The sequence below is a fragment of the Dasypus novemcinctus genome, chromosome 14 (assembly GCF_030445035.2).
Source record: "Dasypus novemcinctus isolate mDasNov1 chromosome 14, mDasNov1.1.hap2, whole genome shotgun sequence".
Lineage (NCBI taxonomy): Eukaryota > Metazoa > Chordata > Mammalia > Cingulata > Dasypodidae > Dasypus > Dasypus novemcinctus.
This window is the reverse complement of record NC_080686.1, coordinates 7083296-7155384: the sequence shown is the minus strand read 5'-3', so window position 1 is coordinate 7155384 and position 72089 is coordinate 7083296. Positions and strand designations below refer to the sequence as shown.

General features: G+C 38.2%; 1 protein-coding gene across 1 annotated transcript; it reads left to right on the top strand.

Moving 5' to 3' along the window:
* The first annotated feature begins 35286 nt into the window (after nucleotides 1-35286).
* LOC101447250 (olfactory receptor 4C45-like) lies at nucleotides 35287-36216 on the top strand. The gene has a single exon (XM_004461080.1). The coding sequence runs from the start codon at nucleotides 35287-35289 to the stop codon at nucleotides 36214-36216; it is 930 nt and encodes a 309-aa protein (XP_004461137.1).
* The last annotated feature ends 35873 nt before the right edge of the window (nucleotides 36217-72089 follow it).

Below are 72089 nucleotides of genomic sequence, written 5' to 3'. Positions count from 1 at the left end.
TTGGTATGTTGTGTTACCTTTATCATTTGTTTCAAGGTAGTCATTGATTTCTTTTGAGATTTCTTCTTTGACCCACTGTTTTTCTAAGAGTGTGCTGTTTAATTTCCAAATCATGGTGCGAAATCTGGGCCTCTGGCCCTTGCAAATTTCCAGTTTCACTCCACTGTGGTCAGAGATATTTGCATGATTTTGATTTTTCTGAATTCATTAAGCCTTTTTTTGTGGCCTAGCATATGGTCTATCTTGGAAAATGATCCATGTGCACCTGAGAAAAATGTATATCCTGCTGTGTTCGGGTTTAATGATCTGTATATTTGTATTAGATCCAGCTCCTCTAATATACTGTTCAAATATTTTGTTTCTTTAGTGATTCTCTTTTGAGATGTTCTGTCCAGAGTTGATAGTGGTGTATTAAAATCCCCCACTATAACTGTAGATGCATCTATTCTTTCATAGTTTTTCCAGTGTTTGCCTCACATATTTAGAGGCACCCTTGTTAGGAGCATAAATATTTATGATTGTTCAATCTTCTTGACAGATTGTCCCTTTCACTAATATGTAGTATCCTTCTTTGTCTCTCACAATTGTTTCGCATTTAAAGTCTATTTTGTCTGATATTAATATAGCTACCCCTGCCTTTTTTTGTTTTTTGTTTGCTTGTATGATTGTTTTCCAACCATTCACTTTCAGCCTCCATGAGTCTCAGGGTCTAAGATGTGTCTCCTGTAGACAGCATATAGATGGGTCGTATTTCCTTATCCAATGTCCCAGTCTGAATCTTTTGACAGGTGAGTTTAATCCATTGACATTCAGTGTTATTACTTTCAAGGAATTATTTGTGTTAGCCATATTTTGATTGGACTTGTGTTTGTCATATTTTGTTTGTTTTTTTCCTTCTCTTTTTGTCTTTTTTGGTGCTCTTACACTCTCCTCCAACTCTGCCTGTCCTGTTTTTTCCTTTCTTCCTGCAGAACTCCCTTTAGAATTTCTTGAAGGGGAGGTTTCTTGTTGGCATAGTCTTTTAGTTTCTGTTTATCTGTGAATATTTTGAACTCTCCATCATTTTTGAATGTTAGTTTAGCTGGATAGAGTATTCTTGGTTGGAATTTTTTTTCTTTTAGTACCTTGACTATATCATACCACTGCCTTCTTTCCTCCATGGTTTCAGATGAGAAATCAGCACTTAATCTTATGGAGCTTCCCTTGTATGTGATGGCTTTCTTTTCTCTTGCTGCTTTTAGAATTTTCTCTTTGTCTTGAGCATTTGGTAATTTGACAAGTATATGTCTTGGGGTGGGCCTGTTGGTGTTTATGACGATTGGGGTGCACTGTGATTCTTGGATATATACATCTGTCTCTTTCAGTCAATTTGGGAAATTTTCAGCCATTATTTCCTGCAACACTCCTTCTGACCCCTTTCCCTTCTCTTCTCCTTCTGGGATGCCTATAATACATTTGTTTGTGCATTTTGCATTGTCATTCAGGTCCCTCAGTCCTAGCTGGATATTTTTTCTATCTTTTCATCGATCAATTCTACTATCTGTTTGATTTCCGATGTACTGTCTTCCACATCACTAATTCTCTGCTCTGCCTCTTCTAGTCTACTGGTATTTGCTGGGAGTGTATTTTTGATTTCTTGAACTGTTATGTTCATTCTCATCCTATCTGTTATCTTTTTGCATATGTCTGTAATTTCCCCTTCAAGTGTTGTCTTCATGTTGTTAACCTCTTCCTTTACTACTTTAAATTTGTCGGTGATAAATGTTCTGAGATCTTTAATTACTTGTGCGAAGTTCTGCTCCCCTTCCTGATTTTTAGTTTGTTCATTGGATTTAGCCATGTTTTCCTGATTACTGGTTTGGTTTGTAGGTTTTTGTTGCTGTCTGGTCATCATTTTATCTTGACGGGTTTAATCAGTTCCTTAGCTTCTTTGTCTAGTCTTGGGGATTAATTAGCTGTTGTTTTTGCATAAGTGTTACATCTTCTCTTTGTCACTTTGTTCTTCTTATTCTAATTTCTTATTGCTGGTTGAGTTCACTTTAAAGGAATGTATTAGGGCCAGGGAAAGGCAATTGTGTAAGCAAGAAAAAAGTGTAAAGTAGTATTGGTGATAAACGTTAACAGAGCAACAACATGAGATCTGGGAGGATGGACATTAGATTCATGTAAGTTGTGTAGAGTTATAGCAGTAGGCAGAGTACCTATAATGAGGTAGTTGACTGAATATGGGAGGGATATGGTATGAATTTAAAAGCTAGTGTTTTCATGAGAGGGGGAAAGAGAAAAGAAAGCCAATTGTTTTAAGAGTAGATAAAAGACAGAAAACAAAACAAAGGTGTTAGAAATTAAGAGCTAGACACTTTGGGGTCAAAGAAAGGGAGGTGGAATATAGGAGAGACAGTAGATGAGGGAGTATATCAAGATGTAGGGGAAAGGGGATAGTGTATGTAGCCAAAATCAATTCACACAGAAATGAGGCAGTGGAGGATGAGGAAACCCAGCAAATTTGAGGTGTTCTCTGCAGCACCTATTGTATAATTAAGATAAAATAAATAAGAAGAAAATGAGGGACAAGAGAGAGAGAAAAAAAAAAGAAGAGAAGAAAAAATGAAAGAAAAAGGGGGTGGATAAAGGGAGGGGAACAAGTAGGGAAAAGAAAAAAAAGATATAGAACAACCACAACAGGAATAACAAAAAAAAAACAAACCCTAAATAACTGAAAGAAAAAAAAAAAGACTTTGGGGGATATGCTGGGAGACATGACTAGGAGATAATGCAATGGTAGAAATCAGGACATTAAAAAAAATAAAAATAAAAATAAAAACAAAACTAAACTAAACTAAAAAGAAAAACATAAACATTGAGGGCTAGGACATTCAAGGACCTCAGATGGACCTCAGGGTGTGATGGATTCAGGGATGGAAAGTCTGAGATATTGAAGACTCAAGAGGTGTGCATCTCTGGGGTGTGAGCCACCAGGGTTTAGGGGACTCAGACCTGGTAACCTCAAATCTGGTTAACAGGGAGCCTGGGAGCACTGCAGTGCAACACAGCCTTCAAGGATCCAGGCAGCTGGGTGCCAGCCCTATGGGAGAGGTCACATCCGCAAACTCTATCCAATGTGTCTGAACCGCAGAATTCACTCACTCACTTGGGTCTATTCTGTGGATGTATCACCAATTCGACTTCAGGACACCTCCCACCCTGTAAGCCCCCAGAATGGCTACCTGGGGGTGCCTTTACACTGCAGCCAATTTAATGATGCAGATCAGTAGCCAGGTCCAGGGGTGGGGCTCCAACTGGAAACACCGACAACAGAGTCCAAAACCGAAATTCCCATGCTTTGCAAAATATTCCCCTAATCGGCTTCCAGATGTCTCCCACCCTGCCAGTCCCTGAAACTGCCTCCTGCTGATGTCTCTTTATTGCTAGTAATTTAAGGCCGTTGCAGATTGGCAGCTGGGCTTGGGGGGGCAGGGCTCTAGGCAGAAGCACTATTATTTGTGTCCACAATCAAAAATTCCCCACTTCGCAATAAAACTCCCGTTTGTCTCCCCAAATTGGTCTGCGAATGCCTCCTGTCCTGTTAGCCCCCCAATAGCCCACTCAGGGCTTATGAATTCCCCAGTACCACATAGCCTCCAGAAATTGCTGCCACAGCATCGGTGCCGCAGCTCCACCCACCCCAGGAGGGAGCGTTCCGCACGCAGCTCCCACCTCCATGTAATAGAGTCTCAATTATATCTTATACACAAATTTTCTGTTACCTTCCCACCAAATCGATGTCCAGACACCTCCTGCCCTGCAAAATCCCAAAACAGACTGGTCCCAAAGAACCTCCAATGCTGCCCAGCCGCTTCTTTGCAGGAGAGACTATAAGGTGCACTCACTCAGCCACCATCTTGCCCCGCCCCTCCCAGACTGTTTTTCAAAGCAATGATACCATTTTACATTTCTCCCAGCTATATATGAGGGTCCCATTTTTTCTTCATCCTTGCTAAAACTCATTATCTGTATTTTTTATTGTAGGCAACTTAGCGAGTGAACAGTTACCATTTTGGTTTTGACTATCTACTTTTTTTCTAAAAAGCAAATCAATTTATACTGACACATGTTAATAAAGCATAAATTCACACAAAGTTTACAATCAATGGTATTTGGTAATTACATAGTTGTGCATTCATCACTTCCATAATTCTTAGAGAACTTTCATTATTCCAATAATATTAGTAATAATAAACAAAAAACAAAGAAAATTAATCACTTCTCAATATCTTGATGCTTTCCCTACAATAGATAGCTGCTATTCTTTTTACCTTCTCTGTAGTACATTTGAATTTATATTTTGTGAAAGGTCTTATATATGCAATATCACCCATATTCCTGATTTACATGAGGTTTCATTATCGTCTACAGTTCCATGCTACAGTTTTTAGCTTTCCTTTTACTAGCAAACATTACCTTAGACTCTCCCTTTCAACCACTGTCATACGCATATAATATTAATACCTCTGCTAGTTAAAAGCACTATGATGTGTTTTTGCCAATTCTATTCATTTTCAAAGGTATACAAACAATCTTTCTACCAATTTTGCAAAGATTATCCATCAGTTTTCCATTCTCTACCCTCATTCTATTTTCTAGTTTCCCATATTCTAATTATTAATTCCACGAATTTACATAATATGTTTAGTTCATAAGAACAAAATCATACAGCATTTTTCTGTTTGTGGCTGGCTTGTTTCACTCAATGTTTTCCAGGTTCATCCATGTTGTCATATGCTTCACGACTTCACCTCTTCAGATTGCTACGTAATATTCCTTCATGTATATATACCAAAATTTGTTTATCAATTCCTAGTTAGTGGACATGGGTTGTTTGCATATTTGGCAATGATGAATAATGCTTCTATGAGCAGCTGCATGCAGATGTCTGCTCATTCCTCTTCTCTCAGTTCTTCTGGATAAATACCTAGTAATGGATTTGCTGGGTCAAATGGCAAGTCTACATGCAACTTGCTTAGGCAAGGCCAAACATCCTCCACAGTGGCTGTACCATTCTACATTCCCACCAACAGTGAATAAGCATTCCAACTCTCCACATCCCCTCCAATATTTACAGTTTTCCAAAATGTTAATAGTGGCCAGTCTAATAGTTGTGAAATGATAGCTTGTTGTAATTTTTATTTACATTTCCCTAATTGCTAGTGGTGTTGAACATTTTTTCACGGGTTTCCTCACCATTTGTATTACTCCTTCTTTGGACAATTGTCTTTTTAAGTCTTTTGCTTGTTTTTTAATCAGATAGTTTGTCTTTTATTGTTGAATGGCATGATCTCTTTATATGTTATTGATATTAAAGCCTTATCAGATGTGTGATTGCCAAATATTTTCTGCCATTGAGTTGGTGGTGTTTTCACCTTTTTGACAAAGACCTATGAGGTAAAAAAAAACAAACAAAAAAAAACTGCTTAATTTTGAGGAGGCCACACTTATCTATTTTGTCTTTTCTTACTCATGCTTTGACTCTAAGGTTTAAGAAACTACCACCTACCACAAGATACTGAAGATGTTTTCCTATGTGTTCTTCTAGGAGTTTTATAGTTGTTTTTATATTTAAGTTCTTGATTCATTTCGAGTTAATTTTTCTATAAGATCTGAGATAGGCACCCTCTTTCTTTCTTTTGAATATGGTTATCCAGTTCTCCCAGCATCATTAGATGAATAGTTTGTTCTGGCCCAGCTGGGACAGAATGATTATCTTTTCAAAAATAACTGGACTGTAAATGTGAAGGTCTATTTCTGAGTTCTCAATTTGGTTCAATTGGTCAATCTGTCTTCATGTCAGTTCCATGCTGTTTTTACCACTGTAGCTAAACAATGTGTGTTAAAGTCAGGAAATGAGAGTCCTCCAACTCTGTTCTATTTTTCAATATATTTTTGGCTATTTGTGGCCCCTCATCCTTCCAAATAAATTTGCTTATTGGCTTTTGATTTCTGTAAAAAAAGTCTGTTGGAATTTTTATTGGGATTATAGTGAGTCTGTAAATCAGTTTGCATTGAATTGACATCTTAATAATGTTTAGACTTCCAATCCATAAACATGGAATATCTTTCCAATTTATTTAAATCTTCTTTGCTTTCTTTAAGTAATGTTTTTTTTTCTCAACACAAGTCCGTATGTCCTTGGTTAACTTTATTCCTAAATATTTGTTTTAATTAATAATATAAAGGGATTTTTTTTCTGATTTCCTCTTAAGATTTCACATCAGCAGTGTACAGAGGTGCTATTGATCTTTACATATTAATCTTGTATCCCATCCCTTTGCTGAACTTTCCTATTAGTTCTAAAAGCTTTGTTGTGGCTTTTTCAGGAGATTCTAGACATAGGGCCATATCACAAGTATATAGTGCAAGTTTTACTTCCTTTCTATTTGGGTGAATTTCAGTATTGTTTTCTTTTATACTTTTTTGGTACAGGGCCAGATCCTAGTTCTTGTGAAGTTATAGGGGGTAAGCTGGCACTCAACCACTAAGCCACATTGGCTTCCCTGAGTTTTTTTTTTTCTGATTTACTTGTTGATATTTTGTTTGTGTGCTTGTTTTTAGGAGAAAACTGGAACCAAACCCAGGACCTCCCCTTTGGAAAGTAGGCACTGAACTGCTTGAGCCACATCTGTTCCCCAGCTTTTAGGTATTTATGTATGCCAATTGTTCTAGTTAGAATTTATAGCACAATATTGAATAATAGTAACAGTAGTTATCCTTGTCTTTTTCCTGATCTCAGTGTGAAAACTTTCGTACTTTCACCATTGATATAGCTCTAGCTGTAGGTTTATCATGCATGCACTTCACCATTGAGAAAGATTCCATCTCTTCCATTCTTTGTAGTTTTTAAATTTTTTATTATTACCTTTTTTAAAGATACATAAATCACATGAAATATTACATTAAAAAATATGAGAGTTTCCCATATACCCCCTCCCCACACCCCCCACTAACCATATAAACAACTTTTTTCAATAGTTTGGTACATTCATTGCATTTGAGGAATACATTTTGGAGCACTGCTACACAGCATGGATTATAGTTTACATTGTAGTTTACACTCTCTCCCAGTCCATTCAATGGGTTATGGCAGGATATATAAACTCCTGTATCTGTTCCTGCAATAGCATTCAGGACAACTTCAAGATCCAAAAATTCTCCCCTTTCACACCTCTTTTTCCTTCTCCCTGCCTTCAGCAACTCCTGTGGCCACTGTGTCCACATCAGTGATATAATTTCTTCAATTGCTAGTCACAATAATTCTATAGTAGAATACCAGTAAGCCCACTGTAATCCATATTTTATTCTTCCTTCCTTAGAACCCTGGGATGTCAATGCCCACTCCACCTCTAAATCAATACATAGCTAAGAGACTTCAAAATGAGTCAGGAAGTCATCAGAAGGGTTACACTTAAGCCTGTCTCAACAGTATCTCAGAGACAACCAAAGTAGATATAACCCCAGGTAACGGTGCTCCTGATAGCTGTGGAGACACCCATTACCCACAGTCATGGCAGATGATTCTGAAGTTCAATATCTTGCCAGTGGGACCTTCATTTGGAATTTGCTGGAGTTGGACTCAGATGTGACTTCCCTACACACGTGTCTTCTTTTTTTAAAAAAAGATTTATTTATTTATTCATTCCTCTCCCCTTTCCCCCCCACCCCCCACCCTTGTCTGTTTTCTGTGTCTATTTGCTGCATCTTCTTTGTCCGTTTCCGTTGTTGTCAGCGGCTCGGGAATCTGTGTTTCTTTTTGTTGCGTCATCTTGTTGTGTCAGCTCTCTGTGTGTGCGGCACAATTCCTGGGCAGGCTGCACTTTCTTTCACACTGGGCAGCTCTCCTTATGGGGCACACTCCTTGCATGTGGGGCTCTTCTATGTGGGGGACACCCCTGCATGGCATGGCACTCTTTGAGTGCATCAGTACTGCACATGGGCCAGCTCCACACAGGTTAAGGAGGTCTGGGGTTTGAACCATGGACCTCCCATGTGGTAGATGGATGTCCTAACCACTGGGCCAAGTCTACCACACACATGGGTCTTCTGTCACTCTTACTGAACCTGAGGTTGGTTAGGGTTGGTGTATGCCCAGAAGATTTGAATCTCTGGACAGTCCTTGTGTCAGCTGGACCCTGAACCTCAGCAGAGTTGCAAAACCTACTCTCCAGTTCGTTGGACTTACCCAGATCAGCTAACATGAGGTGAGGATGGTCAACCACCACACCAAGGAACTGAGAGATTCTACAACTGCCAGTAGGAGAATCCCATCCATCAGCCATGTATGATCTAAGACCCCTATCAATTTAGAGGTAGAGTAGGCATCACTATCCCTTTGCAGTGCTTTTTATCAAGAATGGATGCTGTATTTTGACTAATGCCTATTCTACATCTACTGGGAGGATCATGTGATTTTTCTTCTTCAGTTTATTAATGTGTTTATTACATTAATTGGTTTTCTTGTGTTGTATCACACTTGTATACCTGGGATAAAACCCACCTGATCTTGGTGTATAATTCTTTAATGTGTCTTTGGATTCTGTTTGCAAGTATTTTTTGGGGGATTCTTCCATTTATATTCATTAGAGATATTGGTCTGTAATTTTATTTTTTCATAGTATCTTTATCTTTTTTTTTTTTTTTTTTTTTTGGTATTAGGGTGATGTTGGCTTCAGAATTTGGTAGCATTCTGATAATTTTTTTGGACTAGCTTGAGCAAGACTGGTATTAGTTCATCTTTGAATGATTGATAGAATTCACCTGTGAAGCCATCTGAATCTAGGCTTTTCTTCTTTGGGAGGTTTTTGGTGACTGTTTTAATCTCTTCACTTGTGATTGGTTTGTTGAGGTCTTCTATTTCTTCTAAAGTCAGTGTAGGTGGTATATGTGGTTCTAGGAATTTATTCATCTCATCTATATTTTCTAGTTTCTTGACAAACAGTCATTCATAAAATCCTCTTGTGAACTCTTTTATTTCTACGGGTCAGTGGTAATGTCCCCCTCTTCTTTCTGATTTTATTTATTTGCTTCTTTCTTTTATTCATTTTCAGTCTACCTAATGTTTGTTGATTTTGTTGATCTTTTCAGAGAACCAACCTTTGGTTTTTATGATTCTCTCTATTGTTTTTCTGTTCTTGATTTCATTTATTTCTGCTCTGATCTTTACTATGTCTTTCCTTCAGCTTGGTTTGGGATTAGTTTGCTGTTCTTTTACTAGTTATTCTAGGTGTGCAGTTAGATCATCTATTTTAGCTCTTTCTTCTTATTTAATGTATGCATTGAGGACTATCAATTTCCCTCTAAGCAATGCCTTTAAAGTTTTCCTAGGTTTTTATATGTTGTGTTCCTACTTTCATCCATCTCAATATGTTTGCTGAATTATCTTTTGATTTCTTCTTTGACCCACTGATTAAGAATGTGTTGTTCAATTTCCATGTATTTATGAATTTTTCCATTCATTATTGATTTCTAACTTTATTCTGTTATGATCAGAGAAAGTGTTTTGCATAATTTCAATCTTTTTAAATTTACTGAGATTTGTCTTGTGACCCAACATATGGACAAACGTGGAGAAGGATCCGTGAGTACTTGAAAAGAATGTATATCTTGCTGTTTTGTGGTGCAATGTCCTATAGATGTCTGTTAGGTCTAGTTCAAGTATCATATTATTCAAGCTCTCTGTTTCTCTATTTAGCCTTTTCCATATGTTCTATCCAATACTAAGAATGATATATTGAAGTTTCCAACTATTATTGTAGAACCATCTATTTCTCCCTTCATCTTTGCCAGGGTGTTCCTCATGTATTTGGGGAACTGAGGTTAGGTACATAAATATTTAGAAAAGTTAGTTATTCTTGTTGAATTGCCCCTTTTATTAATACATTATGACTTTCTTTATCCTTTATTATAGTTTTGCATTTAAAATCTATTTTGCCTGATATTAATATCACTACTCCAGTTTTTTTTTGTTTTGTTTTTTTGTTTTTTGGTTACTGTTTGCATGGAATAACTTTTTCCAACCTTTCACTTTTAACCTGCTTGTGTCATTACTTCTGACATGAGTCACTTGTAGACAACCTATGGATAGTTCATTTTTTCCCCCCTTTCTATTATTAGTTTATCTTTTGATTGGGGAGTTCAAGCTACTAACATTCAATGTTATAACTTTAAAGGCATTACTTACTTCATCCATTAGCATTCAATGTTATGACTATAAAGGCACAACTTATTTCATCAGTTTTGACCTTGGCCTTCTGTTTCATATCATACTATAGTCTATCTTTTTCACCCTTTCTAATAATCTTCATTTCGACACTCTTTCCCACATCTCTCGCCCTTGTTTTTTCCTTTCAGGCTGCAGCACTCCCTTTAATATCTCTTGTTATTCTGATCTTTTGGCAACATATTCTATTAGTTTTTGCTTTTCTATGAAGACTTTGAACTCCTCTTCATTTATGAAGGACAGCTTTGCAGGATACAGAATTCTTGACTGGCAGTTTTTATCTTTCAATACCTTAAATGCATCATTCCACTTTCTTCTCTCCTACATTCTTTCTGATGAGAGGTCAGCACCTAATCTCACCAAGTTTCCTTGTATGTGATGCTTGGCTTTTCTATTGCTCCTTTCAAAATCTTCTCTTTATCTCTGATATTTGTAATTCTGAATAGTAGGTGTCTTGGAGTATGTCTATTCATGTTTATTCTTTTTGGGGTGCATTGTCTTTCTTGGATATGGATATTTATGTCTTTCATAAGGGTAAGGAATTCAATACCAAATATTCAGTCATTATTTCTTCAAATATTCTTTCTGCCCTTTTTCCATTTTCTTCTCCCTCTGGGACACCAGTAATGCATATGTTTTGCATTTTTAATTGTCATTTAGTTCCCTGAGAACTTGTTCCATTTTTTCCATTCCCTTCTCTTTCTGTTCTCCTGTCTTTTCTAGTTCAGATGTTCTGTCTTCAAAATCACTAATTCTCCCTTCAAGCAATTCAAATATGCTCTTATGTGCCTCATGTATTTTAATTTTTTTATTTTTTAATTAATAGATCACAAGGAATGTTACTTTAAAAACATAAACAAAAAACATAAGAGGTTCCCATATAACCCACTCCCCACCACATCATTTTTGTAAATGGTATTTTTTGAAGATATATACATCACAAAAAAATGTGACACTAAAAATTATAAGAGGTTCCTGTATACCCCTCCCCCTCCCACTCCTCCCACACCAACAACCTCCCTCATCATTGTGGCACACTCATCGCACTCAGCGAACACATTTTGGTGCACTGCTGCACTACACAGATGAGAGTTTAACCTGTAGTTTGCACTCTCCCCCAGTACATTTAGTGGGTTATGGCATGATATATAAAGTCCAGCATTTGACCCTGCAATATCATTAAGGCAACTCAAAATCCCAAAAATGCCCCCACATCACATCTCTTCTACCCTCTCCCTGCCCTCAACAACTACTGTGGCCACTTTCTCCACCTCGATGCTAAAATTTCTTCTATTACTCATCACAATAGTTTTATAGTGGAATATCAATAAGTCCACTCTAGTCCATATTTTATTCCCCCATTCTGTGAACTCTAGGATGGCAATGTCCACTCCACCTCTAGATCAAGAGGGAGCTTAGATTCCACATGGATGATGGATGCAATTCCTCTGCTTACAGTTGTAGGCACCCTTAATTTCCTGGTGTGGTGGTTGACCCTCTTCACCTCCCTGTTAGCTGACCTGGGTAAGACCAACGAACCAGAGAGTAGGAGTCACCACTCTGCTGATGCTCAGGGCCCAGCTGGCACATGGGCAGTCCAGAGATTTAAGTCTCCTGAGTATGGACCATCCCTAGCACCAACCACAGATTCAGCAAAGGTGACAGAAGAGGCATGTGTAGAAAAGTCACATCTGAGTCCAGCTCCATCACACTCAGGAGCACAAATTCCAAAGTAGGGCCCTCTGACATGGCACAGAGCTCCAAATCCATCTGCTGTGATTATAACCCCTGTGGATCTCTGTAGCCTTCAGGAGAACCAGTACCTAGGGTTGTATCTATTTTGACTTTTTCTGGAGTCCTGCTGAGGTGTGCCTAAGTGCAACCCCTCTGGTGACCTCCTGACTCGTTTTTGTAGAATCTTAGCCATATCAACTCATTTGTCTTTGCCATTTCCCTCTTTTATTCAAGGTCAAAGTGCAGTTTTTAACACTTGATCCAACATGTAGGCTGAGATATTCTGCTGGTCTGAGTTAACCCTTTTGTTCAAGGTCTTTTTCTAGGTGCATCACCAACTGGTGATGGTAGTAATCCCTTGGCACTAGGGAGGTTCATCCCCAGGAGTCATGTCCCACACTGGGGGGAAGGTAATGCATTTACATGCTGAGTTTGACTTAGAGAGTGGCCACATTTGAGCAACAAAAAGGCTCTCAGGAGGTAACTCTTAGGCACACTACAGCCCTAGACCTAGTTCATTTTTCAGGCACACAGGTTCCTAAACATAGTCATCAGTATCAAAGGCTCATTATTGGACCACCCTTCCTTGTTGATCTTTGCCATTGCATTTGAGTCATGTATTTTAAATCTCATCCACTCTGTCTTTCATTCCCATAAGGTTTCTTACTTTTATTTGTAGGCTTCAAATTTTTTCTTTATGCTCACCCAGTGTCTTCATGATATTGTTTATTTCTTTAGTTATGTTTTCTTTACATTCTTTGATGTGATTTAAGAGAGTTGTTTGATTGTCATTGATTGTCTTAAATCTCTCTTCAGGAGTCTTAAATCTATATTTTATGTGTGTCACCTGCAGGTGATGTCAAATATAACTGTCTAACTCATCAACTAGGAAGGGGAGGGAATTTCATTTGGTTTGTTCATTTAATTAGTCTAAGTCCTAAAGAAGTGTTTGCATACTGTGACAATTTGTAATGGGATGGGTCCCAGGAACTCTTATTCTTAAAGCTAATCCATTCCTGTGCATGTAAACCTCTTATAGTTGGGATCTTTTGATTAGCTTCAGTTAAGGGAATATCCTTTAAAAACCTTACATATTTAAGTTCCCGATATGATTTTGGAAACTGTCTTCAAAGAGCCTACAACTTGCAATTCCTATGAAAGTCCAATCAACTTGTCAGAAAGATAATTTGGTTAAGTACAAACATAATTTTTCTTCACTTTAAATACTTAGTATCATCAATACTAGATCAATGATAGACACGGACAAAGAAAAGGGAACAGCAATGTTGTTATCCCTGGCTTGAAAATGTTTTAATTTTTTTCACTAATATTTCTCTTTCTTTTAAAATAATATAATAGAACTGTACAAATGAAACAATGAAAACATGTTTTGCACATGTAGATTTGTCATAATGCTTAAGAAATCTTAATGCACTTTTGAAACAGTAGTAAACAATCTTCTAGGGCTTGTTATTTTGGGGAATGTTTAGGCAGTTACTTTTATATATGTCTAGGTTGTTTACAGTAATCACAAACAGTTCTATCAATTAAAAGCCTGTGTATTCAAGCTCATAAATCTGAATAAGACTGAATTCCTTGCAATACCCACTTAGTCTTCCATAGATTTGGGAAATGTTATAATAGAAGGGGAGTTGGGCTAAGTTAGGACACAGAAGGTGAAGATAGGAGGATTTCAAAGACAACAGCAGTTTGACTTCCATAATTTCTGGGACTTCAGAATTAATAACTTATATATAATTATAATTTATCTTTGAGCATTTTGAATAGACCTCCCTTAAGAATTTTTATGTGTTCATTTGGTGTTTCCATCCAGACACAGAAAAATACACATAAAACAAACACAAATAGAAATTCAATGCAAAAGACAAAAAATACAGAAGTATAAAGCAGTGGTTTATAATTTTGTACACTTTTCTGAAAATCCTTATACTGATAAAAAGACGTAAAATATTTTATACATGGGATTGTATCACATTTTTTCCTCTTATAATATGTCTATTGTAATACAGCATTTTTCTCTATAGAATAGTTTTCAAACTATTTCTCTTCTGATTTGAAATCATATTGAGGCCAGAGAGTTTTTCACAGAAATATCATTCTCTTCTTTTTCAGAGGTTCATACCTAAACATTGGTCAATTGTTTAAAATTCATTGAAGAGGGATTTAATTCTTCTTAGTGTACTACAAGTGCTACCCATTCTCCTGGTAGAGATTGAAAGAAGGTAGATTCAAAAATAACAAATGCAAGGATCCAATCACTGAAATGGGATTCTAACCCACAACCAATCAAATAAAAGAAAAATGTGAATAGTTTAGAAACCTATTATCATAAACATTGGAATGTATTATTACTGATAACCAAAGTGGATTGACTAAGGTGGAGTTTTAATTCACAATCATAAGCAATAGCAAATTACAAAATTGGAATTGAACCTGAAGCCAGAAGCAAACCAAACAGACTTTGGCAAAAGAGTAGGCATATATGCAAAGTTATTCACTCAAAAGCTGTTTTCTTTTCCCAGAACGGTTTCTCTCCTCAAATAATGAAGCATTGCTTGTGCTGATGACAGCAAGGATAGGCATAAGTCCTAATTACCGAACCTCTAGACTAACAGGTTGAGGTGGCCACATAGAACTGGTGTCTGATGCTTATCCCCTTGTGGGTTTGTGGAAACCTTGGGCAGGGATTTCTAGGACCTGGTTTCTTTTGGGTCACCAAATTGTGTTTTTTGTCTTTTTTTTTATTTTTAAAGAAGGTTTAGATTACCTAAAAAATATAAAGGACTCCCATATGCCCCACTCTCCCCCCCGCACCCCCACACACATACACTTTCCAGCATTAACAAGATCCTTCAATATTGTGGTACATTTGTTATAATTGATGAAACTATAATATATAGAAACATTGCTACTAACCATGGACAAGAGTTTACACTATAGTTACATATTGTTCTGCACAGTTTTGTAAGTTATGACAAAAATAAATATATATGGCTTATGTCCATCACTGCAAAGTCACACAAGACAAATCCAATGTCTTGAAAGTGTCCCAAATTGCATCCATTCTTCCCTCTCTTTCTCCTCAGAAAGTCTGTTGGCCACTACATTTACATCAATGAGAAGAGTTCTTCCATTGCTAGAGTAATAAGTCTACAGTATAATAATAAATCTACTTTAGTTCATTGTTCATTCTTCAGTCTTAAGGATTTGGGGATGGTGATGCCCACTCTGCTTCTAGTTGAGAGGGGCCTTAGATCCCATGAGAAAGATGGATGGAGCCATCTTGCTTGCAGTTGAAGACACTCTGTTCCTTGGGATGGGTATTGTTCACCATCATCTCCTTTTTAATTGTCTTAGGTGAGTCCAATTAACTGGAGATAGGTTTTGTGACTCTGCTGAAATTCAGGGTTCAATTAGCGCATGGACAGACTGAAGATTTAAGTCTCTGAGACATATATTTATCCACAGAGTGCTAACTATGGGTTCAAATAAAAAGGGCAGAAGAGCCTTATGCAGAGAAACTGTAAATGAGTTTAACTGTTATACTGGGGAGCATAAATTCCAAAGTAAGTTCCACTGGCAGTGTCCTGAATTACTGAGCTGTCTACTTACATTTTTGGGATAACTCTAGAGCACTCAGGAGCCCCACTATTTGAAGCACTGTTTACTGTGGCAGTCAATAAGATCCTACTGAGATGTGCTTAAGCATACTCTCTGGAATGACCTCCTGAGTCAATTTGAAATCACTTAGCCATAAAAACTCATTTGTATTAAATATTTTCCCCTTTTTGTCAAGATCTTTTTCCAGATGGACTGCTAGTTGGGGCTTGGTAATAATTCCTTAGTGCCAGGGAGGCTCATTTCCAGGAGTCATGTCCCACACTAATGGGAAGGTAGTGTTTTTACATGCTGAGTTTGGCTTAGAGAGGCCACATTTGAGCAATAAGACTTTCACAAGGTAATTCTTAAGTAATATATAATACTAGGCTAAGTTTCAATTTCCTAAGAAAACATTCATAAATACAATCATCACTGTCAAGGCTTTAGCATAATGGTCTGTCTTCCTTCACTAGATGCGGTCACCCCTCGGGCTGAAGTATGGTTTGCTGGCCTGGCGGGGGAGCGGCCGCAGTAGGCCTAATTCTGCTGCCCCCATAATAGGGTGGTTGGTCGGGCCCACTGCCACCCCTGAAGGAAGCTCGGCATGGGCGCAGAGTGCCCTCAGGTCTCCCCTTCTTGGCAGCCATGCTTCCACGGCCGCCCCTCCTCCTGGATGGCACCACACGATGCCTTGTGGGGTGGCACCCTTCTTCTTCTTTCTCCCTGCACAGGTGCAGGGCGGAAAAATCCAGTCTGCCTTTGTCCCTCCCCCCCCCCCCCGACAGCAGCAACAGCCAGGTGTGGGCGGAAAAATCCAGTCTGCCCTTTTCCCTCCCCCCGACAGCAGCAACAGCCAGGCGTGGGCGGGAAACTCCAGTCTGCCCTCTACCCCAGCAACAGCAGCCACCAATCACTAAACCCTGCCACTTTCCCCAGCAACAGCAACAGCCAATCCCTAATCACCACCCCTCCCCTGTCCAGTACCACCCACTGACCTTTCTCCGGCAACCAATCAGAACAGGGCGTGGCTTCGACCAATCAGCCTTCCCCAGCCCCTATAAAACTGTTGCCTCTCCCTCAATAAAGTGGACCTGCGTGTTTACCTCGTCTCCGCGGTAGTTCTTCTGCCGTGCGCCCTCCAGTCCTGAGAGCCCCCGACAAGGGCCTGGCCTCCTTTGTCCCCAGTTCGTCGCCTGCTTCTCCGGGCGACCCCCTCATCCCCGGCTTCGCCGGGCAACCCCATCAGCCGAACCGCGCAACCCCTGTGAGACCGACCCCTCGTCTGCTGCCGGACCGACCCCTCGTCCCAAGTGGGACCGACCCCTCATCCCAAGCGGGACCGACCCCTCGTCCCAAGCTGGACCGACCCCTCATCCGCAGCCAGACCCCACCTCTACCGACCGAGCAAGCCGTCGCAACTAGACATTACCTTTGCACTTGAGGGATTCTTGTTGTCCTGTTAGACAAGGTTGCAGAACTCTCCAGGATGGGAATTCATTATTCTTTTGGTTATTGTGTGAATCTCCATCCACCAAAACAATGTCCCATGAATACTTGAATATATTCATATGCCTTAGAGGCATGCCCCAGGTGAACCCTTTCCCATGAGTTCCCACATGACTGATGCCCTGCACCAATGATCCTCCCCTTCTACTGCTGTGACTCACCTGTGATCAAAAACCTCTCCAAAAATGAAGCCAACATAATAAGCCCTCAATATTATTGCAAGTAACTATGAATCTTATTCTCCAAAAATTGTAACTTAGTAAATACCATAGGTTCCATGGGGAGGAGGAGGAAAGATGGTGGAATTTAAGGCATGAGCATTGTTCAACATGGTCTTGTAATAATGGATATAAGCCACTTTAAATTTTTCTTAACCTATAAATATGTATGATCTAAAATGTAAATCATAATGTAAACCATTGATCAAGACTAGTAACAATGCTTCAGCATTTGTACATCAGTCATAGCAAATGTACCATTTGCATGTAAAATGCTATTAATAAGGGAGAGGGGAAAAAGGGAAGAGCATTGAGTGCATGGGAGTCACTTGTACTTTCTATGTGAGTTTTATGTTTCCTAAAGCTTCTTTGAAGATAAAATGGAAAAAAAAGATACCAGTGGAATATGTGGAAGAAAATGTCACTGTACATATAAGACAACAGATCTTACAATGAGGAAAGACACAATGTCTAATATTTTTATTATTTTTAATGATTTCAAATTGTTTTGAAATTTTTTGTATTTTTTTTAAATTACTTTTTCATTTTATTAATTTTGTTTTCTTTGTTGGGTGGCCAAATTGCTTTTGCTCCAAAGTAAGTCCTTCTCAATTCACAATAGAGTGTCAATTAAGTACACCAGTATTTTGAGAAGAGAAAGAGTTTATTCAGCAAAGGCTAGTACCATAAATATACGAGGAAAATCCTCAAGTTTCTCTCCCAAAGTTGGAAGTTCTTAGGGGTTTTATGGCTTGAACAAAAAGTGAGATGTGGGTAAAAGCTGAGGGGAATATAGCATTGCAATATGGGGAATATGGAAGATGGTCATCATGCTAACTCATAAATTGCATGACTAGAAAGTGACATTATGTGTGTAGCAGTTTGATATTGTTTATGAATTCCAAAAACAGACATTGTTACATCATCAACTGCTGCTTGGTAGTAATCCCTTAGTACCAGGGAGGCTCATTCCTGGGAGTCATGTCCCACACTGGGGGGAAGGCAATGCATCTACATGTTGGCCCTACTTTGGAGTTTCTGTTCCTGAGTGTCATGGAGTTGGACTCAGATATGACCTTTCTACACATGCCTCTTCTATTGCTTTTACCAGACCTGTGGTTGGCGTTTGGGTTGGTGTATACTCAGGAGACCTGAATCTCTGAACTGTCCATTTGACAGCCAGACCCTGAACCTCAACAGACTTGTGGCTCCTACCCTCTGGTTTCTTGGACATACCCAGGCCAGCTGACAGGGAGGTGAAGACGGTCAACCCCCACACCAGGGAGCGAAGAGTGCCTACAGTTACAAGCAGGAGAATTGCATCCATCATCCATGTGGAATCTAAGCCCCTTCTTGATGTAGACATAACCATCCCAGGGTCCACAGGATGGAGGAATAGAGTATGGATTAGTGTGATTAGTAAGGGAAGAAACTGTAGTAGTGATGTGGAGAGGGTGATCACAGTGGCTGCTGATAGTAGGGAGACAGAAGAGATTTGGTGTGGGGGTGTTTTCAGGATTTGGAGTTGTCCTAGGTGGTGCTGCAGGGATGGATGCTGGACGTTGTGTGTCCTGTCATGGCACACTGGGTGGACTGGGGGATAGTGTGGACTACAATGTGGACCACTGTCCATGTGGTGCAGCAGTGCTCCAGAATGTATTTGCCAGGTGCTTTGGATGTGCCGCAATGATGGAAGAGATTGTTCATGTGGGAGGGGTGGGATGGGTAGGGTGGGGGATATATGGGGACCTCATATTTTTTAATGTAACATTTAAAAGAAAATAAAGAAAAAAATAAAAGAAAATAAAGAAGAAAAAGAAACCAGACATTGGATTATGTTTTAACTAGTCTCTTCCCAGCCTACAGCTGATATTGGAAGAAGCTGGGACTATGGTGGAAGAGGAATAAGAAGTCTGAACCCTTGAAAACATTGGCAGGCATATTGTTCCAGCATGTGGCAACAGACTTGTTGAGGGAAGGTAAATGTGCTTTATGGCCTTGTGACTGTAAGCTTCTGCCCCAAATATATACCCTTTATTAAACCCAACAGATTTCTGGTACTTTGCACCAGTACCCTTTGGCTTATTAATACAATGTGCATGATGAGTGAGTGGTATGAGATTCTGGTCTTAGAAATAGATTAATCTCTACGTATGCATAGATTGACTGCATGCTTATTTCACTTGAAGTTTAGGCTTTATACTATTGCACATGTAATGAGGGTTAATCCTGATTAGAATTTGCTTTGTCAGTTCTGGGATGACTCGTGTTACTTCAATAATAAATACTGAGGCATGTGTACTGTAGTTTCAGATGTCAAGATTGCAAAATAAATTAGGGAAGAAGTTGCAAGATGCATATGACAACATGGATGTACCTGGAGTTCATTATGTTGAGTGAAGCAAGCCAACCACAAAAAGACAAATACTGTTTGATTTTGCTATTGTGAACTGAATATATGTGTATACACCACACTTCGTTTATCTACTCCTCAGTTGCTGGACATCTGGGTTGTTTACAAATTTGGCAATCATGAATAATGCTTCTATAAACATCAGTGTGTTGATGTTTTCTAATGCCTCTTTTCTGGTTCTTCTGGGTAAATACTTAGCAGTGGTATTGCTGAGTCATATGACAAGTCTATATTCAACTTGCTTAGGAGGTGCCAAACGTCCTCCATGGTGATGGTACCATTCTACATTCCCATCAACAATGAATAAACCTTCCCATCTTTCCACATCCTCTCCATTTACAGTTTTCTAATATTTTAATATCTCATTGTAGTTTTTATTTACATTTCCCTAATTGCTAGTGAGGCAGAACATTTTTTCATGTGTTTCTTCACCATTTATATTTCTCCTTTGGACAATTGTCTTTTAAAGTTTTTTGCCCATTTTTTAATCAGGTAGTTTGTCTTTTATTTTTGAGTTGTATGATCTCCTTAGATATCATGGATAGTAAAGCCTTATAAGATGTGTGATTGCCAAATATTTTCTGCCATTGAATTGGCTGCCTTTTCACCTTTTTGAAAAAGTCTTTTGAGATTAAAAATAAAACTGCTTAGTTTTGAGAGGTCCCATTTATCTATTTTCTCTTTTCTTACTCATGCTTTGAATGTAAGGTTTAAGAAACTACTACCAACCACAAGATACTGAAGATATTTTCCTATGTTTTCTCCCAGGTGTTTCATGGTTGTTGCTTTTATGTTTAGGTCCTTGATCCATTTTGAGTTAATTTTTGTTTTAAGGCCTGAGATAGGTATCCTCTTTCTTTCTTTTGGATATGGCTATCCAGGTTTCCCAGCATCATTTGTTGAATGGACAGTTCTGGCTCAGCTGGGAGGGATTTACCACCTTTTCAAAAGTTACTTGACTGTAGATGTAAGGGTCTATTTCTGAATTCTCAATTTGGTTCTATTGGTCATTCTGTCTGTCTTCATGCCAGTTCCATGATGTTTTTACCACTTCAAAGTCAGGATGTGTGAGCCCTCCAACTTTGTTCTTATTTTTCAGTATATTTTTGGCTATTTGTGGCACCTTAATCTTCCAAATAAATTTGATTATTGGCTTTTTGATTTATGAAATAAAGGCTGTTGGGATTTTTACTGGGATTGTGTTGAATCTGTCAATCAGTTTGGGTGGAATTGAAATTTTAAAGGTATTTAGTCTTCCAATCCAAGAACACAGAAGTCCTTCCATTTATTTATGTTCTTTGATTTCTTTTAGCAATGTTATGTAGTTTTCTGAATACAGGTCCTTTATGTCCTTGGTTCAGTTTGTTCCTAAATATTTGATTTTTAAGTTGATATTATAAATGAATTTTTTTCTGATTTCCTCCTCGATTGCACATCAGTAGTATATAGAAACACTATTGATTTTTACATATTAATCTTGTATCTCTCTGTTTGCTGAACTCGTCTATTAATTCTAGTATCTTTGTTATAGATTTTTCAGGATTTTCTAGATATAGGATCATGTATTCATCTCAAGATGTATGCTGATTTCTTTGGAGTTTCTTCGTTGAACCACTGATTGTTTGAGTATATTGTTTAGTCTCCATATTTTTATGAATTTTTCCTTTTTCCCTCTATTAATTTCCAGCTTTATTCAATTATGATTGTAGATAGTGTTTTGTATAATTTCTATTTTTAAAAATTTATTGTGACTTGTCTTGTGACACAACATATGATCTATCTTTGAGGAGGATCCATGAGCACTTGAAGAGAATGTATATTCTGCTGTTTTGGGGTCCAATATTCCATAGATAGCTGTTAGATCTAGTTCATTTATCATATTATTCAAACTCTCTGTTTATTTATTTAGTTCCTGTCCAAATGTTCTATCCAGAACTGAGAGTGTTGTATTGAAATCTCAACTATTATTATAGAGACATCTATTTCTCCCTTCAGCTTTGCCAGCGTGTGCCTTATGTATCTTGGGGCACTGAAGTCAAGTGCATAAATATTTACAACAGTTATTTCTTCTTGTTGAATTGCCCTTTTTATTACTACATAATTACCTTCTTCATCACTTATAACAGCTTTGCATATAAAATCTATTTTGTCTGAAATTATTATTACTACTCCAGCTCTTTTTGGGTTCCTGATTGTGTGGAATATCTTTTTCCAGCCTTTAAATTTAAACCTGGTGGTATCCATACATCTGAAGTGACTCTCTTGTAGACAACATATAGATGGCTCATATTTTTTAATCCATTCTATCATTCTGCATCTTTTGATTGTGGAGTTCAAGCCATTAACATTTAATGTTATAACTGCAAAGGCATTACTTTCTTAATCCATTTTGGCCTTTGGCTTTCTTTTATCATATCATGTTTCTATTTTTTACCCTTTCTAATATTCTTCATTTCTACATTATTTTCCAAGTTTCTTACCTTTGTTTTTTCCTTTCAGATTGCAGTATTTCTTTTAGTACCTCTTGTAATTTTTGTCTTTTGGTAATATATTCCATCAGTTTTCATTGGTTTGTGATGTCTTTGAACTCTATTTAATTTTTGAGGGACTGCTTTGTCAGACAGAGAATTCATGGCCTGCAGCTTTTTCCCTTTCAGTACCTTAAATACATCATACTACTTTCTTCCCTCCTAAATGGTTTCTTTTTGATCTTTCTTTTTAATATATATATATCACAATGTTACGTTAAAAATATGAGAAGTTCCCATATACCCATCTTCCCAAAACCCCACTCCTCCCACTTCAACTTCTTTCGTTAGTGTGGTACATTGATTGCATTTAATGAATACATTTTGGATCACGGTTACACAGCATGGATTATAGTTTACATTGTATTTTACACTCTCCCCCAGTCCATTCAGTGGGTTATGGCAGGATATATGATGTCCTGCATCTGTCCCTGCAATATCAGGACAACTCCAAGTTGTGAAAATTCTCCCATATCACACCTCTTTTTCCTTCTCCTTGCCTTCAGCAACTCCTGTGGCCACTGTCGCCACATCAATGATATAATTTCTTCCATTGCTAGAGTCACAATAATTCTATAGTAGAATACCAGTAAGTCCACACTAATCCATATTTTATTCCTCCATCCTGAGGACCCTGAGATGGTGATGTCCACTCCACCTCCAATTGCGAGGGGACTTAGATTCCACATGGTTGATGGATGCAATTCTCCTGCTTGCAGTTGTAGGCATTCTTGGTTCCCTTGTTGACCATCTTCACCTCCTTGTTAGCTGACCTGGGTAAGTCCAATGAACTGGAGAGTAGGCGTTGCAACTCTTCTGAGGATCAGGTCCCAACTGGCACATGTACAGTTCAGAGATTAATGTCTCCTGAGTGTACACCAACCCCAGCACCAACCACCAGAACAGTAAAAGTGACAGGAGAGGGAAGTGTAGAGAAGACACATATGAGTCCAACTCCAACACACTCAGGAGCACAAATTCCAAATAGGGCCCACTGGCAAAGCACTGAACTCCAGAGCTATCTGCCATGACCATAGGACCCAGGTGTCTCTATAGCCCCCAGGATCACCACTACCTTGGGTTGTATCTACTTTGGCTATCTCTGAGATCCTGGTGAGATGTGTAAGCACCACCCCTCTGATGACCTTCTGACTCATTTTGAAGTCTCTTAGCCATATGATGAGCAGTCAGCACTTAATCTTATTGCATTTCCTTTCTATGTTATGCTTTGCTTTTCTCTTTCTGACTTCAAAATCGCTTTAACTCTGATATTTTTCATTCCAAATAGTAGTTATCTAGGAGTAGGTTTATTTGTGTTTATTCTATTTAAGGTGCCTAGTCTTTCCTGGATATTGATATTTATATCTTTAATAAGCATAAGCAGGGAAGTGGACTTGGCTCAATGGATAGAACATCTGCCTACCATATAGGAGGTCCATGGTTCAAACCCAGGGCCTCCTTGACACATGTGGAGCTGGCCCACATGCAGTGCTGATGCACGCAAGGAGTGCTGTGCCACACAGGGGTGTCCCCTGCATAAGCCCCATGCGCAAAGATTGCACCCCATAAGGAGAGCCACCCAGTGTGAAAGGAAGTGCAGCCTGCCCAGGAGTGGTGCTGCACACACAGAGAGCTGACACAGCAAGATGACACAAGAACAATAACAAAAACAAGACACAGATTCCCGGTGCCACTGACAAAGATACAAGCGGACACAGAAAACACAAAGCAAATGGATGCAGACAACAGACAACTGGAGCTGTGGGGGAGGGGAGAGAAATAAATTAAAAAAATAAATCTTTAAAAAAAAGAAAATGACTTCTAAAAAATAATAATAAGAGTAGGCAAGTTTTTCAGTCATTATACCCTCAAATATTATTCCTGACCCTTTTCCATTTTCTTCTCCTTCTGAGACACCAACAATGCATATGTTTCTGAGTTTCACATTGTCATTCAATTCCATGAGACCCTGTTCCATTTTTTCATATCTCTCCTCTTTCTGCTTTACTTTTTTTTTTTTCCCTCCAGGTCAGGTGTTCTGTCTTCAAAATCACTAATTTGCTCATCAAGCAAATTGAATCTTTTCTTATGTGCCTCTAAAGTATAAGTATTCTCATCCATTAAGTCTTCCATTTCCATAATGTCTGTCAATTTTCTTGGCAGACTTTTAAATTGTTCTTTGTGCTCCCCCAGTGTCTTCTTAAATCCTTTATTTTTATAGTCATAATTACTTTAAATTCTTTAATGCTATTCAGAGAGTTGTGTTATTATCATTAATTGTATTAAATCCTGAATCTACTCAGGATATTTGGTTTGTTCCTTTAGCTGGGCCATCTCTTCATGTTTCCTGGTATGGCTTGTAATTTTTTTGCTGATGTCTAGATATCTGGTATGTTGGTGAATTTACTCTGATGGGAAATTTCTCTCTCTTGCCTATTGTTATTACTATTCACAATTCTCCTTTGATATTTGGTTCAACTTACATAATTCTTTAAATTTGCCCAGCTTATGTTATTTATCAAAGCTTTTTCCAGGAACTCTCTAAAGGGCACAGACTTTCTTCCAGGTGGGGGGTAAAGAGAGCTCTGAAAACAATTTTTGTCCATGTAATTTCCACAGCAGCCTGTGGGTGGTGCTCGTTGGTGCACCTTTCCACAAAGGTATATCTCTCTTGGTTTTCCTTCGTTTTTTTCTGTCCAAAGCTGAGATTCAAAGTGGGATCTGCTAGCTAAATTCATTGAAGAAAAGCACCCCCAATTCCCCTTTCCTTTTCCATTATTATAACTGACAGGGAGGAAAGTGTTTGCTTACTTTTCAGTCAGCAGAAGTAAGCCAGGTGATTTACCACTGCTGAAGAGTTCAGGGGTAGGGGAAAAGAATCCCTCCTGGCAGCTGGGACGTTTAGTAACTCACAGTTTGTTGTTTGGCCTTTTTGTCTCTCTGTCCCTCACTCCCTTGGTAGTTGTGAAGTGCTGTCCCCATCTGCTGACCCCCAAAGCAGGCCCTCGGGCAGCTTTTGGCTCTTTTTCCATTGTTTTGTGGGAAAGTTAGCCCAGTCTGCCTAGCATTTTGAAGCTCTTTTGTTACTGTTCATTTACAAGGTAAAGATTATGCAGTGTACAAAACATAGCATCAGAAATAAAGAAACAAAATATTTGGCTTAAAGCCTAATGATTCAGATAAATCAGCTTCTGCCTATTATAAAAAATAACATAATCAAGCCTTTATAATATTATATCAGAGATTTAGTAAGTTCCCAAAATACAATTTATTGGGTTAAAATGTATCTTTAAATTTATGTTCTTTTACAAGTGGATGTTCCCCACAGAGACCAAAGTCAAAAATGGACATGTTTCAAACCTTCTGAGAAGGAAGGAGAATGGAACAACTATTACCTGGCACTGGAGCCCACAGTCCTCAAGGATACTCTTCCAGTATCTAACTGGTGGAGTATGTTAGCTTTCCCTATCAGAATAGGCCAAGCCAGGAAAAATTTCTCTCCCAGCTAACAAGCCTAGGTCTCCCCCAGACACTGTTTTCACTCCTGAATCTCTCCCATAGTCAGAAATTACCCTCCCCTTTGATAGGCAGATGAGGACTTCTGTGGACCACTGACTACCTCAGGGGACACTGCACTTTTCTTGGGCACATGTTATGTATGACATTATGAGGGGTCCCAAGCTAACTTCACTCACTCTAACCTTTCTTAAACAGAAACAAACATCTACCATTCAGACATCCCAGGAGTTAGGTTTCTCTGTCCACACTCACCTCATTCTCTCACACCTGGGGGAGGTGGGGACTGAACAGGGAGTTTAAGCTAAAAATTGGCAGAATTGATTTCAGAAAAATAAATTCTAATTAAAATATGATTTTTCATTTATACATTGTGTAGCTATAGGGGAGAAATTTGCTGTTCCCATGTCAAGCTCTAAACTATTTTAGACATAGGTATTTAAAGATTTAATTATAACTTTTTAAAAATAAAATGTTATTGAAGTATATCATTCATACATGAATACACATAAAAATAAAAGTATAGTAAAATTTGTAAATTTACAAAACAAACATGCATATCATCACATAAGGTTCCCATATATCTCCCCACTGCCAACACCTTGCATTTTTGTAAAACATTTGTTACAAACTGTGAAAGAGCATCATCAAAATATTATACTTACAGTAATATTTAGCCTGTATCTTATGTTTTGTGTATTTTTCCCCAACCCATCCAATTATTAACACCTTATATTAGCATTTTATATTTATAATTATTCAGGAGAAAATGTTCTCACATTTGTCCTGTTAACCACGGCCTATCATCCACCACTGAACTGCCTGTGTTATATAATCCCATGCTTTGTACAATCCATTCAGAGTGTACACTCAGTGGTTCTCATTTTAATCACAGAGTTGTGCTGTCATCACCTTAGTAAATTTTGTTATTTTTTATTTTTTTGTCTTTATTTTTTTAATATTACATTAAAAAAATATGAGGTCCCCATATACCTACCCCCCCACCCCTTTCACCCTCCTCCTCCCCCCATAACAACAATCTCCTCCATCATCAAGAGACATTCATTGCATTTGGTGAATACCTCTCTGAGCACCGCTGCTTCTCATGGTCAATGGTCCACACCATAGCCCACACTCTCTCACAGTCCACCCAGTGGGCCATGGGAGGACATACAATGTCTGGTAACTGTCCCTACAGCACCACCCAGGACAACTCCAAGTCCCAAAAATGCCCCCACATCTCATCACTTCCTGCCATTCTCTATCCCCAGCAGCCACCATGACCACTTTCTCCACACCAATAAATTTTAGAGTGTATTCCTTTATTCCAAAAGGAAAAATCCCATAGTCCCTTATGCCTCCAATTTTGTTGTCACTTAGTATTGAAATAAATTTCTTGCTGTTGTTACAATATATTACAATATTACTATTACGGTTACCTATCATCTATAAGTTACATTAGTGGTAATTTTCCTGTGTATCACCAAATTCTTAGCACTTTGTAAAAGAAGAGCATTCTTATATTTATACTATTAACCACAATCTTCATCCACCACCAAAATCACTGCTCCAGTAGCTGTGCGATCCTCATGTATTAAAGCATTTAGTACTTTGGGTTTTTGTTTGTTTGTTTTTAAATAACACCTTTTAAAATTAAAGTTAATAGATCACATAGAATGTTATGTTAAAAAAACATGAGGTTTCCATATAAACCAAATCCCCCATCCCCATCATTTTTGTAAATAGTATTTTTTGAAGATACATACATACAAAAATGTTACATTATGAAAAACAGAGGTTCCAGTATACCCTCGTCCCCCATCCCACTCCTCCCAACCAACAACCTCCCCCATCATTGTGGCACATTCAGCGCACTTAGCAAACACATTTTGGAGCACTGCTGCACCACGTGGATAATAGTTTATCCTGTAGTTCACACTGTCCCCCAGTACATTCAGTGGGTTATGGCAGGATATGTAATGTACAGCATCTGACCCTGCAATATCATTTAGGACAACTCCAAGTCCCAAGAATGCCCCCTCATCGCATCTCTTCTACCCACTCCCTGCCCTCAGCAACTACTGTAACCACTTTCTCCCCATCAATGATACATTTTCTTCTATACATAGTCACGATGGTTTTATAGTAGAATATCAGTAAGTTCACTCTAATCCATATTTTAGTCCTCCATTCTGTGGGCCCTGGGATGGTGATGTCCACTCCATCTTTATATCAAGAGGAGGCTTAGAATCCACATGGATGATGGATGCAATTCTCCTGCTTGCAGTTATAGGCATTTTTGGTTCCCTGGTGTGGTGGTTCACCATCTTCACCTTCCTGTTAGCTGGCCTGGGTTAGTCCAATGAACCAGAGGGTAGGAGTTGCAAGTCTGCTGAGCCTCAGGACCCAGCTGGCACATGGACAGTCCAGAGATTCAAGTCTCCTGCGTAGACACCAACCCTAGCACCAACCACAGGTTCCGTAAAAGTGACAGAAGAGGCATGTATAGAAAGGTCACATCTGGGTCCAACTCCATCACACTCAGGGACACAAATTCCAAAGTAGGTCCCACTGACATGGTATCGAACTCCAGAGGTATCTGCCTTTACCATATCCCTGTAGGTCTCTGTAGCCCTCAGGATAACCAGTACCTGTGGTTGTATTCACTTTGGCTGTTTCTGGGTGCTCCTGAGGAGTGTGTAAGCATGATCCCTCTGATGCCCTCCTGACTCTTTTTTGAAGACTCTTAGCCATATAAACGCATTTGTCTTTGCCATTTTCCCCTTTTATTCAAGGTCAAAAAGCAGTTTTTAACACATGTTCCTACATATGGGCTGAGATATTCTGCTAGTCTGAGTTGACCCTTTTATTCAAGATGTTTTTTCTATTTACATCACCAGCTGGTACTTGGTAGTAATCCCTCAGCACCAGGGAGGCTCACTCCCTGGGAGTCATTGCCACACTGGTGGGAATGTAATGCATTTCCCTGCTGAGTTTGGCTTAGAGAGTGACTACATTTGAGCAACATGGAGTCTCTCAGGAGGTAACTCTTAGGCACCCTGCAGTTCTAGGCCTAGTTCATATTTCAGGCACACAGACTCATAAGCATAGTCATCAGTATTAAGGGCTCATTGTTGGAAAATCCTTCTTTGTAATTATAACTTTATGGATTCTTAAATGTAGAGGTGAGCTTTGAGTTCCTAAGGAATAGAAATTTTCAATGAAAGTAGCTCATTTACTGAATATATCTAGACAAATTATGGGAACCAAATATTTACCAGAATTCTCCACATTTTATGAACATATATATAGAGAAAGAGTAATTTCTATCCAATTAATTTCTCAATTTGGAATTGTTGGAATTCCTGTTTTTGTGTAACAAATGGTGGATATTTGTGGCACTGTACACTAGAAAGAAGAAAGCAATTGTTGAGCTCAATCAAAACATTGAGAAATCTTAACCACTAGACACAGGAGAGTAATTATAATGTCAATGTTTCCTCCAAATTTGAAGCAGATGTAACTTACCAGAACATGCTTACTAAAACCAGTTTCGTAGGAGTGTCTGTGTCCTATAGGTCAAAAAACCAATATGGAAACAGTAACATGAAAACTTGTTTTATAAAAGTTGTGCTATAAATTTAAATAATGACAGCATCATATAGACTGTCTTTCAAATTCCTTGATATTTTCTAAGTTTTATTATACAGTGATTGTAAGAAAGAATAAGTGAAGTATAGATTTGCCTCTATGAAAAAGCTGAACTTCAGGTATGAATAAAAATTTGATTTGTGTCCTCTTCACTCCAGCATTTGGAAAGAGCTGCTAAAACATCTTCTAAGTGATGCTTTTGTACTTAACACTCATGTCTCACTTGGTGGACTGAATCTTAGCTTTCACTTAAATTTCAGTGTGTAATAGAACAATTTCACAGACACCATGTTGGAAAACAGAAGTTACTTTTTTGACTTAAAATTACTGAAATTAATTAGTCACATAGTCTTCATTTACTAGAGCTGCAGCTAGTGGAAAAACAACTCAGAGACTGAGAAGTCCTGAGAAAAATATTTTTTTCTCTATCATTGAGATGCTGATGCTGCAAGGTCTGCATCACCATATCTAAAATTTTAAAGGGAAAATATGTATCATGTGTAGGCAGTTGGAAGAAGATCTAATATTGTGAAAAGTGAGATAGGAATAATAATAGAAAAAGGAAGGAAAATAATCAAATGTCTTATGATCCTCAAGTAACTATAACAGACTCAGTCTTGATATTTGTGGAACAGGTCATTTTAACATGGAAAGAAAAATAACGTACTTATGTGTATACTCCCCATTTCCTATAGTTGGCAATCAAAATAGCAAATTCACCTAAATTGATTAAATTTGAGCCAAAACCAAAAATAGAATCATCTCATATGACCTATATAGCATTTCCATCTTGTTAAGTGAAAATTCAGGGAAATGGCATGACTCATACAATGCTATTTTTAAATTGTGAATGTGGGGGTATATATCTTAAACAGGATGGCACATAAATTCCATTGGACGTAAACTCAATAATGTAACAATAGACTATATAATGTGATCACTTTAGGGGAACCTTTGTACCTCACTTATGAACATTCAATGCTGAGTTGCTTGAGAGAAAAAATGTTAAAATGCATTATATTAAGTTATACAGAAGAGTCAGAGTTGCTGAATATATATATATATATAGAGAGAGAGAGAGATAGATAGATAGATAGATAGATAGATAGATAGATAGATGTTGCACAATTCCAAAAATTGTTTGCATGCATTTTAGGGGGAATATTTGAATCTCTATATTTATCTGTGTGGACAGGTTGTTCATGTATTCTTTTGCTAAATAGAAAAATATACCACAGTGTATACAGTGAAAAATGAATAATATACTATAATGTATAATGTATTCTTTTGTTAAATAGAATAACATACCACAGTGAATAATATACCATAATGTCCACAGTGGACAAAGGTATAATAATTCCTGAAACGTTGGTTTCTAATGCACTTTTAAAGAATATTATATTTGTGCACTTAGAAATACTCATACAGTTCACATAATAGTGTAAAATAATGATAATATGTTACATTTGTTTCAAATATGTAAAGAAGTACAATCATTTTAATCTGGGAGAATTATGGAGAAAAAATTTGGAAGAATACAGATTAAGCCTGTTTTTCTCATGTGTATTAACACTTACAGCACCTTGATTTTATTGGGGTGTCATTCCACCCCTTTTTTTGGGTTTCTTTTCCTTTATTCCTGCACCAAAGACAAGGTCTTTCTCCACAGCCTGACCACTTCTCTGTCATTAGGGTAGTAACATGATTCTCTATGCTGTATAAACTATTTTCATGGTTGAAGAGCATGCAGTGAATCACTGTTTTTCTGTTTTAGTGTCAGTATTAGATACTGTATCCTTCTGTCTGGGGTATAGCAAATTCTCAGGGGTCCTGTCCCTCCACCATCTATCTCATAGAAGCCTCATCAATGTTTACAAATAAGGAGAGGCTACTACCCTACAGCAAGGGAAAGGAGTATACTCCACAAGGACCCAAGTTACAAGGTATCAAGTGCTTCACTCAGATGCCTCATCCCAAATCTTGGGGTTTTTTCACTCCTTTCCTATCAGTTATATACCACATGGTTAATGGTTTACATTGAAGTTTACACTCTCTCCCCAGTCCACCAGTGGGCCATGGCAGGACATACAATGCCCAGCATCAGTCCCTGCAGTACCACCCAGGATAACTCCAAGTCCTAAAAATTCCCCCTCATCACATCTCTTCTTCCCACTTCCCACCCTCAGCAACTACTGTGGCCACTTTCTCCCCATCAATGATATAACTTCTTCTATTAGTAGTCATTTTATAATGACTACTAATTTTATAGTAGAATATCAGTAAGTTCACTCTAATCTGTATTTTAGTCCTCCATTCTGTGGGCCCTAGGATGTGATGTCCACTCCACCTTTACATCAAGAGGGGTCTTAGATTCCACATGAATGATGGATGCACTTCTCCTGCTTGCAGTTGTAGGCATTCTTGGCTCCCTGGTGTGGTGGTTGACCTTCTTCACCTCCCTGTTAGCTGGTCATGGTAAGTCCAATAATCAGAGGGTAGGAGTTGCAAATCTGCTGAGGGCCAGGGTCTGGCTATCACATTGACAGTCCAGAAATTCAGGTATCTTGAGTATACACCAACCCCAGTGCTAACCATAGGTTCAGTAAAAGTGACAGAAGAAGCATGTGTACACAAGTCACATCTGAGTCCAACTACATCACACTCAGGAACACAAACTCCAAAGTAGGGCCAACTGATATGGCACTGAACTCCAGAGCCATCTGCCATGACCATAGAACTTGTGGGTCTGAGTAGCCCTCAGGGGAACCAGTACCTGGAGTATCTACTTTGGCTGTCTCTGGGACCCTGCTGAGGCATGCATAAGCGCAACTACTCTGATGACCGCCCAACTCTTTTTTGGCAGTTCATAGCCATATAAACTCATGTGTGCTTTCCATTTTCCCCTTTTATTCAACATCAAAAAGCAGTTTTTAACACCTGATATTATATGTAGGCTGAGATATTCTGCTGGTCTGAGTTAACCTTTTTATTCAAGGTCTTTTTCTACTTACATCATCAACTGGCGCTTGGTAGTTCACCCAATTTTTGGTAGCTGGGAATCCTGCCATCTAAATCCCTTCAGTCAGTCACTAATAAAATTGCTCCAACATCTCAAGGTAGTAGGCAGTGAAAGACTGGCATCTTCATTCTCAGAGCCATTACAACATTTATGCAACTTACATTTTATGAGAGAAATAGATGCTTTGACACTGATATATGCCTAAAACTAGCCATACATTTGAAGCCTCGTTCTTCATGCCACAATAAACACAAAACCCAGTGATGAAGTTCGCAAATTACTTTACCCAAAGTTCATTCCAACTATAGTCGGAGATATATCTTTAATCCAAAATCACCTTCATTTCTAAAACTGGCCTCTAATTATGTCTGTGGATGCCAAATGGGAGTAAGTGACAAATGTTGGCTCATTCTTTGGCAGACATTATTACAGGGTCAATTACAAATCCTCTGAGGACTTGAGAGATCATTGCATTGCCAAATCCTGCAGTTTGTGAGAATCTATTTAAACCTCTTTGTAGTGTCAGTGAAGAAAAAATTGCAAAATAGAACCTGTGAGCAAAGAAGGGCCTGCGTAACGGAGCCATGTACAACAAGGACTGAAGATATGTTTGTGAGATTCTGCTTCTAAGATTAGAAGGTTCCTAGGGCAAGAGAGTCAGAAAGAGGGCTTGAATAAGGAAAAAGGGACTTTCTGCACACTGCTCATAGATCTTTAGGGTACAGAATTTTGGAGGAATTTATTTGAGAAAACAATGTCCAATCAAGTGGTTTTGATTCAATTGTAGAGTTTATAGTTCTAATACTAGACAATTTTGTTATGAAGACTTTGTGCTGTTCCCATGTTTTTTAAATTTAGATAGAAAATGTTTCTCAAAGAAGTGAAAAATACACATAGAACTGATCAAAGGTATATATATAGATGAGATAGAGAGATAGATCTATATATATTTTCATGGGAAGTCAAAAGTGGAAGTAAATCCTAGAGATACAGAAGTTTCATAACTAAAATAACTATTCTTCTGATTAGATCCAGATTAGTGATGGGAACCAAAATAATCTAAAATTTCCAATCCTGGGAGCAATATCCAAAAGGTAATTCCAATCTACTACTCATATTTTAATTTGGAATTGATTTCTAGAAAAGCTTTTATTTCAAGCTCAGGGAGTTTATTCGTGGCTGTTGTATGTAATGTGAGGGGAAGAAAGCAATACTTGGTCTCAGTCTACAAACTGAGGAACCCACAAACAACTAGTCCCAGGTGAGTGAAAAATAAATGTTTGCTTACCAAAATTTCAAGCACATTAATTTCATTAGCCAACTGATATTCACTGAAATAATTTTTGTAGTTAGGTTCCATAATATAGTGACATGAAAATATCAATAGAAACCTTACTTGCATTACTGTAGTCCAGTCACTCTTAAGAACCACAGACGTTGCCTTTACTACATTGGGGTTAATATTTATGTCTCACAAAACAGACAGATTCTAGACATTTCTATCTGTGAGACTGAATTTTCTTTCCCTTTATCATGACTTCCCAGTTGCCAAAATGAATGATTAACCACACAGTCACCATGTACTAGAACCTTGGCTAGAGGGAAAATAACTCAGAAACTGAGCTCTTCTGAAAACAAAGACTTTTTTTCTTGACCTTTTTTGAACCTGAGAGACCTTTAATGCTTACCTTTGTTTCCAGAAATTTGGAGGGAGAAATACGTGATTGTTTTGCCAGGAATTGGGAAGGAGAAAAAAAAAATAGAAGAAAAATTTAAGTATCTTACATTTCTTTGTAAAAACTGTATGCATACACTCTATTTACAGAGTATTAAAAAGGAATAACACATTAACGTATATATACAATATTTCCACCAGTTACCAGTGAAAACTTCAAATCCATATTAAATGATTAAAGTTATCCTAAAAGGAAGATGGTATTGCCTTAGGTGATCCTAGCATCTTTCTAGTCAATAGAAAACTCAGAGAAATTTTATTTCTCATTTGATTCAATTTATAGAAAGTGAGTAGGGACATATATCTAATCTGGAATATTATAATACATGCAAGAAAGACTAATTGCCTATAAAACTTATATAAGTAATATTGCGAGCTCTTCAGGAAAAATTGCCTTACTTACCTGTTCATATCCAAGATGAAAGAGTGATTATTAAATGAATGGTCTATTGAACCAGACACAATATCCAGGGCTATTGAATGGATGGTGCCCAATGACCTGGCATTTTTTATGAAAAATATTTCATCTGCAGCTCTTTCTCTGGGTGTTCATTGGCATTTATTGACTGCAAAGAATAAGAGAACACAGATGAAATTGAATAAGCTTTGGCATATTCATATCTGATTACATAGTTGAAATTTCAAAGTATATTTTGTTCATATACTTATAAAAATTCATGACAAAAGGAAGTATAATATTAAAATATTGGTACTGATGAAATTTGTGCCAAACAGTAAAGGAAAGCAAATACTGCAATTCAGAGTATTAGAAAATGTTTTGAAATCACCCATAAATCACCATGCATAATATTGCTTTGCTTCTACAGTGATGTTATAAGATATTACCATTATTAATTATTACAATTAATAAGAATTAGGAGAAACTTAACCTTTGTCCATTCTTCCTGTGACTATGTGAAATGTCAGAGGTGAAGAGACAGTATAGCTCAATCAATCCAGAGACCAAGACTTAAGAAGTGAGGAGATATTTTGGTACTGAATTAAAAAGATTATCATTTAGGAATATTGTGATTTTTTTCAGATGGACCACATGCCCACAACCCAAGCTGAATCAATGGAAAGAAAAAGAAATGTCACAGAGTTCATCCTGCTAGGCTTAACTCAGAATTCAGAACTGCAGAAAATATTATTTGCCTTGTTTTTACCCACTTATTTGATCACAGTGGCAGGTAACCTGCTTATCTCAGTCACCATCTTCATCAGCCCAGCCCTGGTTTCACCCATGTACTTTTTTCTGTCTTATTTATCCATTATAGATGGTTTATACTCTTCTTCCACAGTACCCAAAATGATCTTTGATCTGATATCGCAGAAAAACACTATCTCCTTCAATGGTTGCATGATCCAGCTCTTTGTTGAGCATTTCTTTGCTGGAACTGAGATCATCTTGTTAATGGTGATGGCCTATGACCGCTATGTGGCCATCTGTAAGCCTTTGCACTACATGTCCATCATGAGCCGACCTGTATGTAGATTCCTTATGGGGATGGCTGGGATTTTGGGGTTCATTCATGGAGGAATCCAGAGTTTGTTCATAATCCAGTTACCATTCTGTGGCCCCAATGTCATTGATCATTTTCTGTGTGATTTGCTACCTCTCCTGGAGCTAGCCTGCACAGACACCCACAGTTTGGGGCCCCTGATCGCTGCCAACAGTGGGTCACTGTGTTTACTCATTTTTTGCATGCTAATTACTTCCTATATCCTCATCTTGAGCTCCCTGAGGACTCATAGCTCTGAAGGACGTCGCAAAGCCCTCTCTACCTGTGCCTCTCATATCACTGTTGTCATCTTATTCTTTGTACCTTGTTCATTCCTGTATCTCAGACCTATGACTTCCTTCCCTGCTGACAAGGCTGTGGCTGTGTTTTACACGTTAATAACTCCTATGTTGAACCCCTTAATCTATACGCTCAGGAATGCAGAAGTAAAAAATGTCATAAAGAAGGTTTGGCATCAAATCATGCATAGTGTTAATCAATAAATCTTATGATTGCAGTATTAGGCAAAAAATCATTGTAATATTTTATAGACATTTCCCCCCTCTGGACAAATTTAACTTCCAACGTTCTTGATACTTTGTGGATCTTTTTTTTTTTTAAGAAGTCACATACATTGGGCCGGGTTGACATCCATTATGCACAATAGGCATAATGCCTAGAATCCATAAAAATTTCAAGGGTCAGTGAAATATTTCAATTTATTTCAAAAAAAATTTTTTTTTAAATTTTTTGAGGGAATCAAGCCCATGAAGACAAGTTACCCAAGGTCCACAAAAGTAATGATGCAGACCTGAATGTGGATATGAAAGAGATCAACAGAAATATTTTGAACAGTTTATATCCAATAATAGAGATGGAATTGAGTTTTATTTTACAAGAACAAAATGACTTTATATAAAACAGTTCTACAATAATACAAAAAGCAGAAAATATCTGTGCATTGAAGACTTACTTTAAATAGTAAAGAAAAGTAGACTCTGAAAATGATATAGTTGTTATAGGATATTACCAGTGATGTAAAAAGAAATTTGAGTGACGGTCCTGGACAACAGTGATCACAATCCTGGATTATAGAACAGAATCCATGCTTGGAATAATATGAAATACTGAGAGATTCAAAAATTGTTTCTTTGAGTCAGAGATTTAGATCAAATTGCCTGATTTCTCATCTTGTCTCTGGCATTAATAAGTCTTGTAAGTAAGTTGCTTTATCTCTCTCAACCCTTTCCTTCATCTGTAAAAGGCAAAAAAAAGATGCCTTACTTCCTTAAATGGTGAGAAGTAAATGATCATATTTGGAAAATGGCTCAGCTAAAAATTAATGGAAGTCGTTGGAACACTGTGCACCCTTCATAGATGTCTGCATAGCACTTAGTTTGACTTCTTATCCTTTTCAAGGTCAGTTTCCATTGTTCCCTCTAGACCCCTCCCATGGCATTGTTTTCAGGAACTTTTACTCCATCAGTTTTTATGTTTTCCTTATAATTTCCATTTCTCCCTCATCAAACTAAGTATAGCTGTAGATAAGGGTGTAGGGCCTGCTGAATTTAGGGGCCAGGAGGAAGCATTATCAGAATATCTTCCTTTAGAGTAGCTCTAAAGAAGTATCCACAAGTGTTTCAATTTTATTTTTTTGACTTGACAATCCGAAATAACTTTTTCTTTTCTTTTCTCTTCTTCTTTATTTTCTTTTAAATGTTACATTAAAAAAAATGAGGTCCCCATATACACCTCCATCCCTCCCTTCCCACCCCTCCCACATCAACAACCTCTTCCATAATTGCGGCACATCCAAAGCACCTGGCGAATACATTCTGGAGCACTGCTGCACCACATGGACAGTGGTCCACATAGTAGTCCACACTATCCCCCAGTCCACCCAGTGGGTCACGACAGGACACACAATGTCCAGCATCCATCCCTTCAGCACCACCCAGGACAACTCCAAATCCTGAAAATGCCCCCATACCGTATCTCTTCTTCTGTTTCCCTACCATCAGCAGCCACCATGGCCACCCTCTCCACATCACTACTACAGTTTCTTCTCTTACTAATCACAATTGTTCCCCAGTAGAACACCAGTAAGTCCACTCTAATCCATACTCTATCGCTCCATCCTGTGGACCCTGGGATGGTTATGTCCAGTCCCCCTCCACATCAAGAGGGGGCTTAGATTCCACATGGATGATGGATATAATTCTCCTGCTTGCAGCTACAGGCACTCTTGGCTCCCTGGTGTGGTGGTTGACCCTCTTCACCTCCCTGTCAGCTGGCCAGGGTAAGTCCCAGAAACCAGAGGGTGGGAGCTGCAAGTCTGCTGAGGCGCAGGGCCTGGTCGTCACATGGACAGTCTGGAGATTCAGGTCTCCTGAGTATACATCAGCCCAAATGCCAACCACAGGTCCAGTAATAGTAACAGAAGAGGCACATGTAGAAAGGTCATATCTGAGTCCAACTCCATCACACTCAGGAACAGAAACTCCAAAGTAGGACCAACTGACATGACCCTGAACTCCAGAGGCATCTGCCATGACCATAGAATCTGTGGGTCTCTGCAGCCCTCAGGAGAACCAGCACCTGGGTTTCCATCTACCTTGACTGTCTCTGGTACCCTGCTGAGATGTGCATAAGCATCACCCCTCTGATGACCTTCTGACTCTTTTTTGGAGACTCATAGCCATATAAACTCACTTGTCCTTTCCATTTGCCCCTTTTATCCAAAGTCAAAAAGCAGTTTCTAACATCTGATATTAAATGTAGGCTGAGATATTCTGCTGGTCTGAGTTGACCTCTTTGTTTATGGTCTTTTTCTAGTTATATCATCAGCTGGTGCTTGGTAGTAATCCCTAGGTGCCAGGTTTGAAAATATATGACAGGGGGCCAGATGTGGCTCAAACATATGAGCACCTTATTCCCACATGGGAGGTCCTAGGTTTGGTTACTGGTACTTCCTAAAAAGAAACACAGTAACACAAACAGACAAGACAACTTAGGCGAGCCGATGTGGCTTACTTGTTGAGTGCCGCCGCTTCCCACATGTGAGGTTCCTGGCTCCATCCCCAGCCCCAGTAATTTAAAAAGACAAATAAGCATGATAAAACTATGAAGAGAAAAAAAACAACACCGTATTCTCTCACCATTAAACAACTATTCTTAAATTTACCTTGTAGGCTTCTAGTCTGTACATAATATGTGAATATATTGCCCTTTTAAAATTAGAACGTAAAAATAAAAGACTCCTTTTTTCTTTTGCTTATCACTCCCAGGAAACAATAATGTGAATTAAGTAATATTCTTCCAATCCTTTAAAAAATATCACCCAACTTGGCCTACACACACTCACTCAAACATGTACAAACATGTAAAAATAATTTTGTTTATTGTGTTTTCTTTTTCTATTAATGAATAATTCAGCAACTTGTGCACTCAACATTTGTTTTCAAGCTACATTTTTATTATAAACAGCTTTCTAGTCATTTAAATACTGTACAGTAATCCGTCATAAATGATAGTTTTATAATTGAGGCATTGCCTATTGATACATATCTAATTGCTTCCATTTTTTAATACTAGAAATTATATGGTGAATATCATTGTATGGATCTCTATGTATGCAGACATGAGGGTTTCTATAAGGAGAGATCTAAAAACAAGTCAAATATTACAATTTTATTTTTATTTATTTTTGAGACACCACCAAGTACCTTTCCATCTTGTTTATACTACTTCCACAATGTGTGTGAGAGTACCTGCCAATTCCCATCCTTAGCAACTCTTGATTTTTTCTGTTTTTATACTCATTGCCAAATTATTATATAAAAATTGCATCTCTTTGTTAGGACAGTTGGCATTTTGCTGGTTACTATTGTGCTGGACATCTTTTTAAATGTTCGCATAAAATGTAAGTTTCATGTTCATATATTTACCTATACATCTATTAATGAACTTCTTATTTGTCCAAGTGCTTGAGATATTTTGCTTATTTGACTGATATATATTAGAAAATATCTCCTATTAAGCAATGACTGCTCCTTTAGCTCTATTCATGGTGAATTTTTATCATTTATAAATACTTTATTTAGTAAATAGCCATATTTGTCAATTTAGTTTGTTCTTTCAGTCTCATTTCAGAAAGGTGACTACATGAATATATTCTTAAATATTTTCTTCTATTAATTTTTCAAAGGAATTTAGTATTTTAGGAATGTAATTTTATTTAAAAACCACAAAATGTTTTTACATTTTCTTATAGGACTGTCCCCAAAGACTCATCAGTCATAAATGTTTTTCCTTGATATGACATCTATCTCTCCTGTCCTTTTTGTATACAGAAGATAAGTTTATTTTTAATCATGGGAGTTGTTAGAGATTCCCTCTCTAGGTTTGCAATAATTAACAAGCTGTGACTTAGTTCCCCGACATGCATTGAGAAAAGACAAGCTCTTCCTCATAGCCTATGTGTCTGAAAACATAGTAGTTTCCCAACGTTTGAACAAAGAAACCAAATGGAAATAGGAGTAAAGGAAGATAGAGCTCTTCACTCCCTGCAGATCAAAACAATACCTGCTCCTCTAGACTTCCAAGAAAACATAACTCCATAACCCACTACCCTCTAGCCATATAAGGGAAAATTTTCACCTCTAGGGCTTTCTATTGACTCCTGCACCTCAACCAGGCCTTCAGGCCCCTCTTACTACCATTTCCACAGCTATGGATGCACTGTATAAGTTCAAATCACCCTATTTCCAGAAGAGGACTGAAATCTCTCTTTAGATCCCTGCCATGCTGTTGGGGAAGCTGAAGTCTATTCTTCTGACCTCTTCCACTGGGAGAGCTTCCCAATAAATTTTCTGCCTGCAATCAGTCTCCATGTCTCAGTGAGTGCCCCCTTTTCTCCAAAAGGAGTCTACATTGTTGAACAGTGAAACCATAAAATGGATATGATCAGATTTTATAAATCAATGGAAGAGACAAAATGAATGAACATGGACATATATTTCAGAATTCAGAACATTAGAATCCCTTGGAGTTAGAAATATGAAGTTAGGAAAATAATAGCAAATGTCAGTTTGCATAAGTAGCTGTCTTAGTTTGCCACAGCATTGCGAATGCAAAGTATCAGCAATGGTTGGCTTTTATAATGGGAATTTTATTAGGGGAAATTCTTACAATTCCAAAGATGTGAAATGTCTAAATCCAAGAACAATTGGAGCGTATTTCTAACCAAAGTCAGCTATGGGTGATCCTGGTGTCCTGCCACATGGTGAAGCAAGATGGTGATCAATGTTTGTGAAGTTCTTGTCTCCCCTTCTAGAATCTACTGTCTCCTATAGCTCAGTAATAGGTGAATAGGCATTGTCTCTTTCTGGGACTCCTTTCTCAGTCTTGGCTCTCTGCTTTCATCCTGAGTTGAGCTGTGGAGGATCAAGCATGTCATGGCTCATCTCCTCAGTCTTCAACTGCTCTATGGGCCCAATTGCGCAGGGAACTTTTTCAATGCCTCTGTGCTCAGCTGATTCCAGACTATGTTACAGTTCTTCTGAGTGTCTTTATTTTCCCGGGGTCCTCTGTCTTCCATTGCATTATTAAAATGGTGGTTTACATCTCCCTGTCTCTATCTATTTATGTGTCTATGTTTATATAAAGCTTCAGTAAGAGGGCAGAGACTCAACCTGAGTCATTCCTCACTTATGTTGTCCAATCAAAGGGCCCCACACCCACAGGAAAGGATTAGTTCAAGAACACAGTCATTACATTTTGTTATTTGTATTAGTCAGCCAAAAGCGGGCTGATGCAAAATCCCAGAAAATCTGTTGTCTTTTATATAGGGTATTTATTTTAGGTAGAAATGTACAGTTACCAGTACATAAAGTGCAAGTTACTTTCCTTACCTGTTGCCTGTTTTTGGAGAGAGATGGCTGCCCATATCTGTAAGGGTTCAGGCTTCCTCTTCCTTTTAAGGTTCTATGGTCCCAGCTTCTTCCAATATCAGCGGTAGGCTGCAATAAGTCTCATCTCTATCCCATGGCTTCTCTTTGGGGTCAGTTGGTCTGCTCTCTCCACAAGGACAGTTGTAAAGTATGAGTGAAAGGCTTGTTTCTCTTCCCAGGGTATCTGCCATATCTAATGGAGCCTTCTCTCTTCCCTCATATATATGCTTCTCAGTTTATTTACTTCTCAGGGCTCCAACATTAAAACTCTAACTTTCTCATCTGCCTTGTTGTTTTTCTGGGACTCCCCACTGACCAAGGTGGTGGGGGTCTCAATATCCTACTGACAGGTACAATCAAAGCCTTAATCATTATTTAATTAAGTAAAAGTGAAACCTCTGAATCCAATTCAGTATAATATGCCCAGAGGAACAGACCAGTTCACAAACATAACCCAATATCTATTTCTGGAATTCATAAGCAATATCAAACTGTTACAGCATTCATAAAAGAATTTCAAACTGTCACAGTGGCAATAAAAGTAAATTATTTTACTCGGAGGGCAGCATATATTTCAAAACTAATTAAGACAGTAAAACAAAAGATTATCTTGGAAAAATATCTTTATGAGATTAACATAAAAATACCAGTTAAAATATGTTATATGTTTACTATGTGTCTGAAATTGACCAAAGAACTTTAAATATTTTATCTAATTTTATTCTCAAATACTTTGAGTTATGTATTACCTTTATCCTTCCTTTAAAGCCTTCTAGAGGTATATGGTCACTAATTTAATTTTATCACACTAGTACATGTGGGAAATTAAATTCAAACTTGAATTGCTCTTTCAGAGACACAGCACTTATCCTGTCTGCTACAAGAGAGCAGCTACACTGAGGCCATATAATGTCATGAGAAGGACTAAAGGCCAGGCATGGCTGCACTCAGTGCTGCCATATATGGCTAAGAATGAGGTTATTTGCCTTACATTGTATTTATTTGACATTTCTACCGCCAAGTTTTCACACAGATCCAAATGATACTTATTTAATTTTTTAAAAAAAGACTTGTTTACTTATTTCTCTCCCCTTCCTCCCCACCCCAGTTGTCTGTTCTCTGTGTCTATTTTGCTGCATATTCTTCTTTCTCTGCTTCTGTTGTTGTCAGCAGCATGGGAATCTATGTTTCTTTTTGTTGCGTCATGTTGTGTCAGCTCTCTGTGTGTGCAGTACCATTCCTGGGCAGGCTGAACTTTCTTTCGCACTGGGTGGCTCTCCCTATGGGGTGCACTCCTTGTGCATGGGGCTTCCCTATCTGGGGACACCCCTGCATGGCACGGCACTTCTTGCGCACATCAGTACTGCGCATGGGCCAGCTCCACGTGGGTCAAGGAGGCCCAGAGTTTGAACCGTGGACTTCCCGTGTGGTAGATGGATGCCCTAACCACTGGGCCAAGTTTGCTTCCCCCAAATGATATTTACATGGACTTTTATTTTAAGATCTGGGCAAAAGATCAAAATTAACTCTGAGCTTTGATTTAAACACTTCAAAGCTATGTAATGTTGACTCCTCAGTTAAACACATCAGGAGACTCTTTCCTCATCTGTAATATAGGGATAGTAATGATTCATGCCATAGCTATTTCATAGAGTTGTTTAATAATCACATTATGCAGTTAATGTGAAAAGTCTAAATTAAATCTATGGGGATGAAAGTATGGAAAAGTTGGGAAAGATTATTTAGGGTAATAAAATGAGTCTTGGATTGTTCCATTTAAAAAATGCATTCATGGAGGCAGGGCAAGATGGTGTCTGAGTGAGTGCACCTTATAGTCTCTCCTGCAAAGATGCAGCTGGGCAGCATTGGATATTCTTCAGGACCAGGCTGTTTCGGGATTTTTCAGGGCAGGAGGTGTCTGGACATCGATTTGGTGGGACGGTGACAGAGAAGATTCATGTAAAATGTAGAATTGAGGCTCTCTTACACGGAGTTAGGGGCTGCACGCAGGACGCTCCTCCCTGGGGCAGGTGGCACGGCAGTGGTGATTCCTGGAGGCTATGCTGTGCTGGGGAATTCATAAGCCCTGAGCAGGCTATTCAGGGGCTTGCAGGGCAGGAGGTCTTTGGAAACTGATTTGGTGAGACAGAGACAGAGTTTATGCGAGGCATGGAATTTTGGATTTCACGGATATCAGCGCTTCTGGCTAGAGACCCGCCCCCTAGGCCTGGACGCAGATCTGCAGCAGTCCTTAAATCGGTCACAATAAAGAGGCGCAACCAGCAGTCTGTTTTGGGGGCTTGCAGGTTGGGAGGTGGCTGGAAGCTGATTAGGTGAAACAGAGACGGAGGAATCTGTTGCAAGGCATGGAATTTTGGGTTTCTGACACGGATATCAGCGCTCCCGGCTAGAGCCCCGCCCCCTAGACCTGGCTGCGGATCTGCAGGGGTCCTTAAATCCATCGTAACAAAGAGGCTCCCGCAGCAAGCTGTTTCGGGGGCTTGCAGGGAGGGAGGTGTCCTGAAGTCAAATTGGTGACACAGTGACAGAAGAGACTCTTGTGAGAGGGGGAATTTTGGGTTTCTGACACAGAGATCAGAGTTTGCGGATGTGACCCCCCTCATAGGGCTGGCACCCAGCTGTGGGGATCCCTCAAGTCTGTGTTGCACTGCGGTGCTCTCAGACTCCCTGTTAACCAGATTTGAGGTTGCCAGGTCTGTGTCCCTTAAACCCTGGTGGCCCACACCCCAGAGACTCACACCTCTTGAACCTGCAATATCACAGACTTCCCATCCCTGAATCCTCCATGCCCTGAGGTCCATCTGAGGTCCTTGAATGTCCTAGCCCTCAAGGTTTGAGGTTTATTTTTTTGTTGTTGTTGTTTGTTTTTTGTTTTCTCTTTCTTTTTTCTCTTTTTTCTTTTTCTTTTTTTCATTCTTTTCTTTTTTATTGTCCTGGTTGCTAATATTGCATTATCTCCTAGTCTTTTCTTCTCTTTTTTTTTTCTTTCCCCTCTTTTTCTTCTTATTTTATTTTATCTTAATTACACAATAGGTGCTGCAGGGAACACTTCACATTTGCTGGGTTTCCTCATCCTCCATTGCCTCATTTCTGTGTGAATTGATTTTGGCCACCTACACTATCCCTTTTGCCCCACATCTTGATATCCTCCATCATCTACTGTCTCTCCTATATACCACCTCCCTTTCTTTGGTCCCCAAATTGTCTAACTTTTAATTTCTAATACCTTTGTTTTGTTTTCTGTCTTTTAGCCACTCTCAATACTATTGTCTTTCTTTTCTCTTTCCCTCCATCATGAAAACACTGGCTTTTTAATTCACACTACATTCCTCCCATATTCAGTTGACTACCTCATTATAGATACTCTACTTACTGCTATAACGCTACAGAACTTACATGAGTCTAATACCCATCCTCCCAGATCTCATATTGTTGCTCTGGTAAAATTTATTACCAATACTACTTTACACATATTCCTTTTTTACACAATTGCCTATCCCTGGCCCTAATATTTTACTTCAAAGTGAACTCAGCCAGCAACAAGAAATTAGAATAAGAAGAACAAAGTGACAAAGAGGAGATATAACACTTATGCAAAAAAAAACAGCTAATTAATCCCCAAGACTAGACAAAGAAACGAGGAGATGATTAAACCCATCAAGATAAAATGATGACCAGACAGCAACAAAAAACTAGAAACCTAACCAGTAATCAGGAAAACTTGACTGAATCCAATGAACAAACTAAAAACCAGGAAAGGGAGCAGAACTTCAAACAAGTAATTAAAGATCTCAGAACATATGTCAGAGACAAACTTAATGAAGTAAAGGAAGAGTTTAACAATATGAAGAAAACACTTGGAGAGGAAATTGCAGACATACGCAAAAAGATAACAGATATGATGGGAATGAACACCACAGTTCAAGAAATCAAAAATACACTCGCAGCAAATGGCAGCAGATTAGAAGAGGCAGAGGATAGAATTAGCGATGTGGAAGACAGTACATCAGAAATCAAACAGATAGTAGAATGGATTGATAAAAAGATACAAAAAATCCAGCTAGGACTTAGGGACCTGAATGACAATGCAAAACACACAAACATATGTATTATAGGCATCCCAGAAGGAGAAGAGAAGGGAAAGGGGTCAGAAGGGGTATTGCAGGAAATAATAACTGAAAAGTTCCCAATTCTACTGAGAGAGACAGATGTACATATCCAAGAAGCACAAGGCACCCCAAACATCATAAACCCCAATAGGCCCACCCCACGACATATACTTGTCAAATTATCCAATGTACAAAACAAAGAGAAAATTCTAAAAGCAGCAAGAGAAAAGAAAACTATCATATACAAGGGAGGCGCCATAAGATTAAGTGCTGATTTCTCATCTGAAACCATGAAGGCAAGAAGTATGATATAGTCAAGGTACTAAAAGAAAAATATTTCCAACCAAGACTACTCTACCCAGCTAAACTAGCATTCAAAAATGATGGAGAGTTCAAAATATTCACAGATAAACAGACATTGAAAGTGTATGCCAACAAGAAACCTCCCCTTCAAGAAATATTAAAGGAAGTTCTGCAGGAAGAAAGGGAAAAAAATACAGGCAGAGTTGGAAGAGCATGTAAGAGCAATAAAAAAGAAAAAAGAGAAGAAAAACAAACAAACAAAATATGACAAACACAAGTCCAATCAAAATATGGCTAAAAAATAATTCCTTGAAAGTAATAACACTGATGTCAACGGATTAAACTCACCTATCAAAAGATTCAGACTGGGACATTGGATACGGAAATATGACCCATCTATATGCTGTCTACAGATGACACATCTTAGACCCAGAGATACATGGAGGCTGAAAGTGAATGGTTGGAAAACAATTTTACAAGCAAATAATAACCAAAAAAACTCAGGAGTAGCTATATTAATATCAGACAAAATAGACTTTAAATGCGAAACAGTTGTGAGAGACAAAGAAGGACAGTACATACTAGTGAAAGGGACAATCTCTCAAAAGAAACAAACAATCATAAATATTTATGCACCTAACAAGGGCGCCTCTAAATACGTGAGGCAAACACTGGAAAAACTAAGTGAAAGTATAGACGCATCTACAATTATAGTGGGAGATTTTAATACACCACAATCAACTCTGGACAGAACATCTCAAAAGAAAATCACTAAAGAAACAAAATATTTGAACAGTGTCTTAGAGGAGCTGGATCTAATAGACATATAGAGATCATTACACCCAAATACAGCAGGATATACATTTTTCTCAAGTGCACATGGATCATTCTCCAAGATACACCATATGCTAGGCCACAAAGAAAGGCTTAATGAATTCAGAAAGATGGAAATCATACAAAATAATATCTCTGACCACAGTGAGTGAAGCTGGAAATCTGCAAGGGCCAAAGACCCAGATTTCACACCAAGATATGGAAATTAAACAGCACACTCTTAGAAAAACAGTGGGTCAAAGAGGAAATCTCAAAAGAAATTGATAACTACATTGAAACAAATGATAATGATAACACAGCATACCAAAACTTATGGGATGCAGCAAAAGCAGTACTGAGAGGGAAATTTATAGCCATAAATTCTTACATCCAAAAAGAAGAAAGGGCAAAATTGAAGAACTAACAGCACATTTGGAGGAATTAGTAAAAAACAATGAAGTAATCCCACAGGAAGAAGAAAGAAAGAAAGAACAAAGATAAGGGCAGAACTAAATGAAATAGAAAATAAGAAAGCACTTGAACAGATAAACAAGACCAAGAGCTGGTTTTTTGAGAAGATCAATAAAATAGACAAACCCTTAATGAGACTAACAAAGAAAAAAAGAGAGAAGATGCAAATACACAAAATGAGAAAAGAGAAAGGAAATATCACCAGTGACCCCACAGAAATAAAGACTATCATAAGAGGATACTTTGAAAAACTATATTCCAACAAAAACGACAATTCAGAGGAAAAGGACAAATTCCTAATAACACATAAGCAGCCTATATTGGTGAAAGAAAAAATTGATGATCTCAACAAACCAATCACAAGTAAAGAGATAGAATCAGTCATTAAAAACCTCCCAACTAAGTAGAGCCCAGGGCCAGACAGCTTCACAGGTGAAATCTACAAAACATTCCGGAAAGAACTAACATCCATCCTGCTGAAACTCCTCCAAAAAATTGAAACAGAAGGAACATTGCCTAACTCCTTCTATGACGCCAACATTACCTTAGTACCAAAGCCAAACAAAGACACCACAAGAAAGGAAAATTACAGACCATTTTCTCTAATGAACCTAGATGCAAAAATACTTAACAAAATACTTGCTAATCGTATTCAACAACACATTAAATGACTTATAAACCACGACCAAGTGGGATTCATTCCAGGTACGCAAGGATGGTTCAACATAAGAAAATCAATCAATGTAATACACCATACAAACAGATTGAAGGAAAAAAATCACATGATTATAAACATAGATGCAGAAAAAGCATTTGACAAAATACAACACCCTTTCTTGATAAAACACTCCAAAAGATCAGAATACAAGGAAATTTTTACATTGTTTACAATGGAAACATTGTTTACAATGGAAAAATCCTAAAATCCTTCCCTCTAAAGTCAGGAACAAGACAAGGATGCCCACTCTCTCCCCTTCTATTTAACATTGTCTTAGAAGTACTTGCTCAAGCAGTGAGGCAAGAACCAGATATAAAAGGCATTCAAATTGGAAAGGAAGTAGTCAAAATTTCATTATTTGCAGATGACATGATCCTATACATAGAAAACCCTGAGAGGTCTACAACAAAGCTTCTAGAACTCATAAATAAGTTTAGTAAAGTTGCAGGTTATAAGATCAATGCGCAAAAATCAGTAGCATTTCTGTACACCAATAATGAGCAAGCTCAGGAGGAAATCAAGAAACAAATACCATTTACAATAGTAAATAAAAAATTCAAATATTTAGGAATAAAATTAACTAAAGATGTAAAAAACTTATACACCAAGAACTGCACAAGACTGTTCAAGGAAATCAAAGAAGGCCTAAATAAATGGAAGAATATTCCCTGTTCATAGATAGGAAGACTAAATATTACTAAGATGTCTATCCTACCAAACCTGACCTACACATTCAATGAAATCCCAATAAAAATCAACACAGCCTTCTTTAAGGAACTAGAAAAACAAGTACGAAATTTATTTATAAAGGAAAGTGGCCCCGAATAGCCAAAGACATATTGAAAAAGGAAAATGAAATTGGAGGAATCACACTACCTGACTTCAAAACATACTACAAAGCTACAGTAGTGAAAACAGCATGGTATTGACATAAGGAGAGACATACAGACCAATGGAATTGAATTGAAAGTTCTGATATAGAACCTCATATATATAGCCATATAATATTCGGTAAAGCCACCAAACCCTCTCAAATGGGAGAGAATGGCATATTCAACAAATTGTGCCTAGAACTGGATATCTATATGTAAAAGAATGAAAGAGGATTACCATCTCACACCTTATACAAAGATCAACTCAAGATGGATCAAAGACCTAAATATAAGAGCCAAGACCATAAAGACCTTGGAAAACTGTGTAGGGAAACATCTACAAGACTTTGTAATAGGAAATGGCTTCATGAACATCATACAAAAAGCACAAGCAGCAAAAGAACAAATAGATGAATGGGACTTCCTCAAAATTAAAGGCTTCTGCACCTCAAAGGAGTTTGTCAAGAATGTCCTACACAATGGGAGAAAATATTTGGCAACCAACCATATATCCGATAAGAGACTTACAACTTGCATATATAAAGAACTCCCATATCTTGAAAATAAAAAGATAACCCATTTAAAAAATGGGAAAAAGATTTAAACAGGCACTTCTCCAAAGAAGAAATACAAATGGCTAAAAAGCACATGAAAAAATGCTCCAAATCTTTAGCTATCAGGGAAATGCAAATCAAAACTACAATGAGATACCATCTTACTCCCATAAGATTGGCAGCTATGAAAAAAATGGAAGACTACAAATGCTGGAGAGGATGTGAAGAAGTGGGAACACTCATCCACTGCTGGTGGGAATGCAGAAGGATCCAGCCATTCTGGAGGACTGTTTGGCGGTTTCTCAAAAAACTAACCATAGATTTGCCATATGACCCAGCAAAACCCTGCTGGGTATATACCCAGCAGAACTGAAAACAAGGACACAAACCGATATATGCACACCAATGTTCATAGCAGCATTGTTCACTATCGCCAAAAGTTGGAATCGACCCAAATGCCCATCAGCAGATGAGTGGATCAATAAAATGTGGTATATACATACAATGGAATACTACTTGGCTTTAAGAACAAATACAGAGTTGAGGCAAGATGGTGGCTGCGTGAACTTGCCTGGTAATGTCTCTGCAGGGGGTGGCTGGGCAGCATTGAAGGCTCTTTGGGACCGCGCTGTTTCGGGGATTTTTGCTGGTTGGAAGGTGTCTGGACGTCAATTCGGTGGGAAGGTAACAGAGAGGATACGTCTATAATATATAAACGGAGGTCCCAGCTGGGCGCTGGAAGTTCCCTCCTTGGGTGGGCGGAGCCACGGTAGTGGGCGCTCCTGCAGCTCTGGAGCCGCGGCGGCCAGGGTTTTTATTTATTTTTTTCCTTTTTCTGGAGGCTTTGCGGTGCTGAGAAATTCGCGGATACTGGGCTGGCTGGTGAGGGGCTGTTGGGACAAGACTCCTTTGCAGATTGATTTGGGGAGACAGACGGTGTTTTGTTGTGAAGCGGGGACGTTTTGGTCACCGGACGGGGGGGTAGCGCTTCCGCCTGGAGCCCCATCCCCACAGGTCCGGCTGCCGATCTGCAACGGAATTGGATTTTGGGCAATAAGGGGACACAATTGGGAGACTGTTGCAGGGTGCAGTGAGGGAGGAGGACACGTCTGGAAGCCGATTGGGGAATAATTTGCGAAGTTTGGGATTTCGGATCTTAGAGTCTGTTTTCGGAGTTTCCAGCTGAAGCCCACCCCACCCGGCGGGGCTTGGGATCTGGGTCATTGAACTGGCTGTGGTGTAGAGGCGCCCTCAAGTGGCCGTTTTGTGGGAGCACAGGGAGGGAGCTGTCCAAAGGCTGAAACCCTGAGGAGTAGGTGAATTGCAGGGATCAGACATTCAAGATAGAGTTCGCGGACCTGGCTTCCCCCACGGGGCTGGCACCCAGCTACAGGGATCCCTGAGGGCTGTGTTGCACTGCGGGGCTCCTAAGCTTTCTGTGGACCAGATTTGAGGTTGCCAGGTCTGGGTCCCCTGGACTCTGGCGGTCCACACCCCAGACTCACACCTCTTGAGTCTTCAGTGTCTCAGACTCTCCACCCCTGAATCCATCACACCCTGGCATCTACCTGGGGTCCTTGAGTGCCCTGGACCTTAACGTTTGTGTTTTATCTTTATTGGTTCATATTGTTTTGTTTTTATTTTCAGTTTATCTTATCTTTTACTCTTTTTGACGCCCTGATTGCTAATATTGCATTATCCCCTAGTCTTTTCTCCTAGCGTGTCCCCCAAAGTCCTTTTCTTTTATACAGTTATTTAGGGGTTTTTTGGTTGTTGTTTTAGATAGTGTTGCAATTGTGACACGTGTATACCTGTATCTCTCTCCCCCCTATCTATTCCCCACCGTTTGCCCATCTTCTTTTTCTTTCTTCCTTTCTTCTTGTCTTTCTTTTTTTCTTTATTATAATTAGTTTTTTTTTTTGGTTTTCTCTTTCCCTCTTGTCCCTCATTTTCCACTTATTTTATTTTAATTCAAGTATACAATAGGTGCTACAGGGAACACCTCACATTTGCTGGGTTTTCCCATCCTCCACTGCCTCATTTCTGTGTGAACTGATTTAGGCTACCTACACTATCCCCCTTCCCCTGCATCTTGATATCCACTATCATCTACTGTCTCTCCTATATTCCACCCCCCACCTCCCATTCCTTGATCCACAAAGTGTCTAACTCTTAATTTCTAATACCTTTGTTCTGTTTTCTGTCTGTTATCCACTCTTGAAACTATTACCTTTCTTTTCTTTTTCCCTCTCTCATGAAAACAATAGCTTTGTAGTTCATACCATATTCCTCCCATATTCAGTCATCTACTTCATAAAAGGTACTCTACCTACAGCTATAACTCTATACAATCTACATGAATCTAACCTCCATCCTCCCAGATCTCATATTCTTGCTTTGTTAATATACATCACCAATACTACTGTACACTTTTCCCTTGCTTACACAATTGCCTTTCCCCAACACTAATACTTTCCTCTAAAGTGAACTTAACCAACAACAAGTAACTAGAATAAGAAGAAAAAAGTGACAAAGAGAAGATATAACACCTATGCAAAAATAACAACTAATTAACCTCCAAGAGCAGACAAAGAAGCTAAGGAACTGATTAAATTCGTCAAAATAAAGAGATGACCAGAAAGCAACAAAAATCTGCAAACCAAACCAATAATCAGGAAAACATGGCTGAATCCAATCAACAAACCAATAATCACGAAGGGGAGCAAAACTTGGCACAAGCAATGAAAGATCTCAGAACATTTATCACCGACAAATTTGATGAAGTAATGAAAGAGGTTAACAACATGAAGACATCACTTGGAGGGGAAATTGCAGACATACGCAAAAACATAACAGATATGATGGGAATGAACACCACAGTTCAAGAAATCAAAAATACACTTGCAGCAAATATCAGCAGACTAGAAGAGACAGAGCAGAGAATTAGTGATGTGGAAGACAGTACATCAGAAATCAAACAGATAGTAGAAGGGGTCAATAAGAAGATAGAAAAAATCCAATTAGGATTTAGGGACCTGAATGACAATGCAAAATGCTCAAACATATGTATTATAGGCATTCCAGAAGGTGAAGAGAAGGGAAAGGGGTCAAAAGGAGTGTTGCAGGAAATAATGGCTGAAAACTTCCCAAATCTACTGAAAGAGACAGATGTACATATCCAAGAAGCACAGTGCACTCCACAAGTCATAAACCCCAACAGGCTCACCCCAAGACATACACTTGTCAAATTATCCAATGCTCAAGACAAAGAGAAAATCCTAAAAGCAGCAAGAGAAAAGAAAACCATCACATACAAGGGAAGCTCAATTAGATTAAGTGCTGATTTCTCTTCTGAAACCATGGAGGCAAGAAGACAGAGGTATGATATAGTCAAGGTACTAAAGGAAAAAAATTTCCAACCAAGAATACTCTATCCAGCTAAACTAGCATTCAAACATGATGGAGAGTTCAAAATATTCGCAGACAAACAGAAACTGAAAGAGTATTCCAACAAGAAACCTCCCCTTCAAGAAATTCTAAAGGGAGTTCTGCAGGAAGAAAGGAAAAAACAGGAAAGGCAAAGCTGGAAGAGAGTATAAGACCAACAACAACAACAAAAAAGACAAAAAAAAATACAAACAAAATATGACAAACACAAATCCAATCAAAATATGGCTAACACAAATAATTCCTTGATAGTAATAACACTGAATGTCAACGGATTAAACTCACCTATCAAAAGATTCAGACTGGGACATTGGATAAGGAAATATGACCCATCCATATGCTGTCTACAAGAGACACATCTTAGACCCAGAGACGCATGGAGATTGAAAGTGAAAGGCTGGAAAACAATCATACAAGCTAACAATAACCAAAAAAAGGCAGGAGTAGCTATATTAATATCAGACAAAATAGACTTTAAATGTGAAACAATTGTGAGAGACAAAGAAGGATACTACATTTTAGTCCAAGGGAAAATCTGTCAAGAAGATCGAACAATCATAAATATCTATGCCCCTAACAAGGGTGCCTCTAAATACGTCAGGCAAACGCTGGAAAAACTAAGTGAAAGAATAGATACATCTACAATTATAGTGGGGGATTTTAATACACCACTATCAACTCTGGACAGAACATCTCAAAAGAGAATCACCAAAGAAACAAAACATCTGAATAGTATATTAGAGGAGCTCGATCTAATAGACATATATAGATCGCTACACCCAAACACAGCAGGATATACATTTTTCTCAAGCGCACTTGGATCATTCTCCAAGATAGATCATATGCTAGGCCACAAAGAAAGGCTGAACGAATTCAGAAAGATTGAAATCATACAAAACATTATCTCTGACCACAGTGGAGTCAAGCTGGAGATTTGCAAGGGACAGAAGCCCAGATTTCACACCACGATTTGGAAATTAAACAGCACACTCTTAGAAAAACAGTGGATCAAAGAGGAAATCTCAAAAGAAATCAATGACTACCTTGAAACAAATGATAATGATAACACAACATACCAAAATTTATGGGATGCAGCAAAGGCAGTACTGAGAGGGAAGTTTATAGCCATAAATTCATATATCAAACAAGAAGAAAGAGCAAAAATTGAAGAACTAACTGCACATTTGAAGGAATTAGTAAAACAACAACAAAGTAACCCAACAGGAAGAAGAAGGAAAGAAATAACAAAGATAAGAGCAGAACTAAATGAAATAGAAAATAAGAAAGCACTTGAACAGATAAACAAGACCAAGAGCTGGGTTTTTTGAGAAGATTAACAAAATTGACAAACCTTTAGCAACACTAACAAAGAAAAAAAGAGAGAAGATGCAAATACACAAAATAAGAAATGAGAAAGGAGATATCACCACTGACCCCACAGAAATAAAGACTATCATTAGAGGATATTTTGAAAAACTATATTCCAACAAAAATGACAATCTAGAGGAAATGGACAAATTCCTAGAAACACATAAGCAGCCCATATTGACAAAAGAAGAAATTGGTGATCTTAACAAACCAATCACAAGCAGAGAGATAGAATCAGTTATTAAAAATCTCCCAACTAAGAAGAGCCCAGGGCCAGATGGCTTCACAGGTGAATTCTACAAAACATTCTGGAAAGAACTGACACCAATCCTGCTGAAACTATTCCAAAACATCGAAACAGAAAGAACATTACCCAACTCCTTCTATGATGCCAACATTACCCTAGTACCAAAGCCAAACAAAGACACCACAAGAAAGGAAAATTACAGACCAATTTCTCTAATGAACCTAGACGCAAAAATACTTAACAAAATACTTGCTAATCGTATTCAACAACACATTAAACGTATTATACACCACGACCAAGTGGGATTCATCCCAGGTATGCAAGGATGGTTCAACATAAGAAAATCAATCAACGTAATACACCATATAAACAGATTGAAGGGAAAAAAATCACATGATTATATCTATTGATGCAGAAAAAGCATTTGACAAAATACAGCACCCTTTCTTGATAAAAACACTCCAAAAGATTGGAATACAAGGGAATTTTTTGAACATGATAAAGAGTATATATGAAAAACCTAAAGCCAATATTGTTTACAATGGAGAAATCCTAGACTCCTTCCCTCTAAACTCAGGAACAAGACAAGGATGCCCACTGTCTCCGCTCCTATTTACCATTGTCTTAGAAGTACTTGCTCGAGCACTGAGGCAAGAACCAGAAATAAAAGGCATTCAAATTGGAAAGGAAGAAGTCAAAATTTCATTATTTGCAGATGACATGATCCTATACATAGAAAACCCTGAGAGATCTACAACGAAGATTCTAGAACTCATAAATGAGTTTAGTAAAGTCGCAGGTTATAAGATCAATGCGCAAAAATCAGTAGCATTTCTGTACACCAATAATGAGCAAGATCAGGAGGAAATCAAGAAACAAATACCATTCACAATAGTAAATAAAAAAATCAAATATTTAGGAATAAATTTAACTAAAGAGGTAAAGAACTTATACAACGAGAACTATACAACATTGTTCAAGGAAATCAAAGAAGACCTAAATAAATGGAAGACTATTCCTTGTTCATGGATAGGAAGACTGAACATTATTAAGATGTCTATCCTACCAAAACTGATCTACACATTCAATGCAATCCCAATAAAAATGAACGCAGCCTTCTTTAAGGAACTAGAAAAACTAACTATCAAATTTATTTGGAAAGGAAAGAGACCCCGAATAGCCAAAGACATACTGAAAAAGAAAAACGAAATTGGAGGAATCACACTACCTGACTTCAAAACATACTATAAAGCTACGGTGGTGAAAACAGCATGGTATTGGCATAAGGAGAGACACATAGACCAATGGAATCGAATTGAAAGCTCTGATATAGAACCTCACATATACAGCCACATAATATTCGATAAAGCCACCAAACCCTCTCAACTGGGAGAGAGTGGCCTATTCAACAAATGGTGTCTGGAGAACTGGATAGCCATATGTAGAAGAATGAAAGAGGATTACCATCTCACACCTTATACAAAGATCAACTCAAGATGGATCAAAGACCTAAATATAAAAGCCAAGACCATAAAAACCTTAGAAAGCAGTGTAGGGAAACATCTACAGGACCTTGTAATAGGAAATGGATTTATGAATATCTCACCAAAAGCACGAGCAGCAAAAGAACTAATAGATAAATGGGACTTCCTCAAAATTAAAGCCTTCTGCACCTCAAAGGAGTTTGTCAAGAAAGTAAAAAGGGAGCCCACACAGTGGGAGAAAATATTTGGCAATCATATATCTGATAAGAAACTTATAACTTGCATATATAAAGAACTCATATATCTTGAAAATAAAAAGATAAACAACCCATATAAAAAATGGGAAAAAGACTTAAACAGACACTTCTCCGAAGAAGAAATACAAATGGCAAGAAAGCACATGAAAAAATGCTCCAAATCTCTAGCTATCAGGGAAATGCAAATCAAAACTACAATGAGATACCATCTTACACCCATAAGATTGGCAGCTATGAAAAAAACAGAAGAATACAAGTGCTGGAGAGGATGTGAAGGAAGGGGAACACTCATCCACTGCTGGTGGGAATGCAGAAGGATCCAACCATTCTGGAGGACAGTATGGCGGTTTCTCAAAAAACTAGCCATAGATTTGCCATATGACCCAGCAATACCACTGCTGGGTATATACCCAGAACTGAAAACAAGGACACAAACAGATATATGTACACCAATGTTCATAGCAGCATTGTTCACTATTGCCAAAAGTTGGAATCAACCCAAATGCCCATCAACAGATGAGTGGATCAATAAAATGTGGTATATACACACAATGGAATACTACTCGGCTGTAAGAACTAACACACTACAAACACATGTGATAACATGGATGAATCTTGAGAACCTTATTTTGAGTGAAGCAACCCAGACATTGAAGGACAAATACTACATGACCTCAATGATATGAAATAAACAAGCTGCCCTAGATAGCAAGAGACTGAACGATAGGCTTACAGGAAATCGGAGGGTGGAGGAAGGATATGAGCCGATGTCTGCAGGGGTGGAATTTAAGACGAGATGGTGGTAAGTATGAACACAAAGAAGAGATAAAAGGGGGGCAAGGGGTTGCCTTTGGTTGGGGCTTTGCGGGTTTGAGGGTGGCTGGGGAGGGATGGATGGGTAACATTGCCCAAAAGTGGGGGGAGGGAGGGGTAGCATACGAACACAGGAGAGGGTCAGGTGTTGGTGGAGAGTAAAATGCCGAGAAAATCATATCAAAATATAATAAAGAGGGTTACCTGTTTAGAACGCTTGGAGGGGAGGGTCTGATGCAGGATGGGCTCCTGGGGAATGTCTAAATGCTCATTCTGCCAGAGTGGGTGATACCATGGGGTAGAAACCCAAGTAGTGAGAGTGGGGGTGGACCCACATCCTGGGGAGGACTAATGCCATCAAATAGAGGGAACTGTATCCCTCGAGAGAAAGGGTGGCTCCCAGGGCATTGGGGCAGTTGAGCAAGTTAGGCCCTGAACACTATTCCATCTATCTCTGGAAGTGGCTCCTCAGGAAACGGAGGTTGGCTGTCACTGTGGGCACCAAGGTGGAAGGGAAAATGGACGTTAAATGTGTGGAACCAAAGTAAATGGGGGGTAAGAGAGGAGTTTCTTGAGAGTACACAAGGATGGATATAAAACATGTAATATTACACCATAACATATAGGAGATGACAGACTGATAATGTAAACCATAATGTAAAACATAGGATAACTAAAAATGTAAAGAACTGTGTATCCTAAAGTATGCACCATAATGTAAGCACAGATGTCACCTTGTTAGAAAGCTAATGTCTCAGACTCTGTACATCACTTTAAGTAAATATGATATGAATAGGGCGGAAGAGTATCACTGTGGAAGGGAAAAGGTTTTCTGGTGGATGTGTGGGAGTGCTGTATACTATATATATGCATTGCTGTGGTCTAGGACTCCTGTGAAGAAAAGCTGAATAATTAGGGGGGGGAAAAAAAAAAAAAGAAAAAGATAGGATGTGGAATTTTTTCAAGTCAACATTCTTTATCTAAGTTCTTTATCCAAGTTCTTTATCTATCCTTTAAACCCATCGCTATATGCCATTCCCTAGTAAGGGACCATGACATTATATTGGGCTTCAAATTTCGGGGAGTTCTGGATCACAGAGTGTTTCAACAATGGCAATGGAGGGATACTGGTATGGGATACCAATCACAGGTGATATATGGCTGACAGGGAGCTGTACAGAACATATGTCCAGGGTGCATGGTAATGTTTGGATATACTCATAGTGGCAACAATTAAAAACCACAGCAGGAGGGGTACTGGGTTCCTGGCCAGTGGTGCTCTGTCGTGGTCCCTAGGGGAGCAGCGACAGTCTCCCAGGTACAGCGGCGGGGACCGGGAGGGAGTGAGGGTTCAACAGTGAGCCCCTGATGCTAATGACTATGCTTGTGAGCTGATAAACCTAAAATAAGAACAAGGCCTAGAGCAACATTGTGCCTGGGAATTTCCTCCTGTCAGCCTTCATGTTACTCAAATGTGGCCAGGCTCGAAGCCAAACTCAGCATGTAAATGCAATGCCTTCCCCCCAGCGTGGAACATGACACCCGGGGATGAGCCTCCCTGGCAACGAGGGACCACTATCAACTACCAACTGATGATGCAACTGGAAAATGACCTTATACGGAAGGTTCAATGCGGATCAGCAGAATATCCATGTCTACATAAAATACCATGACTTTAAAATGCTGTTTGACCTAAAGTAAGGGGGAAATGGAAAGGAGAAATGAGTTTATATGGCTACGAGTTTCTAAAAAAGAGTCTGGAGGCTGGCAAAAGGATTGCCCTCATGCACAACTGAGCAGAGTCAGAGAGACAGATAAAGCAGATACAACCCCCAGATATTGGTTCCTTTGAGGGCTAAAGAGACCCATGGGAGTTATGGTCATGGCCGATGGGGTTAACTACCAGGGCAGATGGCCCCTCTTTGGAAATGGTGTTTATGTGTGATGAATCTGGACTCAGATGGGATCTCCCTTCATAAGACTTTCATGCTAATGTGCTGGAGGTGCAGTTAATGTTGGGGTTTAAGATATATTTAGGGGATTTGAATCTCTGGACTGACAATGTGATAGCCAGGTCCTGAGCCTCAACAGACTCCAGCACCTACAATCTTATCTATTGGACTTAACACACTCAGCTAAGATGGAGTTGAAGAAGGACAACCACCACACCATGGAGCCTAGAGTGATTACAACTGAAAATGGGAGGATTGCATCCAGCATCCATGTGGAATCTGAGCCTCCTCTTGACATAGAGGTGCAATGGACACAACCAATCCAGTGTCCACATAGAAGAGGTGGCATTGGATTGGGAAAAGTGGACATGGTGGCTGATGGGTATGGGGAAAGGCAGGAAGAGATGAGAGGTGGAGGCGTCTTTGGGACATGGAGCTGCCCTGGATGGTGCTTCAGAGGTAATCACCGGACAATGTAAATCCTCACAGGGCCCACTGGATGGAATGGAGGAGAGTATGGGCCATGATGTGGACCATTGTCTATGAGGTGCAGAGGTGCCCAAAGATGTACTTACCAAATCCAATGGATGTGTCATGATGATGGGAATGAGTGTTGTTGGGGGGGGGAGAGGGGGGGTGTGGGGGTGGGGTTGAATGGGACCTCACATATATATTTTTAATGTAATATTATTACAAAGTCAATAAAAAAAAAGGAGTGAAGCCAAATGTAAACTGTACTTTTCTTAATAATAAAATTCTAACTATTGGTTAAAAAAAAAAAAAAAGAACAAATACACTACAAGCACACGTGATAACATGGATGAATCTTGAGAACCTTATGTTGAGTGAAGCAACCCAGGCATTGAAGGACAAATACTACATGACCTCAATGATATGAAATAAGCAAGCTGCCTCAGAGAGCTAGAGACTGGAAGATAGGCTTACAGGAAATCGGGGGGTAGAGGAAGGATGTAAGCGGACATCTACATGGGTGAAATCTATGATAAATTGGTGGTAAGTATGTGCACAAGGAAGAGATAAAATGCGGTCATAGGGTTACATTTGGGTGGGGCTTTGCGGGTTTGAGGGGGGATAGGGATTGGCGGATGGGTAATATTGCCCAAAAAATTGGGGGGAGGGTGGGGCAACATACGAACATAGGAGATTCTCAGGTGTTGGTTGAAAGTAAAATGCTGAGAAAACCTTTTCAAAATATAATTAGGAAAGTTACCTGTTTAAGATACTCAAAGGGGATAATCTGATGCAGGACATACTCCTAGGGAACATCTGAATGCTCATTTTGCCAGAGTGGGTTATACCATTGGGTAGAGACCCATATAATGAGAGTGAAGGTAGACACACATCCTGGGGAGGACTAATGCCATCAAATAGAGGGAACTGTATCTCTCAAGAGAAAGGGTGGCTCCCAGGGCAATAGGGCAGTTGAGCAAGTCAAGCCCTCAACGCTGTTGCAAGTATCGCTGAACATGGCTCCTCAAGAAATGAAGATTGAGTGTCACTGTGGGGCCCTAGGGGAGGGGGAAATAGATATTGAATAGATAGAACCAGAGTAAATGTGAGGGCAAAAGAAGTGTTTCACAAGAGTACACAAGGATAGATATGAAACATGTAATATTACACCAAAAACATATAGGGGATGACAGACTAATAATGTAAACCATAATGTAAAACATAGGATAACTAAAAAATTTAGAAAACTGTATAGGCTAAAGTATAAACCACAATGTAAACACAAATGTCACCTTGTTTGAAAGCTATTGTCTCAATATCTGTACATCAGTTTCAGTAAATATGATATGAATAAGTTAAAAGATTATCGCTCTGGAAGGGAAAAGATTTTGTAATGGATATGTGGGAGTACTGTATATTGTATATATGAATTACTGTGATCTAAGGCTCTTGTGAAGAGAAGCTCAATAATTAGGAAAAAAGAAAAGAAAAAGATAGGATGTAGAATTTTTCCAAATCAATATGTATTCTATATCTAACCTTTAAACTCATCGCTATATTCCATTTTATTATTAAGGGAACCTGACATTATATTGGGCTTCACTGTTCAGGAAGTTTTGGATCACAGAGTGGTTAAAAAATGGCAGTGGAGGAATACTGGTATGGGATGTTATTGACAGGGGACATATGGTTGACAGGGAGTTATACAGGGCATGTGTCCAGGGTGCATGGAAATGTTTGGATATACTCATAGTGGAAACAATTAAAAACAACAGCTGGGGGGGTACTGGTTTCCTGGCCGGGGGGCAGGGTTCTTTCGTGGTCCCTAGGGGAGCAGCGGCAGTCCCTCATGTGCAATGGCAAGGATCCAACAGTGACCCCCTGATGCTAATGACTATGCTTGTGAGCCTATACACCTGAAATAAGAACAAGGCCTAGAGCAGCACTATGCCTAAGGGTTCCCTCCTGACAGCCTCCGTGTTACTCAAATGTGGCCAGTCTCGAAGCCAAACTCAGCATGTAAATGCACTGCCTTCCCCCCAGCATGGGACATGACACCCAGGGATGAGCCTCCCTGGCACGGAGGGATCACTGCCAAGTACCAGCTGATGACGTAACTATAAAATGACCTTGAATTAAAGGTTCAATGCAGACCAGCAGAATATCCCTGTCTACATATAATAACAGGAGTTAAAAATGCTGTTTGACCTAAAGTAAGGGGGAAATAAAAAGGACAAATGAGTTCATATGGCTATGAGTCTCTAAAAAAAGAGTCTGGAAGTTGTCAGAAGGATTGCCCTTATGCACACCTGAGCAGAGTCTCAGACACAGATAAAGTAGATACAACCCCAGATATTGGTCCTTTTGAGGGCTAAAGAGACCCACAGGTTCTATGGTCATGGCACATGGGGTTCACTGCCATGTCAGTTGGCCCTTCTTTGGAGCTGGTGTTTCTGCATGTTTTAGCTCGTCTCAGATGGGATCTCTTTTCACAAGCCTTTCATGATACTTTACTGGAATTGTAGTTGGTGCTGGGGTTTAAGATATATCTAGGGGATTTGAATCTCTGGACTGACAATATGATAGCCAGGCCCTGAGCCTCAACAGACTTCAGCTCCTACATTCTGATTTATTGGACTTACCCCACTCAGCTAACATAGAGTTGAAGAATGTCAACCACCACACCATGGGGCCTAGAGTGTCTACAACTGAAAGCAGGAGGATGGCATCCAATATCCGTGTGGAATCTAAGCCCCCTCTTGACATAGATGTGGAATGGACACAACCAAGCTAAGGTCCACAGGAAGGAGGAATACAGTAAGGATCAGAGTGGACTTAATGATATCCTATTCATGAACTAACCACAAGGTTAATAATGGAGAAAATGTGGCATTGGTGTGGAAAAAGTGGCCATGGTGGCTGCTGGGTGCGGGGAATGGGAGGATGAGATGAGATGTGGAGGCATTCTCGGGACTTGGAGTTGTCCTGCGTGGTGCCCCAGGGACAATTGCCAGACATTGTATGTCCTCCCATGGCTCACTGGATGAAATGTGGGAGAGTGTGGGCTATGGTGTGGAACACGGGACATGGGGTGCAGTGATTCCTGGAGATGTACTCACCAGACGCAATGGATGTGTCATGATGATGGGGGAGAGTGTTACTGTGGGGGGACTGGTGGGGTGGGGGTAGTGGGTGTGAATGAGGGCCTCATATTTTTTGAATGTATTATCTTTTAAAAAATGAATAAATTGAGTAGAATTTGGGGGAAAAAAAGGACAAATACTGTATGATTGCTCTATTATTAATTAAATATGTGATATATAAATTTATTATGTGAAATATGAATATGGATAGAATTGCATATATAAGACTGTCTCTCTTTGAAGCTGAACAAATGCAAGTTAATACTGTAAAATGTTAATATCGGACAAAAAACCCATCACATTAAGTGGAGACCAAACAGAGTACTAGGTATTGATCGATTCAATTTATATGAAACATAAATATAAATCAATTTATACGTATGAAATGAGATTAGTGATTATATAGATCTGAAGAAGGAATCCTAAGGGCTGTGGAGTCTTTGTTTTTGAAGTAATGAAATTGTTCTAAAATTTTGAGATCATAAATGCACAACATTGTGATTATATTAAAAGCCATTGATAATACACTTTCGATTGAATAGTGAGATCTTCCAGGCATGTACATTGGGGGAAATATAGAGAAATTTAGAGGTAAGAAATTTTATTTTTTAATTAATTATTATTATTGAAATAAGGAAAATTCTCTATTAATGTTTGAAATGATGAACATACAACTATGTGATTATACCAAATACCATTAAATGTACACTTTGGATAAATTGTGTGCTTTATTAATGTGTGTCAATAAAATTCATTTGTTAAAAAAAGAATTGTATACCATGATCAAGTGGAATTTATACCAGATATACATGAGTGGTTCAACACAAGAAAAACAATTAGTGTAATAAGACACATTGGTAAAATTAAGAAAATAAATTACATGATTCTCTCACTTGGTATAGAAGAGGCTTTGACAAAATGCAGTACACTTTCTTCATAAAAGCATTCTAAAAAATAGGAATAGAAGGAAGCTTTCTCAATATGGTAAAGTGCATATATAAAAAACTTACATCTAGTAGTTTAGTCAATGATAAAAGACTGTAAGATTTCCTCCTGAGATCAAGAAGAAGACAAGGATGTCCACTGTCACCATTGTTATTCAATATTGAAGATCTAGCTAGAACAATCAAGCTAGATAAAGAACTAAAAGTTTGGGAATGGCTGTGGCTCAGCAGTTGAGAGCCTGCTTCCCACATGGGAAGCCCTGGGTTTGGTTTCTGGTGCCATCTTAAAACAAACAAAAATATCCATAAGCAAAACACAAAAAAATCAGGGAGCCAATTTGTCTTAGTGGTTGAATGCCAGCATAATAATTACAAGGTCTCAGGATCTGGCCCCCTATCAAAAACCAAAAAACAAAAAACAAACTGAAAGTCTCTCAAAAGGAAAGGAAGAAGTAAAGCTTTCACTTTTGACTGATGGGATGATCCTACATCTAGTATCTCCAGAAAAATCCAGAACAAAGCTACTGGAATGAATAGACAAGTTCAGCAAAGTAGTGGAATACAAGATGAGTATGGAAAAATCAATAGCATCTCTGTACACTAGTGATGTGTGATTTAAGGAGGAAATTAGAGAAAAATCCATTTATACTAGCAATTCAATCAATCTATATTTAGGAATAAGCTGAATCAAAGACATAAAGTACTTCTAATGAGAAAACTAAAAAAAAAAACATTGCTAAAAGAAACCAAAGAAGATTTAAATGAATGGGAAGGTCATTCCATGTTCATGTACTGGAAAACTAATTGTTAAAATGTCAATTCAGTGCAAAAAGATTTACCGATTCAATGTAATTCCAATAAAAATCCAAAAAGCCTTTTTTTGCAGAAATCAAAAAGTAAACAATCAAATTTATCTGGAAGGGTAAGGGGCCATAAATAGCCAACAATATATTGAAAAAGAAGAACAAAGTTGGAGGACTCACACATCCTAACTTTAAATCATATTACTTAGCTACAGTGGTAAAAACAGCATGGAACTGGCATGAAGACAAACAGAATGATCAATAGAAGCAAATTGGAAACTCAGAAATAGAACCCCACATCTACAGTCAAGTGATTTTTGAAAAGGTGATAAATCCCTCCCACCTGGGCCAGAACAGTCTATTCAACAAATGATGCTGGGAAACTGGTAAGCCATATCCAAAAGAAAGGAAGAGGATGCCTATTTAAGACCTTAAAGAAAAATTAATTCAAAAGGAATCAAGCACCTAAACATAAAAGCAACAACTATAAAAAACCTAGAAGAAAACATAGGAAAACATCTTCAGTATCTTGTGGTTAGTGGTAGTTTCTCAAACCTTATACCCAAATCACAAGTAAGAAAAGAGAAAATAGATAAATGGGACCTCCTCAAAATTAAGCAGTTTTTTTTTTAACTCAAAGGACTTTATCAATATCAAAAGGGTGAAAAGATAGCCAATTCAACGGCAGAAAATATAAGCAGTTTTTTTTTTTTTAATTTTCAAAGGACTTTATCAAAAGGGTGAAAAGATAGCCAATTCAATGGCAGAAAATATTTGGGATCACACTTCTTATCACGCTGTAATATTAATGATATCTATGGAGATCATACAACTCAAAAATAAAAAAACAAATTACTGGATTGAAAAATGGACAAAAGACTTAAAAAGACAATGATCTAAAGGAGAAATATAGATGGTGAAAAAACACATAAAAAATGCTCTAAATTACATAGTGATTTGGGAAATGTAAATAAAAACAACTGAGATATCATTTCACAACTATTTGATGGGCCACTATTAAAATGTTGGAAAACTGTACGTGGAGAGAGTGTGGAGAGTTGGGAAAGCTTTTTCACTGTTGGTGGGAATGTAGAATGGTAGAGTCACCATGGAGGACATTTGGCACCTCCTAAGCAAGTTGAATATAGACTTGCCATGTGACTCAGCAATACCATTACTAGGTATTTACCCAGAAGAACTGAGAGAAGAGGCATGAACAGACATTTGAACCCTGAAGTTCATGGAAGCATTATTCATGATTACCAAATTTGCAAACAAGCCAAGTGTCCACCAACTGAGGAATGGATAAACAAATTGTGGTGCATACACATGATTGAATATTATGCAGTAGTAAGAAGTGAAGCCATGAAGCAAATGACAACATGGATGTATCTGGAGTTTATTATATTGAATGAAGTAAGCCAGCCACAAGAAGACAAATACTGTTTGATTTTGCTATTGTGAGCTGAATATATTATGGAAAATCATGGAGTTAATAATTAGAATATAGGAAACCAGGCAACAAAGTGAGGGTAGAAAATGGAAAACTGAATGTTAATCTTCGCAAATTTTATAGAAATTTTTTTTGTAAGTCTTTGGAAATGAATAGAAGTAGTGAATACACATCATAATGTTTGTAACTAACAGATCTGTTATATGGTTATGAAAGTGCTGAAAGGGAACATCCAAGGTCATATATGTTACTCGAAGGAACTGTAACATGGGACTGTGTGAGATAATGTGAAACCTCATGTAAATCATGAATATAGATGATATTATATATATAAGCCCATTTTTACAAAATATAAATTCAAATATACTAGAGAGAAGGATCAAAGAGTAGCAGTTATCTATGGCAGGGAGAGCATAAAAACATTGATAAGTGATAGTTTTGTTTGTTTTTTGATTATTATTGTTATTTGAATAATGAAAGTGCTCTAAGGATTACTGAAATGTTGAATGTGCAACTATGTGATTACCAAATACCATTGATTGTAAACTTTTGGATAATTAATGCTTTATTAATATGTATCAATTAAATTTATTTGTATTTTTAAAAAGTAGATAGTCAAAACCAAAATGGTAACTGCTCACTTGCTAAGATGGCTACAATAAAAAATACAGGCAATGAGTCTTGGCAAGGATGGGGAGAAAATGGAACCCTCGTATTTTGCTGGTAGGAATGTAAAATGGTTTCATTGCTTTGAAAAACAGTTTTGCAGTTCCTCAAAATGTTAACCATAGAGTTACCATTAGACCCAGGATTTCCACTCTAAGATATACATCCAAGAGAAATGAACTCACATAAAAACATCTTGCAACTTCTTCCTTTGTATTCCCTAGTTCATTTTGCAATTTTGACACCTGAAACTCCTGTACACATCCCTCAATATTTATTAATGAAGTAACATGTGTCATCTCAGAACTGACCAAGTAAAATCTAATCAGACTTAGTCCTCCTTACATGTACATTAGTCTAAAGCCTAAACTTCAAATGAACTAAGCATGTAATCAATCTATGCATACTTAGAGATTAATCTATTTCTGACACCAGAATCTCATACCACTCACTCATCATGCATATGGTATTAACCGGTCAAAGGATGATGATGCAAATTACCAGATAGCTGTTGGGTTTTATAAAGGGTATATGTTTGGGGTAGAAGCTTAGAGTCACAAGGCCATACATGTAAGTACCTTCTCTCACCAAAGTCTGTTGCCACATGTTGGAACAAGTTGCCTGCCAATGTCTGCAAGGGTTCAGGCTTCCTCTTCTTTTAAGACTCCATGGTCCCAGCTTCTTCCAATATCATCTGTAGACTGGGATAAGTCTCCTCTCTCTCCTGGCCTTCATTTCTCTCCTGGATCAGCTGTACTGCTCTGCACAAGGCCAGTTGTAAACTATCAGGTAAATGACTCATCTCTCCACCTTGGGCCTATGCCATGTCTAATGATGCATTTTCTCTTTCCTCTTGTATCTCCTTCTCTGTGTTCTTCTCTTGTATGTTTACTCTGTGGGGCTCAATATCAAAACTCCAGTCTCTGCTCTGCCATGTGGTTTTCTCTCTGAGTTCCTGCTCACCAAGAGGGCTGAGGCTCAATGTACTACTGATGTGGGCCAATCAGACCCTTAAGCATTATTTAATCAAGAAAAGTGAAAGCCCTGGATCCAATATAATCTACTATGCCCAGAGGAACACGCCAGTTTAGAAACACAAACCAATGTCTATTTTTGGAATTCATAAAAAAATGTAACACTACTACAGACACAATGGCACTCTCTAGTCATGCAACACATGAGTTAGCAGGATGACCATCTGCCATATTCCCCATGTTGCACTGCTGTATTCTCCACAGCTTTCACTGACACCTAGCTTTTTTTTTCAATCCCAGAAAACTTCTAAGTACAATGAACTTGTGGAGAGTGACTTGAGGATTTTCCTCTTATATTCATGGTACTAACCTTTGCGAATAAACTCTCTTTTCAAAATATTGATGTGCTTAGTTGATTTTTTATTGTGCATTGAGCAGGACTCACTTTGGAGCAAAAGTAATTTGGCCACTCAACAAAGAAAACAAATAAAATTTATAAGAAAATGAAATAATAATTTAAAAAATAAAAAATAAAAAAACAAAAAATTTTAAACAATTTAAAATAATAATAAAAATATTAGACATTGTATCTTTTAACATGGTAAGATCTGTTGTCTTTTATGTACAATGACATTTTCTTCTATATACTCCCTCAGTGTCTTATTTTTTTTTCATTTTATCTTCAAAGAATCTTTAGGATACATAAATATCACATAGGGAGTACAGGTGATTTCCATATACCCAATGCTCTCTCCCCTTTCCCCTCTCCCTTATTAATAGCATTTTACATGCAGATAGTACATTTGTTACGACTGATACACCAATATGGAAGCATTGCTACTAACCTTGGTCTATGGTTTACATTTTGGATCGTACACCTTTATAGGTTAAAACAAACTTTGAAGTTGCCTATATCCATTATTGCAAGATCATGTTGAATAATTCTCATGTCCTAAGTGTCATCTATTCTAATCTTTCCTCCCCTCCCCTTGGAACCTATGATAATTACTAAGTTTCAATTTTTGAAGAATAAGATTCATAGTTACTTGTAATAATATTGAGGGCTTGTCATGTTGGCTTCATTTTGGGGGAAGTTTTGGATCACAGATGGGTCACAGCAGTGGTGGGGGAGGATCACTGATACAGGGTGTCAGTGATGTGGGGGCTCACAGGAAGTGGTTCACCTGGGGCATGGCTCTTAAGACATGAATTTGTTCAAGTGTTCACAGGACTTGGTTTTGGTGGGCAGAGATCCACACAATAACCAATAGAATAATGAATTCCTATCCTGGGGAGTTCTGCTACATTCTGTAATAGGACAGCAAGAATCATTCAAGTACAAGGGCAATGTCTATTGAATGAAGGCAGTCCATTATGCCAGGCCCTTGACATTGATTATTGCACTTTTGAACCTTTTCCTATGAAATTGAAACTTAACCTAGTATTATATATTACCTAATAATTACCTTTCTAAAGCCACCTTATTGCTCAAATGTGGCCTCTATCTGCCAGACTCAGCATACAAACACACTACCTTACCACCAGTGTGGGACATGACTTCTGGGGAAGAGACTCCCTGGCACTAAGGGATTATTACCAAGCACAAACTAGCAGTGCATCTGGAAAAAGACCTTGACCAAAAGGGGGAAATATTTAATACAAATGAGTTTTTTGGCTAAGTGGTTTAAATTGAGTCAGGATGTCATTCCAGAGTTTATGCTTATGCACATCTAAGCAGGATCTCATGGACTGCCACGGTAAACAGTGTCTCAAATAGTGGGGCTCCTGAGGGCTCTAGAGATATCTTTAAACTATAAGCAGACAGCTCAGGAGTTCAGAACCCTGCCAGTGGGTATTACTTTTGAATTTATGTGTCCCAGTGTAACAACTAAACTAATTTATAGGTTCTCTGCACATGGCTCTTTGGTTCCTTTTATTTGAACTGATAGCCAGCACTTTATTGATAAATATGCATCTCAGAGATTTAAATCTTTGGTCTGTCCATGTGCTAGTTGAGCCCTGAATTTTAGCAGAGTCACAACACCTACTCTCCAGTTCATTGGACTCACCCGGGACAACTAACAAGGAGATGATGATGAAAAATGCCCATCCCAAGGAACAGAGTTTCTGCAACTGCATGCAAGATGGCTCCATCCATCTGTTCCATGGGATCTAAGTCCCCTCACAAATCCTCAAGATTGGGGAATGAACAATGCACTAAAGTAGACATTATTATTCTACTGTAGACTTATTATTTATTCTAGCAATGGAAGAACTCTTATCACTGATGTAAAGGTAGTGATCAATAGAGGTTCTGAGGAGAAGAGGGAAGAATAGATGTAATATGGGGGCATTTTTGGGACATTGGATTTGTCTTGCTTGACATTGCAGTGATGGATACAGGGCATTAAATAGATGGATACAGGACATTATATATTTTGTCATAACACACAAAATTGTGCAGGACAAAGTATAACTATAATGTAAACTGTAGTCTATGGTTGATAGCAATGCTTCAAGATATTATAGTTTCATCAATTTTAACAAATGTACCACATTAATGAAGGATGCTGTTAATATGGAAAAGTGTGGAAGGGGGAGGGACTGGGAGTCCCTTTTATTTTTTATGTAACCTAAAGCTTCTTTAAAAAAAAAATATTAAAAGAACCAGAATTTAGTGACCCAAAAGAAACCAGGTCCTAGAAATCCCTCCCCAAAGTTTCCATGAGCCCATAAGGTGATGAGTATCAGACACTGGTCCTATGTGGCCACCTCAACCATTTTAGTCTAGAGGTTTTGTAACTGGGACTTATCCCTATTCTTGGTGTCACCAACACCTGTGATGCTTCATTTTTCATTTTGAGGAGAGAAACTGTTCTGGGAAAAGAAAAGGGCTTTTGTATGAATAACTTTGTATATTGACCTACTCTTTTGCCAAAGTCTGTTATGTTTGTTTTTGGTTTTGGGTTCAATTCCCAGTTTGGTTATTTGGTGTTGTTTATAATTGTGAATTAAAGCCCCATGTTAGTCAGTCCGCTTTGGTTATCAGTAACACATTCCAGTGTTTATGAGAATAGGTTTCTAAACTACTCACATTGCTCTTTGATTTGATTGGTTGTGGCATAGAATATCATTTTAGCTATTGGATCCTTGTATTTGTTATTTTTGAATCTAACTTGTTTGAAAATCTACCAGGTGCATAGGTAACACCTGTAGTACTACTAAGAAGAATTTAAACCCTCTTAAATGAATTTTAATCAATTGTTCAATGTTTAGTTATGAACCTCTGGAAAAGATATTTCTGTGCATGTCTGTCTGGTATCAATATGATTTTAAATCAGAAGAGAAAAGGCCTGAAAATGATTCTATAGATAAAATGATATATTACAATAGACATATTATAAGAGAAACAAACTGCGATACAATCCTGTATTTAAAATATTTTATATTTTTGTATCAGAGTAAGAATTTGCAGAAAAGCATACAAAATTATAGTTCAAACTATTTTATACTTCTGTGTTTTTGTGTTTGTGTTCACTTTCTTTTTGTGTTTGTCTGTTTCTTTGTGTATTTTTCTGTCTCTGGATGGAAATATCAAATGAACAAATAAAAATTCTTTAGAGAGGTCGATTTAAAATTGTTCAAAGATAAATAGTACTTATATATAAATTATTAATTCTGAAGTACCAGAAATTGTGGAAGTCAAGTTGTTGGTACCTTTGAAATCCTCCTATCTTCACTCTCTGTGTCCAACTTAGCCTAACTCCCCTTCTATTATGATAATATTTCCCAAACCTGTGGAAGACTAAGTGGGTCTTGCAAAGAATTCAGTGTTATCATTAAGACTTATGAGCTTGACTATTCAGATTTTTAATTTATAGAACTGCTTGTGATTACTGTAAATGACCTAGGCATTTATCAAAGTAACTCCCTAAACATTTACCAAAATAACAAGCCCTAAAAGATTATTAGTTTCAAAAGTGCATTAACTAAGATATGTTAAGCAATAAGACAAATCTATTTGTGCAAAACATGTTTTCATTGTTTCATTTGTGTGCTTCTATTATATTATCTTAAAAGAAAGAGGAATATTAGCAAAAAAAAAGAAGAAAAACTTTCGCACCAGGTCTAACGACATGGCTGTTCCCTGTTCTGTTTCCATATTAATTTGAAGTAGACCTGGTTAGTCACATTAATAAAATTGTGGTTAAGTTTAGTAACTTTTGAACCAAACAACTCTATAAAAGAAAAAAGAGAAAATATAGAAAAACACTAGCCACTTCTGTAAGACTGCAATTAATTCATGACTTAGCCATGATAGCATTAAGTTCTTCCCCTAATTTACCTCCAGAAACCTGTTTCAAAAATGTGTCCCTGTGATTCATAATATACCTCATTGATATACTGTTAAAATAGTAAACTCAAGAAAGTATATATTTCCCAAAAAAATCCTCTATGAGCTATAATTTCTCTAGTATGACATAATAAGTATTTAAAATGAAGAAAAATTATGTTTGCATTTAATAAAATTTTCCTTCTGAC

What these genes read in the sequence shown, in the direction of transcription:
- LOC101447250 (XM_004461080.1), top strand. Translation starts at nt 35,287, where the DNA reads ATGGAAAGAAAAAGAAATGTCACAGAGTTCATCCTGCTAGGCTTAACT.